At 30.1% G+C, this 56,198-nt stretch overlaps 4 protein-coding genes and 2 pseudogenes across 4 annotated transcripts; 4 read left to right on the forward strand and 2 right to left on the reverse strand.

Moving 5' to 3' along the window:
• The first annotated feature begins 6,490 nt into the window (after positions 1–6,490).
• Positions 6,491–10,940, forward strand: LOC120357775 (annotated as a pseudogene).
• Positions 10,941–11,166: 226 nt separating this feature from the next.
• Positions 11,167–11,895, reverse strand: LOC120357776 (3-hydroxy-3-methylglutaryl-coenzyme A reductase-like; the record flags this gene model as incomplete). Its single annotated transcript, XM_039449268.1, has 1 exon — positions 11,167–11,895. A coding segment is annotated over one exon (450 nt), but the record flags the coding sequence as incomplete, so codon positions are not given.
• A 12-nt stretch (positions 11,896–11,907) lies between these two features.
• On the forward strand, positions 11,908–12,451 carry LOC120357777 (annotated as a pseudogene).
• A 1,118-nt stretch (positions 12,452–13,569) lies between these two features.
• Positions 13,570–23,334, forward strand: LOC113002657 (juvenile hormone esterase). The gene is given in 11 exon segments (XM_039449270.1): positions 13,570–13,609; positions 15,082–15,137; positions 16,278–16,412; positions 17,833–18,121; positions 18,512–18,697; positions 19,193–19,404; positions 19,534–19,566; positions 21,010–21,166; positions 21,934–22,254; positions 22,505–22,649; positions 22,766–23,334. Coding segments are annotated over 11 exon segments (1,731 nt in total). The 3' UTR covers positions 22,923–23,334.
• Positions 23,335–24,206: 872 nt separating this feature from the next.
• LOC113002871 (fatty acyl-CoA reductase wat-like) lies at positions 24,207–35,474 on the forward strand. The gene is made up of 10 exons (XM_039449939.1): positions 24,207–24,993; positions 26,935–27,074; positions 27,161–27,283; positions 28,243–28,368; positions 28,472–28,617; positions 28,686–28,795; positions 29,335–29,530; positions 33,686–33,925; positions 35,033–35,290; positions 35,369–35,474. The coding sequence occupies exons 1-10, from the start codon at positions 24,927–24,929 to the stop codon at positions 35,457–35,459; spliced, it is 1,497 nt and encodes a 498-aa protein (XP_039305873.1). The 5' UTR covers positions 24,207–24,926; the 3' UTR covers positions 35,460–35,474.
• An 11,917-nt stretch (positions 35,475–47,391) lies between these two features.
• On the reverse strand, positions 47,392–49,295 carry LOC113003760. The gene is made up of 2 exons (XM_039449940.1): positions 48,811–49,295; positions 47,392–48,739 (listed from the first exon to the last, which is right to left on the reverse strand). Exons 1-2 carry the CDS (start codon positions 48,830–48,832, stop codon positions 47,511–47,513), a joined length of 1,251 nt encoding a protein of 416 aa, XP_039305874.1. The 5' UTR covers positions 48,833–49,295; the 3' UTR covers positions 47,392–47,510.
• Positions 49,296–56,198: the final 6,903 nt, after the last annotated feature.

Raw genomic sequence — 56,198 nt, forward strand, 5'->3', positions numbered from 1 at the left:
TACTTCTGAGATGGAAACGCCCCTGAGGTCACAGCGCTCGGCGCGCGATCGGCAGTTCGGAACGCAGGGTATGTGCGACTCGCCGACCTAGACGTGGCCGGCATACTCCCCGGCAAAACCCAACTTTTTTCTGCGTCTGGTCTCGAGGCGGATCACGGGACCGAACTAAATATGCGAAGCCTAACAAACCCTAACCCAACAGACCAGGTAAGCAGTAAATCTGGCTTGGCCTACGCGAAGTGTTCCCAATACTTTCCTGATATTCGGCCGCCCACCAATAACCCCCTCCCCCCTTCGCTAACACTCCGACGAATCAACCTTGAATATATGTGCTATTGTTTTTTAATCTATATTTTTTCGTGTATTGTAATAGAAAAAATTTCTGATGTGTGCATATTTATTTTTAACAGAACATAATGACTGATATAACAACAATGATAATACATTGTTTGGCAACGATCATATCATTTATTTATCATCAGTTTCGCAATTTGCAAAATATGGAATTTAAATACATTTTAGGTAAGTTAATTAGAACTACATAGAATCATTTTTACTGTTTATGCACATTCTCAGGATTAATTAAATTAATATTTCTTTAAAACTTACTTAAATTAAAAGTTTATAAAATTAAGCTATTTTAAAAGTTACGTTTAACAGGCCGTGTTTTGAATGATTTATTTGACAGCTACGCTGAACTGTGTTACTTTACTATCCGTTTTAATGATTTAATAATACCCAAGTTTTGATGCAAAAAACTATTATTCACACATATTTGAGTAACTATAAAAAATTTTTTTGCGCACAATGATTAATTGCTGGATTAAAACAACTGATCTATTTTACGAGCACATAAGTAAGATAAACATGAGCGTTTCGTGCAGTAACACAATTTGTTTCATTTTTGTATGTCGTGTGTATTTTGTGTGACAATAGAATCTTTTTTTTCGCGAATATTAAAAATACTAAATGTTTTGGCCGGTACGCCAACGATGCAATTACGCGGAAAGAGATGCCTACTAATTATGCAAAACAGGACCATTCATAAAATCGGTTTCTTCCGAGCGGCGCGTTAAAGCCCATGTTACGATAGCGAAGTGTAAAAATCTCATATTTCGGTTTCTAAATTTGTATGCCATTTTTAACGTTACATAATGTTATGCTCGCTGGTACACACTAACAATTTAATTTATAGCGATACCGCGTTGGATACCAGCTCGGAACTCTGTCACCTGCTGATGACCTTACATTAATATAGTAATAATTAATCGGCGAAAGATAAAGAAATACAATAGTGTTACATTCCGTTCACTCGCGAACAAATGAATCACGACAATCTGTATTTTCTTTACACATAGATATTTCACACCAAAGTTATGTCCCGATTCTCGATTTAGTACGTCTCACGTCATTTTACGTCCTTGTTTATGTCAAAGATCCAACACGTGTAATTAAACCTGCAAGACCACCCAAAAGACGAAAACTATACTTGAAGGCACCGACATCATTAAGTTGTCCTAAATTATTTTAAAAAATAATTTTGAAATAATAAGTAATCTAATAAATAGTTTCCTTCTTCTCTTTATATAAAGAGCTAGTAAAATCTTTTCATCTTTTTTATAATCAAATTCAAATCCTCGAAAAGAGAATCATTATCAAGGTCGTTTCTAAGATTTTGTAGCTAATTCGTGACTTATTACACGTGTACATACTAGTAATAGAATCTTGAGCAATTATTTCTACAATTCTTTTTTTCATTCCGATCGTTCTTATTCGACGATTACGATCTACATCAACTTTTGATGCCGACATTAAACAATTACTATTTAGAATTCTGCGGTCCAGTCGGTTAAAAAGTTTTGCAATCAGGATGCATACGATTTGGATAACGTACTGTATATAATCTTGCTGCACGTATACTTACACAGTGTGCTTTACCATAAATTAAATACATATCGGCATATTTGTTGTTACTATAATGATGCATTCTTCTTTTATAAACAATAATTTTCTTTTTATAAACAATAATTTTAAACAATAATATGCTTAGTCGCAAAAGGAAATCATGATAGATGCAATTTTTTTCATTATTTTTTTTATTTGTGTATTTGATACATCTCAATTTTCCCAGAGGTGGCACCAGACATTACAAACTTTATGAATATTTTACTGGTCGCATCATCTAAGTATTTCACATAAAAATAACTTTTTGTGAAAAAAGAATGTACCGATATAACAACGAATACAATGATATGTTTAGTTTACTGTGAAGCAAATTGTATAAACGTGCGCACGGAAAGATTGAATGCGAAGCATTATCCAAATTGCATGCATTCCGATCGAAAATCTTTTGAGCATTAGATGATCTCGGAATAGTAGAGGAGAAGAAACACCCATGTTTATTTTATATGTAATTAAGTGCTGACATATACTTTTCAAAAGTTTAGAAGTGTTCAAGAATAAAAATGACTTATAACTTAATTGTTAGCTGTTGTGCATTAGTATACTGGTAAAACTACTAAAAGTTGTCAAACGAATAAGTCTATAAGCAATTGTTAGAATTCGTCACTTAATAATGAAAATAACAGGAGTAGCGGTAATGTCCGCAGTAGCCTCCTTCTCTTCTAATTAATAAAACTATGTTGAAACTGATGGTGATCGTCGGATAAGAATGATCGAAACAAAAGAGAAAATTTTAGAAATGATTAAAGACAATAAATTTACATTTGTGATAAGCAATTAGATGTTAATAACAGTTATATAACAGTTTACAAAATATTGAAAAATGAACAGTTACTTCCGTTTCATCGTGCATAGATACAAAGACTAAAAATCTAAGAAATTATCTATACCAGGGATGGGCATGATTGACTTTTAATGATTAACGATCGATGAATAAAAATTTATTTGTTATTTAGCCTTTTGTAAATGATGAATAAACATTTAAACGTTTATTTAGTCACTCTTGAATAATGAATAAGCACTTATCTTTATTTAATACATCTTGAATAAGGAACAAAAATTTATTTTCCTATTCAATTCTCTTTGAATAACGAAATAAACGACTGAAATTATTATTATTTTTATTCTATAAATTCCATAATAAATGTAATAAATATATTATATTAAAAATTTTAAAAACTATGTTAACCGATAATATTTTTTTTTCAAATGCTCCTTTACATTCTTTAATTATCAGTAAAATAATTTTAAATTTTTAAAATATATATGATCAGTTAATGCTAAGGTACTTATTTATTACGAACAAAATTATAAATTAATCTTTATTTGGTATTCAGAATTTATGGAATAAAAATAATAATAATTTCAGTTGTTTATTTTGTTATTCAAAGAGAATTGAATAAAAAAATAAATTTTTGTTTCTTATTCAAGATGTATTGAATAAAGGTTGTATTGAATAAGTGATTATATTCATTATTTAAGAATAACTAAATAACGTTTAAATTTTTATTCGTCATTTTCAAGCAGCTAAATAATGATGAAATTTTTATTCATCATTCACAAGTGGCTGAATAACTAATAAATTTTTACTTATTATTTGTGAGATGCTGAATAACAAATAAATTTTTATCCATTATTTACAGAAGAACAAATAATGAATAAATTTTTATTCATTATTTATAAGATATTTGTTGTAGAGGCGTTTATTGCGGAATAGTATTCGCTCAAGAAAACACACTTAAGACACGATTATAATTATTGAAATAATTAATATTTTAAACGAATGAAATCAAAATTTTAAATAAGCAGTTGTGTAAAAAAGAAAATCGCGGGGTCTATACGCACGGGGAAATAAACAAAAGTGAGTTGTTTGGGTTCGAGACACCAACGAAATGAGCCGCTTAGATATAAATACAAAGGCGCTTGTAACGCTAAAATATAAAAAAGAAATTATATCAAATTATATTTTTCGACAATATTGAATAACAAATAAACTTTATCCATTATTTACAAGAGGCCAAATAACGAATAAATTTTTATTCATCATTCACAAGTGGCTGAAAAACGAATAAATTTTTATTCATTATTTATGAAAGGCTGAATAACGAATAAATTTTTATTTATTATTTATATGAGGCGAATAACGAATAAAATTTTATTCATAATTCACAAGTGGCTGAATAACAAATAAATTTTTATTCATCATTTATAAGAGGTCAAATAACGAATACATTTTTATTTATTATTTATATGAGGCGAATAACGAATAAAATTTTATTCATAATTCACAAGTGGCTGAATAACAAATAAATTTTTATTCATCATTTATAAGAGGTCAAATAACGAATACATTTTTATTTATTATTTATAAGAAGCCGAATAACGATTAAATTTTTATTCATCATTTATATGAGGTCAAATAACGAATAAAATTTTATTTATAATTCACAAGTGGCTGAATAACAAATAAATTTTTATTCGTGATTTTTTTATTATTTAAATAAAAAATTATTCAATAATGCCCATCCCTGGATACAAATAAGGTGTTATAGCCTAGCCATAACACGGTGCATGGCAACAAGAATCAGTTACCACGACCCGAAAGTAAAACCACTTAGCAAGCACCTTCGCAATACGAGGCAAAATCAACAATCCCATAAATCCATCGGGCAACGACCGAAAATGTGTACGCGCGTACGCGCTAACAAAGCGGAAGTAATTGCGCCAAGCAGCGGCTTAGCGTAATCACTTCAGTATAAAAAGACCGCCCGACAATCGAGCAGCGCAGTAGCTTTTATGTATCTATACGCACTCTCGAAACACTTTCAAAGCGCGCAATAGTTAGAGGGTTTCTAGCAATAGCTAATTCGGAACAACTTTCTATACACTCTACTAGAGTCCCTAGATTCGGAACGCACCTTTATGGATAATGCACCTTCGTGGATAACGAAGTGTATCATGAACTAGCTGCAATAGGGGAGACCGGGGATAAAAGTTCCGATTTTAAGAAAATATCAAAAATAACTAGTAAAATAATTTGTTGTTCCTTTGACTATTGATTGATTTATCATCAAATTTATTGTATTTTAGGATTATAAGGTTAATTGTAGTATATTATCATTGATTTTTGTACAAAGTTATTTATAAGTGTCAGAGTCAGAGAGGAACGTTTTACCCCTTTATGGGGTTAGTTGTTACTGCACTGGGGTAATTTGTTACCAAAAGATATAAAGTCGTTTAAAGAAAAAAAGAAAACATCTTTTAATAAATCAAAACACGTGAATTACATTTATAATTAATATTTAATGAGGTAACAAGACAATCAGGTACATTAAAGCTAAACAACTGATATTTATATTTAATTATAATTATGTTAACAATCATAGAGTTTATAATAATTATAAATCACATTTAAAACTATATTTTATCTCATTTTTTTGTGACAAACATTTGTATTTATGAGATCAGTACTTTGAAATGATCTTTACGATCCTTCTAAATAATAAATTTAAAAATCTAATCTAAATAATAATAAAATAAAATAATGATCAGCTTTTTAGGAAAACAATATTAAGATAATCTTTGTGATCTTTTTACGTACCTAATTTAAATAATAATAAAATAAAAATGTAATCAACCTTTTAGAAGAACAATAAAAAGTTAAATATTAAAAACTAAAAAAAAAGCAGAAATAAGAACATTTTATTAAAATAAAAAATTTTTTACCTATGAAAATATGGCGCTACCGGATAAGAAAAGCAAGGAAAAGAATTGACAGAACGAATGCAATAAATGTAACACTTGTAAAATATGCGTTTTAAAAACAATTAGAAGTAAGTTACAGATTAAGTTTCTTTAACATTTAAATAACATTGTAAGTTATTATAATTTTCTAAGTTACTATTATACTTTACAACATTTGATTATTAGATAGATATTTAAATATCTAACAGCGTCAAGTTTTTGTAGTTTAAAAATTTTTTATTTTAATAAAATTTTCTCATTTCTGCTTCCACTTTAATTCTTTGACACTGAATGTTGTATATTCCATTAAAACTTTTTCTGTCTTTTGTTATATGTCCGCATCCTATAACAAAATGAGAATCGATATAGACAATTGCACATATGCGACAGGGCAAATTTTTCCAAGGTAACAGCGTACCCCAAATTATGGTAACAACTAGCCCCATTCGACACATGTAACATCTTGATACAATTTTTTGCCTACATATTAAAATAGACTAGTAAACACTAGTGTATCATATTTCTGAATGTCTATCCATTTACATAAACACAATAAATAATAGGAACTACCTTAAATAAGCGAAATAGACCAAAAAATTACGATGGACAAATATTTACTTACTTGATTTACGAGCATGTCTTTGCACAGACCGCGGCGTAAATTAAGTTAAACGCTACTTGCAATATTAAGATAGTTGCCGCACTTGCGTGATCGGTTGTTGTTTCGTGACGTACTTAGAACATATCGCTATTTTTTTTTATTTTGAAATTATAATCACCGTAACATTGTACCCCAGGAACATCTTACCTCGGCCTCTCCTACTTGGTTTTGAACATCATAAAGACCGGAAAGGTTCCCAGGCACGTAGCGTTCATCATGGATGGTAACAGACGCTACGCGAAGAAACAAAACATGACAACAAAGGAGAGACACTCAAAGGGGTATGTATCTTTGAGAAAAGAGTTTGCAAATGCTAATCTGTATATGTGTTACATATTTTATTTGTGACAGGTTTGATAAAATGATTGAAACGTTGAAGTGGTGCATGGACATTGGTATTAAAGAAATCACAGTTTATGCGTTCAGCATAGGCAACTTTAATCGTAGCCAAGAGGAACTTGATGGCCTCATGGACCTCAGTAGGCAGAAATTTAACAACCTCTTAAAAAATATGTATGTATTTTAAATCAAGCGTTACAATGCGGCACAATTTTAAATCTTCCCAAGCAGGAAAGAAATAGTTAAAAAATGTTTTTTAAATGTTTATTTTTTTTTTAATATTCTTTTTCTCAACTCATTTTAGAAAAAAAAAATTTATTTAATATTTATTTAACATTTTTTTTTACTGAAGAATTATTTTAAAAATTGTTATCTCAAAAATACGTTTTTAAAACGTTTATTTAATATCATGTAAACATTTATTTTTTTTGAATTAGTTATTTCAGAAAATGATTTCAATTAACATTTTTTAAACGTTTAATTAACGTTTTATAAATATTTATTTGTCATTAATAATTCATTTGAGATAACGATTTTACAAAATATTTTTAAAATGTTTATTTAATATTATGTAAACATTTATTTGCTATTAATTGTAGATTAGAAAAAATGATTTCAATTAACATTTTTTAAACGTTTATTTAACGTTTGGTTAATATTTAGTTTTCATTAATTATTCGTTTAACGAAATAATTTCAGTTAACATTTTTTAAATCTTTATTTAACATTATGCAAACATTTATTCCTCATTAATTTTTCATTATACAAAATAATTTCAGTAAACATTTGCGTAACGTTTATTTAATATTTTTTCAATACTTTGTTTTTTTATATGTACTAGCAAAACAAGCGCGCGTTACACAACTTTCGATATTATATATAAGCTTCAAATTATAAATTTACTATTAATCCTGGATATACATAACATGAAAATGCGATCTCTGCGATAACAGTAGCTCACGATCAGTGTGTAGCGCGGGAGAAACAAAATCAGCATTACGAAAAAGCGTTAACAATAAACATTGAAAGATACAATTATCGATTTATAATATCGAATAACATGCACTTTTTCAGATAGAGAAAGATAGGAGAAATATTTTTCAAGTTTTTATTTTTTATGAATTATTCATTTCAATAAATAATTTTATTTAACATTTTTTAATGTTTATTTAACATTATATAAATTTGCTTTTAATTATTCACTTGAGAAAATGATTTCAGTAAATATTCATATAACATGTACTCAATATTTCTTTAATATTTTTTTAATGTTTATTTTTTATGAAGTACACCCACGGTAATTGATTCTGTCCCTCAGAATATTTTCTAAACTGAGAAGTCACCATTTTTCTACATACTCGCAGTTCATGATTAATATAATGACTAGAACTTATTGATCGTTACGTTAATCATGAAATGTAAGTATGTAGAAAGATAGCGACTCCTCTGTTTGGAAATTTTCCACATGGACAGAATCAAAGTCCTTGGGTGTACACAAGACTTAACGTCGTTATCGTTTTCGTTATTTTTTTACGGTAACGAGCGTCATCTTTTTATGTCTTAACGGTAACGTCGTTACATTTTTACAGTAACGGAATTCATCCGTTACTTTTTCATTACTTAGTTCCTTATTATCTATTCAATAGATCGCGCGCTGATCGCGCATTAGAGTATTGATTGGATACAAATATTTTTATCCAAATCAAATGGAAGAATAAATTTTCAAAATCATAATAATGCGCAATGTACATACAATTAGAAAATGATTTTAAATATTCACTTACTCATTAAATTAGTTTAAAATTGATTTGTATTGATCAATTTTTTTATATTGATCAATAATGTTTGATTAATCATCATTCCTAATCAATCATAATCATTCAAATGTGATGATTATGAATCGTAATTGTAATAAATTTTAGTGAAAGAATCAGTTTTTGAGTGAACATAGAATGTTTTTATATCACATAATAAATAGATTTTTTGTCATTGTTCTATATTAAAAGACTCCATACGATTTGAGTAAGAAAAAAACATCGGTTAAATTTTTTATTTTTAATATTTTACAGTTTTTTGACAAAAATTCAATTAATTGATAATATTTTTTTTACATAAATTGTATGGAATTTTTTCCAAATTTTGTATTTACTATGGTATAAAAACTTAAAATTTCTTTCGTTATGAATACACACACACACACATATATTGTTGAAAAAATTTTGATTTATTTCTGAGATGTAAAATGTGACGAAGTTTAAATCTAAAAACAATGTTTAATCTAAATGTCTATAAAAATTGTGCAGTATAAAAATAGTAAAAAGTAAATAAGATATTAATATAAGGAATTCGAAAAATTATTAGACAAGTTAAATAAATATAAAAAAAACTATGTTCTATACAATTGTATATAAGTTTAGAGAATTTAAAGTTTTAATATTTACTATTACATGCAATATTAATTATTAAATAAAGTAATTTTAAAATCTAATAACTTGATACTTTAGCATTAGAAAAAAATGACAACAAAATAACAAATCGTTATTTTCAAAGTAACGGTAACGGTAACGAGTTACTTTTATAAAATCACTAACAAATAACGTTAACGAGTTACTTTTTACAAAATGTAACGCATTACTTTTATAAAGTAACGTGCCTAACCTTGATTTTTAGATACATATTGATGGATGCTGGAGTGTGCTTTCGTGCGTTTGGAAATTTGTCCTTGATCCCAGAAGATATACACCAATTAATCGCTCAAATTGTAATTGCCACTAAGGATAATAATAAAGCATTTTTAAATTTTGCTGTCGCTTATACGTGTAAGTATATGACCATCGTAAATCATATTTATATATGCACTCACTTTTACATTTTGTACTAAATGCAAATGAAAATTTACATTATTTTCCAATGTTACGTAAATACGTAATTTAGAAATATATATTTTTATATTTTTTTATGTTTGCAGCAAGGGATGAACTTACTCATGCAATAACAGATATAGCAACGGCTGTAAAACATACTGAAATCTTACCAGAAGATATTACCGAAGATATAATATCTGACTATTAGTACACTTACCAATCCTCAAATCCAGAGTTATTGATTCGTACGTCTGGAGAATATCAACTTAGCGACTTTTTGATGTGGCAGGTAAGAGAACGTACTTTATTCTTGTGACTTAAATATATATTTCTTCTCATAACTTATCAAAGCAGATCTGCATTTAAATAATTTTACTAATTTTTTTTTAGCTTTCCAACGCTTGCCTCTACTTTACTGATACCTTATGGCCTGAATTCGACTTGTGGAACTTGCTCGGTGCAATCTTTTATTATCAAAAATGTTATTCTAACTCACAAAAAGGATATATTTAGGAAAAACTCCCTTTTCTACAGCATTTTATAGTATTCCAACTTTAGACAGAGTATATGCTAGTAACATCCGCAAACCGACCTATTCGAACGTATTTTGTCCAGCTTTTTTATGTAAAATAGTCACAAAAATTTCCACTTACATACTATATGGATCGCATTTGCCCTAACAAAACTTTGCTGCCGTGACGTTCGAATTCTAGTTGATCAAAAAAGTTGATCAACCATATCAATCGAAAGAGGAGATTTCAAACTTTTTTTACGTCTTGCTCCGAACGTCCCATCTCATTCCGTCTTCAAATAGCAAGCGTTCAAAGCTTCATATGGGGTCAGATCCACTTACGTGTTTAAGAGTTAAATTAAGATTACATTAACTTAAGTTAAATTTAAAAGTTAATTTTAAAAAATATTATTACATTAAATTAGATTACTCTATTTTATAATAGTAAAACAATTGCAATCATCCAAAATAAATTTAACATTTTGTTTTTAAATTGAGTTTAATGGCACTTTTATATGAAATAACAAAGAAATATTATTATTTAAATAAGATTACTTTTTCCTTTCACAATTTCTTTTTCTTACATAATCTTTTTACGTAAATACTTTTAACGTAAAAAATGATGTTTATGATTTAAGATTCATATGTATTTTAAAAATAACTATTTGAAGTTAAAAATTTGTTTATTCAAAATTAATTAAGTTAAAAAGTAAAACATTTATCTTTCTAATTGCATAACGTTTAACTTTTTGACTAGTTACTACTCAACCATGCATATACTGCTACATAAATAATTTATTATAAATTAATTTATTATATTGAAATAGCATATAAAAATGATAAGCCGTGTTTTAGATGATTTATTTGACAGCTACGCTGAACTGTGTTGCTTTCCACAGTGATTTTACTAACCATTTTAATGATTTTATAATATCCAACTTTTGATGCAAAAAATTATGATTCACACATATTTGAGTAACTATAAAAAATTGTTTTGCGCACAATGATTAATTGGTGGATTAAAACAACTGATTTATTATACAAGCACATAAGTAAGATAAACATGAGCGTTTCGTGCAGTAACACAATTTGTTTCATTTCTGTATGATTTCGTGTAACAATAGAATTTTTCTTTTTATGATTATTAAAAATGCTAAATATTTTGGACGGTACGCTGACGATGGAATTACGCGAAAAGAGATGCCTACTAATTATGGAAAACGGGATCATTCATAAAACCAGTTCCTCCCGAGCGACGCGTTAAAGCCCACGTTACGATAGCGAAAAGTAAAAGTCTTACAAAAGCGATAGTATTTCATGCGGACTACTGAGCGTTACATTCGATTACTGATTTTGGTTGGGTTTCACTTTTGAATTTTACAATGCCTATTATGTCTCGAATGGCTCTTGACCAAATCCTCGGAGGCCAACGCAGCCATCAACGATAGCTCTGCAGCAAGTACAGTGGCGCAAACAATTTGGGCGAGTCTTTTGGCATTTTGAGGTTCCGTGGGATGTCCACCTTTGATTCCCAGCATCCCTAGGCACGCTCCTTGTGCCGGTAGAACAGTGCCACCGCCAATCGTGCCGACTTCGATGCTGGGCATCGTGCAGGTCATACGTAGATCTTTACCATCTACACCCCACAATTCCGTCAATGTTAGACAATTGCTGCTAACGATGTTTTGTGCTGGATCCTGTCCAGTGGCGATGAAAATTGCGGTTACAATATTGGCGGCGTGAGCGTTGAAGCCGCCTACACTGCCTGCCAAGGCTGAGCCGATCAAATTCGTTTTATTGTTAAGCTTAACAATAAAAAGAATTAAATCGGCTCAGCCTTGGCAGGCAGTGTAGGCGGCTTCAACGCTCACGCCGCCAATATTGTAACCGCAATTTTCATCGCCACTGGACAGGATCCAGCACAAAACATCGTTAGCAGCAATTGTCTAACATTGATGGAATTGTGGGGTGTAGATGGTAAAGATCTACGTATGATCTGCACGATGCCCAGCATCGAAGTCGGCACGATTGGCGGTGGCACTGTTCTACCGGCACAAGGAGCGTGCCTAGGGATGCTGGGAATCAAAGGTGGACATCCCACGGAACCTGGTCAAAATGCCAAAAGACTCGCCCAAATTGTTTGCCACTGTACTCGCTGCAGAGCTATCCTTGATGGCTGCGTTGGCCTCCGGGGATTTGGTCAAGAGCCATTTGAGACATAATAGGCATTGTGAAATTCAAATGTGAAACCCAACCGATGAAAATGTTTCACAAAACAATTATTTTGTCTGACTATATTAAATGTGCAAGTAATATATCATTGTCCACCGAAATTGCAACGTAAGATGTAAGACTAAGAAGATAATTTATAGAACCTAATTATATTTTATACGCAATGTGAAATAATTTACAAATCTACACGTTGCAATTACAGTAAATAGTAATTCTATAGTATATGCTTCTAAAACATTTTCATCGGTTGATTTTCATTTTTGAATTATTCCAATATTTTGTTTATACTAATCGCTGTAATTTAAAAATATACCCAATTGCATTCTTAATTTCAAAGATGAGTAATGCTTCAGAAGAATGTTGCGTTGCATTAATAGCGAATAATAACAAGATTACGTTAATCATGCAAAAGTGAGCGAGAGAGTGGGAGAGAACGAGAAAATGCGTTAGATAGATTGCACTTGTAGAATATTATATTATAAATAAACTTCTTTTAATTCCAAATTAATTATTCGAACATTTTATTCTTTGATTAAATTAAATATAACATAAAAATTAAATGTTCTACGTACGTTACAACTTTTTATATCAATCATGCAAAATTTTATAAAAATGCAATTTAATAAAGCATTCCTATGTACTCGTACTTAAAATATACATATAAAATTATACTTGTAAACATATTAATACATAATTCATCAATAATTATGACTTTACAGATATTGTGAAAAACTACTTAATTCATGAATACGTATTAACTCACAGGTAATGCAGAAAATAACTGACAAAAATAATAATATTAACCCTTACTAGCCAACGTGGGGTTACGTTTTATGCTTTCATTAAAGAATACACCGTAATGAGATGGTTTTCATTTAAAATTTTACTTGGTTGTTCTAGTATACGATTAAAAAGTGAATTAATAATAATAATTGGTGAAACTACGTAATCATGGCACGTACTGATATATGCAACGCGGAAAATTTTACTCGGACGCGAGTGACCCTACATTGGCTAATGAGGGTTAATTATGTATTCCGTTTTAAACAAATAAAAAATGTTGCAAAGGCTAATGAGAGTCAGCGCTGTATTCCGTTTCGTTACATAATAAATTTATGTGTCAGTTATATAAATGTATTTAAAATAGACGTATAAAATTGTACTTTTACTATGCAATTTATGAGTAATATGTTTTATAATTGAATATATAAATAATATCTTATGATTAGTATCATATATTAATAAAGTCGCGCACTATGACAAACAGCAGTGAAGTGAGGAATAGGACGGCAATAGGTATGAACACATTCATATTTCAATTTCAAGCCCAAAAGTACAAAATCTGGACAGCTCTGTTTTAACATGTTTTCAATAGAAATTACTGATAAAAATAATGATATTGTGATTTTTTTCTATTCTATTAACCGAAATTATTGAAGGAGAACCTGTGAATTCTTTCAATAACATTTTCGTGTTCTTTAATCCTTGTTTTTAGTTGTCTTTTCGTTTGACCTACATAACTGGTTTCACATTCTTGCCAACTGGCCAAACTAAAAGATTACAAAAATTATTTACGTACTGTTTATGTATCATTTACTTTGCATACTTTGCACAAATAATGTAGAGAATTTAAAAAAGATTGACACTTATATCATTAATTTAGAATTCATTTTCAGATGTAACAACAACTCTTTTCGAAAACTCTTTTTACATTTTTAAATGACTGATGCCATAAGCCAAAATTCTTTTTAAATCTGTGTGTTACCTGGGTATACACTGTGTTCGTCGTATATGTATACATATTTATTGCATGCGCTGTAAACCTTACAAAAAGTCCAGTAATAAATGTAATTCTTCAATTATTGTATTCAGTAATTTATTAATATATTTTATGATTACTAATAATTATTAATAAATCATTATTTAATTATTTTCTATTTCTAGTATTTACATACCGATAGGTATGCTGCTTAGTATTAAGTATAGGTTGTAAAATAACGTTATTACAATGAATAAAGCTTATTGAAACAGTTAATTTTTAATCCCACTTGGAATGTTTGTTATTTTTCTCAGAACGCACACATTTACAGTGTATAGACCAAATCACGTATACTCTAGACTCTAGACTATAGACCGAGAAACTAATCAATCCTGTCTTTTCCGTAATTTTTCCAGCGCCTTCATCATGAATAACAGTAGAATTGACGTCTATTAAGCTAGCATACCAACATGGGCACAATCACTTTAAACGTACAGAGGATTTAGTGCTCTTTATGTGCTAATTTATTGCTCTAATCGCGATTTTAGTGCTCTAGCCGTTTAGTTAGAAATCATTTTTCTGCTAACTTTCAAAAAAGTTAGAATGCCCATTAAGAAAAAAAATAATTAAAAATAAAATGCTTACGCTAACATTTAGTGCTAATTATGTGCTTTCAAAATGAACACATTGAAATTTTTGTGCTCATCCCCTTTGACCAAAAAACCGCCCCCGACGTAAACACGCACAAGAGTAAAGTGCCATTTAAAGTATGGATAGCGAATTAGTTGTAGGCTTAAAATATACTTCTATTTATGTGCTCTCGGAATGTGCACATCAAGATTTTTGTGCTTAACCCCTTTGAGACAAAAACTGCCCCCGACGTGGACACGTGCAAGTATAAAGTTTCAATTAAAGTATGGATAGCGAATTTGCTGTAGGCTTAAAATATACTTCCATTTATGTGTTTTTGAAATATGTACGAGATTTTTGTGCTTAACTCCTTTGACAGAAAGATCGTCTCAGACGTACAAGAGTAACACGCACAAGAATCAAGTGCCAGTTAAAGTATGTAACTATCTATCCAACAAAGGTACACAAACAAAATATTAATATTGAATGAACGATTTATTGTTTCATATATAAGCAAGAATATAAAATCTTCTTAGAAGAATTTAGAGAATTTTTTTCTTCATGTAAGGAAATTATATCTGTTTAAGATTGTAAATTCTTTCAAAAAGAAGTTATATTCTTGCTTATATATGAAAGAATAAATTGTTAATTTGATATTAACTTTTTTTCTGTGTATCGATCGCGAAACACATCTATGATATGACGACGTAACAAGAGGAGGCCGGTACAATGATGTCGCAGATTTTAATAAAATTTTATGGGTGTGTAGTATTCATTCAGGCGTTTATTGTAGTAAAGCTGTTTGTTGCGATACTTAGGCATTCTCGAAAAAATGAAGATTAAATATATCTAGCATCTATAGTACCGTTATAGAAGATCAATTCTCGAATAAGCGACGTAGCATAGGACATTAAGACGTCGACTGGTACGCTGGTAAGCATTTTATTTTTAATTATTTTTTTTTTAATGGGCATTCTGACTTCCTTGAATGTCCACGTCGGGGGCGGGTTTTCTATCAAAGGGATTGAGCACAAAAATCTTGATGTGCACATTCCGAGAGCACATAAATAGAAGTATATTTTAAGCCTACAACCAATTCGCTATCCATCCTTTAAATGGCACTTTACTCTTGTGCTTGTTCACATCGGGGGCGGTTTTCGTGTCAAAGGGGTTGAGCAAAAAAATCGCGTTGTGCATATTTCGGAAGCACATAAATAAAAGTATATTTTAAGCCTACAACTAATTCGCTATCCACACTTTAAATGGCATTTTACTCTTGTGCGTGTTTACGTCGGGGGCGGTTTTTTGATCAAAGGGGATGAGCACAAAAATTTCAATGTGTACATTTTGAAAGCACATAATTAGCACTAAATGTTAGCGTAAGCATTTTATTTTTAATTATTTTTTTTCTTAATGGGCATTCTAACTTTTTTGAAAGTTAGCAGAAAAATGATTTCTAACTAAACGGCTAGAGCACTAAAATCGCGATTAGAGCAATAAATTAGCACATAAAGAGCACTAAATCCTCTGTACGTTTAAACTGATTGTGCCCATGTTGGTGTGCTAGCTTAATAGACGTGTAGAATTGAAATATGCGTGAACGAGGGAAAATTAATTGGTATCACAGAAAGAGATGTTTATGACGATTATTACATCGCCTTTTGAGGAATACCATATGCGAAACCGCCGATTGGAGAACTCAGATTTAAAGTAAGTAAAGTTTTATTATTACAAACAAGTTTTTAAAACTTTTTAATTTATTTAATTATTAATTAAATTAGTTTAAATATTAGAGGTTAATTAATTTGAATTTTTGTTATTTTTTGCAACAAATTCTTAACAGTATTTAATATATGGAAAAAGACCTTCTTTTTGGCGTCATCGTCATAACAAATACAGGATAGATTAGCACCATTATTATTAAATTGTGATTATCAATAGTGTGACATCATTATTCTCGTTCAACTTAAGATGGTGTTTTAATATTGAAAATTTATTCGGCGTACAGTTTAATAAACTTAAAAATGTATTATAAAATAACATAAGTACTAAGAGTCTGTTATGATTGAATAGGACTCATTTAATGAGTTTAATCATTTAATTAGTTATTTTTAAATTCTTTAAATACGTTTAAAAAATTTTCCTTAAATAAAGAATTACCGTTATAAGAAAATTATAATTAATACTGATAAAGCAGTTCATTAGTATAATATATAATTATTATACAAATAAGTTGTTTTTCACATTTATTATTATATAATTTTATTACATAATCTAGTTTTTATTATACATAAGTATAAAATAAAAAAATTAATATAATAAAATATTGTTTATTTTTAAGAAAATATTTTAATTAACCACATCAGAGATAATGATGATAAGAAAATTTTCATAGAAACGCGATCATTTAGAAAAATTGCTAATTATAAACGATTTATTTCTAATATAATTTGATCTTCTAATTTGTTAAATATAATTTGGTTAATATAAATTAATGATTAAATGCAAAGATATTTGCTACGATAAAGAAATAAAACAGTATAGTCATCCAGAGCGCGCCGTTTCTCATTCATACGGAACTTAAAGTGCTTATTCATAGTTTTAATAACTGCTCTCATTTAAAAATTATTATTTGATCGCAATATGTTGCGCAAGGGAGAAAGGTTATGGGTGTTTTCCAATTGCTTCACACATCTTAACACATATATACGTACACAAGATTGCACAAAGTGTAACATTGTACATGACTTAATTGAAACAAAGTATGTACTAATGTGTACGCTTTGCACAGATTCGGATAAAGTTAGGATTATTTTTCAATGGATACCATATACATGCCTTTAACACTTTTTAATGATAGAAACTGCGTTTCCATTGTTTCAACCTCACTTATAGCTACTGTGGTTATTAACTATTTAATTGGACTAGAAAACACTAGCTTACGCAGTCGACTAATAACCCTCGGGTCAAGTACAGATGTGTTGACAATTGGAACGCAACTTGTGTCGCCGTGTGCACGAAAGTGTCTAAGAAGATTGAAATTGGAATGCACCCTATTATTTCTTCTGACACAGAGAATCGCACCATGTGCGCAAATGGGTCATCCTATGAACGCATTTTACATATTTAGGATCCGGTACCAGCAGAACCGTGGTCCGGTAGTAGAGACGCCTCGAAGTATGGAAACAACTCTGTTCAAATAAATCTATTAACAAATAAAATAGTGGGCAATGAAGATTGTCTCTATTTAAATGTATTTATCAAGAAAATCAAACCTGGGAAGAAACGCGCGATAATGGTATGGATACACGGCGGTAGTTTTAGTAGAGGTTCCGGTGATGCAACCATGCACGGACCCGATTACATAGTGCAGAAAGACGTAGTTTTGGTTACCTTAAATTATAGACTAGGTGCTCTAGGTACGTTATTCGTTTCCATATGTAGTAACTGCATTGTCATTTGTATCCGGCATTTTAAAGTAGTAAACGTTTAGATTTTAATGATTATTTCTCTTAGATATGTACTTTTATTTTATAGACCATACCGCGGACATTTAAAAAATACAGACTCGCAAAAAGAAAAAAATAACATAAAAAGTTAAATCAATCTTTGTTTATAAATTTGTAATACATTTACAACCTCTCTTCTTTTTTATTTTCTGCATGGAAGACTATTTGCGCTCACACGAGCGGTGTATTAGAAACAAATTATAGCGCGATTTATTTTATTCCTAGATGTAAAATAGGATCATTAATTATTTTTTATTGAGATGAATCAATTTGACAAAAACGATGCATTTATAAATTCAGGATTTTTGAACCTCAACGATAAAGTGGCAACGGGTAATCAAGGTCTAAAAGATGTAATTTTGGTATTACAATGGGTTCAAAAAAATATATAACAGTTTGATGGAGATCCAGAAAATGTCACTATCTTCGACGAAAGTGCTGGCGGAGTCATCGCACATTGTTTAACTTTGTCTCCGTTAGCCAAAGGTATTTTGTCGATATAAATTGATACATGTGTAACAATAATTTTAAATCTTCAAATAATCTTTTACATTAATTAATCATAAATTTTTTTCAGAATTAAATTGTAATTTCTTAACAATAAAAACATTATAACATTAATATGTTCAAAAAATAAGAAATCTACAGTTATATTAAATAAATAAAAAATTTGTTTGTTCTTTTAGTTAATTTTACGTAAACATAAAAAATGTTTTACTTATAACTTTTCGATGATTAATTCAAATTTCAATTGTAAATTAATTTTCTGAGATAGAGAGAGAGAGAGATAGGGGGGGGAGTAGAAAAAGAGAAAAATAAGAGAGAAACTTTTAATAAGGCAAGATTAATCAAAATTATTAAGGAATTGATGTGATTACAGGAATTAAAATTGATATGAAAATATTTTGTATATTGTAAAGAACAAAGAAGAAAGATTTAATGATGACAAGTTAGAATTAATTTGTTACAACTGTTTTACAGGTTTATTTCACAAAGCGATATTACAAAGCGGAGTTATGAGATGTCCTTGGGCCTAAATTGAACAACAGTCACATTCGATGAACAAAGGTTTTCGGCTTGCCGAAAAACTTGGCAAAGTAACCACAAATCCAAAAGTCGCTTACGAATTTCTCAAAATAATTGATGCAAAGAAGCTTATAGAGACTCAAGAAAAATTTCTCTTGACAAAAACGGTAATTTTTTAAACATTTCATTGTAATTATACAAATGTAATAAATTATAATATGTAAGCTGCAATATAGGTTATGCAAGAAAAATATGATCTTTAATCTCTTTTTTATCTTTTAATGTCTTTTTTGTAGGAGATTCAACAACACTGTTCCATGGTGAAAATGGTATGTTTATAATGGAAGAGTCACAAATGCGCACAAAACCAGTCAGACACAGCCAGACACAAATTGAAACGGACACGCGATGGTCCCAAACGGACACGGTCCCAATTGGACACAAGTTGAAACAATATTTCATAAAAGTTTTTTACCTTATCAAATAAATAAGTCTGTCGTGTACTAAAAATGGAAACTTGATAAAAATTAGCAAAAGCCTTTACACAAGGTATTGTTATGAAATAACATTTTATAAAATTATTGCAAAAATTTTTTGCTTTACTAAATTGATAAGTATAAAACAAATAAGTTAAAGCGGGCAACAGATGTCTGCTTTACAACAAAATTAATCTTTACTAATTGTTTTCTTGTTGTAAAGCAGACATTTGTTGCTTGCTCTAATTTAATTTGTTTTACACTTATCAATTTAATAAAGCAAAAAATTTTAGCAATGATTTTATGAAACGTTACGTTTCACAAGGATACCTTGCGTTGAGGCCTTTGCTAATTTTTATCAAGTTTACATTTTTAGTGTACGATAGACTCATTAATTGAGTAAGACAAAAAATTTTGATATTATTATATTAAGTATAAAATTATACTTTATACAATATAATTAAAACAGTATAATTTCAAATTTTGCACACTTTCTAGCACGACACATGCACAGCGCATGCTCGGTTCGTTACAGTACGCCGCGCTAACAGGTTTTTTTTAGAGAACCTCTAGGGTTGCGTTCAGATTCCTCACCCGGGTGCACCATGATGTCGTTTTATCTTTGTTGTTTACCAAATGTTAAACAAGGATAGAATGATGTCTGGGTGCACCCTGGTGGGGAATCTGAACGCAGCCTAGGAGAGAGAATCGCCAAGGAGGGTCACGTGACCGACTCTGTGATTGGCTGGCGGAAATGTGTAGATTTTGCATTTGCGACGTCAATGCGTTGACAAGCTTCGTCGCGAGGAACTATCAGTGATTCCGCGTAATGGGTGCTGGCCAATGCATTGACGTCGCAATGCAAAATCTGCACATTTCCGCCAGCCAATCACAGAGTTGGTCACGTGATCCCCCTTGGCAATTTTCTCCCCCAGAGGTTCTCTAGGTTTTCTAACTCGTACAATGCTGCAATGGTCAATTTTATAAACGATTGATATCTCGATTTGCTGGGCAGTCCGTCGCTTTTTTCTGTCAGATTTTTTATTTCATGCAAAAACGCGTCGAATGAGCCTGATCACCTCCAATTTCATCAAAATTGGAGATGAGATGGGGTATTCTAAATAAATACCTCAACTTACATCCGATTAGAATCCTATCCGATTGGACTATCGCGTGTCCGATTGACACACCAGCTGTGTCCGATTGACACACCAGCTGTGTCCGACTGGTTTTGTGCGCATCTAAAATCCTTCCTATAAATAATTTAATAAACATTTAATAAACTATTTTTGCCAGGGCCTAAGATTTACACCTACTTCGGATAACGAATCATCGAAACCAGTTTTTCCGGGAGACTTAAAGAAATTTATGAATCGCGGGGTTAAGGTACCATTACTTATAGGTTTCACCAATTGCGAGGGATCTTTTATTGTAAGCAGTAATATTTGCGGATGTGAGTTTTGTTTTTTGTTTTCATTAAATACATTAGTTTACAGGTTTTAAATTTTTATGCAAAAGTTATGTTATTTAAAAATAACATAACTCTGAGATTAGGTGACGTAGCAAACATGCCAATTGTTTACAATTAACTCTGCGGAGCTCACGGTCCTAAACGATTGAGTTTTTGTCCTCGCTGGATATGTTCTTGCTGTGAACAAAGTATAGAGTCTATACTATAGACACATTGGCCGTACAAATTTTACATTATTCCACTGCTAAAAGATATAAGAACAGCTGCTGTTTGGGGCTGAGTCGTCAGCGGTCTGTTTAAAAATATTTAAAAAACATTTTTGTATGTATCTGTCAAATTAAACGTGACCTCAACAGAGTTAAGTAAAACTTTTAGGGATAAAATATTGTACAAATCTATGTAAAGTTTGATTAATCCGTAATTTTTTGAGCATATACATATATTATTCGCAATTGCATAGCAAAGAGAGACAGCTTAGCTGTGAATTTGAATGCCGGGAGCACTCGAATGAGCGCGAGTGAAACGCGTAATATTTAAAAACCCGACTGCACGCCTATTGTTCCGTCGCTGAGCACGACGACGTGAGCGAGAGAAGCCGGTGATCGAGACAGGCGGAAAGATCAGATGATCCGCGAAATGAATATATTTGATATATAATTATACATAAACATTTTTCCCGAGTTGCATCTCAATATCATGCATCGATTTATATAACAAACACTGTTAAAATATCCTTAAAATTATTTTAGACTTTACTAAAGAAGAATTAAAAAAATTCGATTCCGATTTTAAAAACTCCAGCATACATTCCAGCATTTTATCTATGCTGCCAAAGATATCAGTTACAGTTGAGAACCTGCGAACTTTATATTTTGGTGATAAAGCAATATCAGAGGAAACTATGGCAAATTACGTTGATTTTCTTAATGACGAGTTAATGTATCGTAGTGTAATGGAAGTAATGGCTATTCAGACCAAGCTGAATCATAACAAAGCGACATATTTGTATAAATTTTCATACGAGAGTGAAAATTCTGTCATGAAAAAACTATTAAATATTAAATACCCAGGTATTATCACTAATTAATTTACAACTATCTAAAGATCTAAAAATTTTTTAATTTTAGAGAATATAAATACATTCATATCGTAATTGTAACATAAGAAGATTTAAAATGTTTCTTTTTTCATTTAAATAAAAATGGTTCCGTGTTATAATATTTAATTAAAAAAATAAATTGCTTTTTTCAAATATTTGAAAAGTTAATTTATTGGTTTAATTAATTGTTTAATAATCAGTTGATTAAAAATATTTTATAGGTGCGTGTCATGGCGAGGAACTGCCGTACTTGTTTCATTTTTCTAAGAGAAAAAATTTAGGTATATCTCTACCTGCGGTTGATTCGAAAGATGGTAAGATGATACACCACTTAACACAAATGTGGACGGATTTTGCCAAAACAGGGTACGAGAAATTTAATGTTTTCTTTTCTCACAAATTTCTTAGCGTATCTTTTTAATCACAATATTTCAATTTTATAAAGCATTTCGCATGTATTAATGATTAATTATGCAATTCAGAAATCCAACGCCTACTACGAATGCATGGTTACCGGTGACCGGTTCACAGGGACAAAACAATTATATAAATATTGATGTAAATTCGCAAATGAACGTCTTCCGTAAAGGAGAAGAAAGTTGGAATTGGGAAGAGAAGAAACATAAATTGCGGCGCTAAAATTTTATCTACGTTAAGATTAGATTTCTTCGGCACTTTTCCCAGTTAACAATAAATAGGGGCGTAATAACGTCACGGGATATAAAGGGGCATAGTTGATAACTTTTCAGAGATGTTACTATGTAATGAAATGTTATGTAATAACTACTATTGGATGTATCGATGTACTATTGGATGTATGGATATCTTACCATATGCTGTTTTCAGTTTTTATATTATTTTTAGTTTAAAGTTGTTAGAAATTATTTAATGTATTTGCTGTGCTTTCCGCAACTTTAGAGATGGTTAGAATTTCTGAGTACATTTGCGTAAGAGGTAAGCAATAAGAAAATTCTATTTTTTATTACCGCAAGTACATTTATGTTATTAATTGACTTTTTTTGTCACATTAATAAATATTTATATAAATGTATTTATTCCCTGTAATGTTTCATATTATTAAAGTAAATTTATACACTTTGGGGCATAATGGGACACTAGAACACGGAGCAAAATAGTGCGCGTAATACTATGCGCTGGCGGCATATATTAGGCGCAAGTAAAAATGTTTATATACATTATGTTTTGCATTAAATTTTATATAATATGTAATCACAGATGTTACAAAATTTTAATTTTTATTAATTTTTTAATAACAGTAATGTTATGTATCAGAAAAATCTATATAAATAAAAATGTAATTATATTCATTTGTTGAAAATCTTAAATCTCTAAAAGTTCTTCAACGAATGCTTTAAAATTTTCGACATAACGTTGCATTCGAATACGCGCGTGTTTTTATATAAAAATTGTATACCCATACAAATTGTATACCGCGCTTTTCCTTTTCTTACTTTTTCATTTAACCAGACTGAACCACAACAACGCGTGGCGGGGTCATAGAGATATTATATATGGAGTAGAGGAGTTATAAACAGATCTGTAAGTGGAAATGTCCTCCCGTTAGAAAGAGAGAGAAGATAGGACCTATATTCTTGTCTTTGTTGTACTAGCACCATTAAAAGAGAGATAAACTAAAGCTCTCGTTTTCTGTTTTTTTCTGTCAACGGGTCACTTTTGAGGCTGGCTTCTCTACTCTATATGTAATATCTCTATGGGCGGGGCACAGCTAGTAATTAATAATGATTAAACATTGGGTGATGTAATATTCCAAATATAAACATAAAAATTAGCTAAATATTAATTCTAGCGCTTATACGAGTTTTATTTTAACGTCTTATTATATTAATTAGGTAGCATATCATGTACAAAAACAATAATTTTTACAAAAAAAACAATTTTTCAGAAAAAAACTAGAATTTTTCTGTTTTTTTCCAGATATTTAAAAAAAGTTTTTTTTTAACTATATTATAAATTGATATTATATCATATTTGAATCATAGTACAATATATGTATTAGATTAATACAGAAAAGGTGACTTTTGGACAACAATTCTGCTAATAAAAAAAATTCAGACAGACATAAGAGAGATGCAGTATTAGTGAAAAAAATTTGTAGCGGACTGTAAGCAAAAAATATATGCGTGCGTGCGTGCGTGCGTGCGTGCGTGCGTGCGTGCGTGTGTGTTTGTGTTTGTGAAATGTAACACGGAGAAACCGAAAAATTTGAACTGCAATACAGGGTTTAACATATCGTTCACTTATGCTTTCGTGAGTTGATAGAGCAAGTTAAACTAAGAAGAAAAGTCCGTTACCATTTTCAAAAATTCGCAATAGTTACCGAGATAAAAATTAGTAAAGTCGGCGAATGAGCACATATTTTCCCTACTCACCGCACGCGGGGGCCTGTCGGTCGTCAAACCATTGGTAGCCGCGGCTGGTGTTGCGGTGAAGAGAGACAAGCAATGATTGTTTTACCCGCTTCACCGCACCGCCTACCGCGGCTGACACTGGCTTCAGGTAGCGGTCGAGGATTCAACGTTCAGTTAGATTCTAACCACGAAGAAGTGAAGACAAAAAGACCATTCTCTGTGTTAACTTTTCATTGTGATTAGTGAACAAAACATGGAAAGTGTAAGCCAAAGAACGCCGATACAAAATTTTTATGCTGGACAATCAATCTTTATTACAGGTATTGCTATATAAGATATAATAAAATTAATAAAATGAAATATTAGTATAAAATTAATTAAATAATTAGATTATAATTAATAAAATAAAATATTAGTTTTTAAGTAAAACTAAATTACAAAAAATGCTTTTTTAATTATTTTGAACTACCCAAATAGCAAAGCATACTTTGCATAAAAAAAGAAATACCTCCGTGAAATTAGTCCCCCTTTTTCAAAATTTGAAAAAAATAAGCACAGTTTCGCCGCATAAGTGATAACATTGCAATGAATAATAAAAAACCACTAGACCGCTTTCGCTGTCATCATTGCAAGGAGTGCTTTATTTTTTTTTAGTGCTTTTACATACAAAATTATATATTGTCTAGACAATAAAATACTTAACAATTAGATAAAAAATAATTGCAAAATGGTTTTACATGCGTCACATTTAATTATAGCTGTTTTCAGTATTTGTCTACTATTATTGTTAGTATTATTTACTATTCACTATTTTCTTTTAATTATTTATTTTATTATTAATATTTGCTTTATTATATATAAAATTATATATAATTAAATAACTAACTGTACATATTTATATATAATATATAACTTTTTTATATAAATTACATTTGATTATATATGAAAAATTTTTTACGAGGAAAATGATTATTTTCTCATTAGTCTGCAGCGTTATAGGTTGAGTGATAATTAAATATATTTTTTTATTCACTTTATGTTCTCATTAAAAGAATTATGTATATATTATAAACTTTTTGCAGGGTTTATAATTAATTGCAATAAATTAATATTAAAGTGATCATATGTATAAATCATATATATATATATATATATAAAATTTAGAGTTAGGAAGAAACTCGTTACTTACAACGCCGTTACCGTTTTCGTTACTTTTCTACCGTAAAGGGCGTTACACTTTTATGTCGGTAACGGTAACGGTGACATCGTTACATATTTACAATAACGGTAACGAATTCAATCGATACTTTTATCGTTACTTTAGTTTTTTATTATTATGATTATGAATCGCATTTGTAATAAGATTCAGTAAAAGAATCATGTTCTTAAGTGTACATGGAATGTTCTTTTATCACGCAATAAATAGGTGTTTTTTTATTATTCCATATTGAAGGACTCCACACGATTTGAATAAAAAAAACATAGGTAATTTTTTTTATTTTTAATATGTTACAGTTTTTTGACAAAAACTCAATTAATTGATAACATTTTTTTACATAAATCGTACAGAATTCTTTCAAAATTTTGTACTTACTATTGTACAATAACTTAAAATTTCTTTCGTTATACATAAAAGAAAAAAATATATATATATATATATTGTTGAAAAAATTTTGATTTTATTTTGAGATTTAAAATGTGACAAGATTTAAAATCTAAAAGTACAATGTTTAATCTAAATTTCTATAAAAACTGTTTTGTATAAAAATAACAAAAAGTAAATAAGGTATTAATATAAAAAATTAGAAAAATCATTAGACAAGTTTAATGAATATAAGAAAAGCTATGTTTTATACAATTATAGTTTAAAGAATTTAATGTTTTCATATTTATTATTATTTATAATATTAATTATTAAATAACATAATTTTAAGATCTAATAACTTAATACTTTAGCATTATAAAAAAGTAACGGAACGTTATTTTTGAGGTAACGGTAACGTGTTACTTTGTAAAATCAGTAACGAGTAACGGTAACGAGTTATTTTTTTACAAAAAAGTAATGGTAACGCGTTATTTTTTTAAAATTACATTTCCAATCCTGATATACTCGTATTTTCCCTTTAACTCCTTCAGTCAACAAAAATGTTCACACTTGCGAAAGACAAGTCGCAGGGTCTAATTACCTGTACATATATGTATAGTATATGTATGTACATGTAATATAATATATTATTTAATTTATAATATTTATTTTGTAGGAGGTACCGGATTTTTTGGAAAAATCTTGATTGAGAAACTATTACGAAGTTGCTCCGACATTTCTACGATATATGTGTTAATACGTTCGAAAAAAGATAAATGCCCCGAAAGTCGACTAGACGAAATGTTTGAAAAAACTGTGAGTATTTAGAAAACAATATCCAGTTAACATAATAAAATATTATATATATTGCAATACATATTTATAAGTACAAAACTGTATAGATTTTTGATCGAGTAAGAAAGGAAGTACCCAATTTCCGTCAAAAAATCGTGCCGATTCCAGGTGATATAAATGTTAAAGACTTGGGATTGTCAGAAAGGAACAAGAAAATACTACAAAATAAGGTAATTAATTCAAATTTTCAGTATTCTTTCGTCTATACTATTACATTCTAAAGTAACAAAAATTATTGTATATCTAAACAAAAATACATATTTCATATAAATCTAATTATTATCATTGTGAGAAAAATGTAGTATTTGTGACTATAATTGTATCTCGTAAAATATTTAAGGAGGGTTAAAAGTTTTATTTACAGTTATTACTTATTTTCATTATAAACTTAATAATAATAATTTCATGTTTATAGTTTTATCAATTGTGAAAAAATTTTGAATAGAATCATGACACTATCAAATATTAATATTATCAACATTATATCAATATTATATCAATATTAAAAATAATATTATAAAATAATCGATATAATATAATGTATACATGTGATGAAAATAAAATAACCATAATAAATGCAATCATTGTAATAAATGTGGCTAATCACGAATACAAATCACGTGTATTCATTAAAAGAGATATATTTTGAGAGTAATTTTATACAGATTATATTATCAGTTATAAACGTGAATATCTTCAGAAGGCGAGCGGGGCAACCAAGTAACATTCTGCATTGTCAAGTGGTGAAAAAATAAAAACGTAATTCTTAGTTCTTCCTCCTGTCACACATCCTTCAGTCATCTATAGCAATCTATCTATATCCCTAGGAACAAAAAAAGACTAAAGACATAGAACATAAATGATAAAAACAATATCCCACAATAAATACAACTATTTTTTAAATATTTGTTTAGTGTAGTACCTTTGTAGTAATAATCAGCTGTTATAATTTGCATATGGTTAAAATAATTATAAAAATATAATTAGCATCAAAAATAACTACATAAATTACGGTAAAATTATGCTAATTGCAACTATTTTTTTTCTGAAAGTATATAAACTACTTTCATCTTTTCTAATCTTTCAACTGAAAATGTTACAGTGTAATGTACATATAAAATTATTACAGGTATCCATAATTTTTCATATGGCAGCGAATGTACGTTTTGACGAAGAAATCAAAGTTTCTACGTTAATAAACATTAACGTTACCGCTACCATTTTAAAACTGGCAAAACATATGACAAACTTAAAGGTAATTTTTTTAGTCCATAAATGTGTTACATTAATAATTGATTGGCAAACATTCTATTTCTTTTGTTTTAAGAAAAAATGTAAATTAAACATTTATCTTGCAGGCACTTATTCACGTATCAACTGTATACGCAAATTGTCATGTGGATCATATCGAAGAACGATTATACTCATATCCTATTAACCACAAAAATCTTATTACGCTCACAAACAGTTTACCCGAAAAGATGATCCAGAAGAAAATATCCAGGTATGTAATTTGCAATATAATAAAATTAATAAATAGATATATAAATGTATAAATTATTGTTTGGGTAGAATTATTTCACAATGGCCAAATACATATACATTCACGAAAGCAATTGCGGAAGGGCTTCTCCGAGACGAAAACGGAGATTTACCAGTTGGAATATTTCGACCTGCGATAGGTAATAAAATAAATAATTCTAATAACTGTCAGATTTTTTGAGATTTTATTAAATTACATTTATATACTATAGTAAACTTTAGCTGCTTTGCATTATTCTTTATTATAGAATTCTAAAATTTTTAAATGTAATAATAATAATCAATTGCATGTATGTGTGCATTAGTGTGTACGTGTGTGTGTGTTTATACATATGTGTAAGTACATGTACATATAATATGAAATGTCCTATTTTAATGTACCATTTATTTCATCTCTGCAAAGTAAGGTTGTATCAAAAATATATTTAGGCGGAAGTTCAAAATCTATGAGAATTATATACAGTACATGTATACAAAAGTTAAATATTCAACTATTTTTAAAAAAGCTTAAAACACTTAATTATTTAAACAATTAATTAAAAACAGTTTTAATCGCAATTTCGATATTCTTATTTTTACGTTTTACTTTATTACTTTTTATTTTTTTCCTACCTGTTGCAAAACACTTCATATATGTATATATGAATTTATGAAAAAGAATAATTAAAATTTCTTTCAGTTCTATCTTGTGCCAATGAGCCACTTGTTGGCTGGATGGACAATATGTATGGTCCAGTAGGCACTCTCATATCTTCGCTTCTTGGTATCACAAGATTTCATCATTGCAATCCCGATGTCAAAGCAAACATAGTGCCAATCGATTTCACCGTAAATGCACTAATTGCTAGTGCATGGGATGTTTTTAACCAACGCAGGTATGATCACGTACTAATCAATGCCCTTGTAATTCATGCATCAATCGATGCAATTAATTTACATGCAAATTTTTATTTTTGTCATATTAATTATCATAATCAACAGTTACAGACGCTAATAGTATCATTCACAATTTTTTAGTATTTTCTGATCTAATTTTTTGTAAGTTATTATTCACGTTATTATTATTTATCTCAATGTTTTTAACTTTCAATGATTCTAACATATGTATAACAATAATACGTAGAGTAATCGAAATAGGAAATGAAAGTAGAATCGATAGTAAAATGGTATTATATTAATTGTTATTAATTTGAAAACTTCCAATATTCTTTCATTTACATATACACAACAATAAAAGACATACCAATTACTTTTTTTTGTAATAACAATTATTCATTATAAATAATAAAAACTATTTTGTTCTAATATGGTTTACAGCGAATAGATTTTAAAAATGCAAAAGAAATGCTAAAGTATGTGAGTATTTAAATGTGTTTAACCCTTGTGTTGCCACCCGGGTACCCGGGTACCCATCGGCGTACATTTTGTTGAATAATTTTTTTCGCAAAAAAGATTGGCCAAAATACTCTTGGATCCCCATGATTTGACCGATTCTTTATTAAAATTTTCATTCCATATATTTGAAAAAATTTTTTAACTGAAAAAAGTTTGCATTTGGAAAAAAAAACACGTATGAGCCACCCGGGTACCCGGGTACCCAGATAGACGACGCAGCTACGCACGTTTTATACCGGCTTTAGGACTCGCAAGGTCAATGTACACAATTTAATTGTTATATTCAGATAGAAATACCTTCCTATAGAATATGAATAATTAAATATATTGATCGACATTTTTAGTTACAATGGTCAAGAATTCCTTTTTACCAAGAATTTCATAGGCAGGGTACCCGGGTACCCCGGGTGGCAGATACTGTGAGTTTTTTTGGGTGGCAACACAAGGGTTAAGTATGTTTAAATAGAGTAAGAGGTGGTAATAGGGCTATTTATGTTTTGTACAATATTTTTGTTAAGAATCAATACTTTAAATTGAAATCTTAACCACTAACTAATGAAATATTTATCATTATTTATGAAAATGTCATTGCAAATAAATTGAAGAAAAATATAGGTGGATAAAAAATTAATTTTTTTTTTTAAGAAAAACACATTTTTGTTATAAAATTATATTTATTTGAAATAAATGGAAAATATTACAAATTGTACGCAAATGCATGTATGTACATAAGATTCTTCTATGTGTAAACTGCAATATTCAAAATTTCAAATATTTGTAGTGTAGACTAATTACGTAGTAGTAACACAATAATAAATTTATTAAATAATTTCTTAAATGGAAACTTTGAAAAGAAGCATATTAAACCTGTTGACACGTTTAAGAAAAATTCTATGCTATTGTTTAACATTGCATAACTCAAATGTGTTTGTGTACATCAAAAATAATGTTAGATTACAAAATATTTAAGTGACTATTTCATTTTTTTTTAATGGTATATTAGTAATTGTTTCGTATTCTTGTAGCTTTTTTCCGAAAAGATACGCCCTGACTTAAAACGAATAAAGAAATATATGTAAGTAAATGCTAAAATATGTTTTGAAAAAGTATTGCTGAAAAGTAAAAATTTCTTGAAACAAATGTCGGTTACTGTAAATTATCATATTAGTGCTATTATATGGTAGATTACTAGATAAATGATTCCATAATAACGGTGATATTAAGAGGATTCTAAAATCTGTTTGCTTTACCGATTAAACGCAATAATTTTGTGACAACTTTTAATACGTATTACTTTCATAGATTTAGAAATTCTATTTCAGAATTAAAGTATATGCATTAATGTATGTCCACAATATGGACTTTACACAAAAATGATAAAAAAATGTTTATTAACTCAGATATTTTCAATCACTTTCTAAAGAAATATAGCATTAAATCGTGACAATATTTGTTTGATATAAAAGCTTTGCAGTCTGTACTTACAAAATTGAATTTTCCAAACATGTATACATTACACTAATTGTAAGAAACAATGTGGAGTTTTCAGGATTAGATTTAGACATATTATTTAATATGAGAAGTTTATACAAGATGTCTATCCATAAATGTCCGAGTAGATATCTCGTAATTGGTTAAAGGTACGAGAAAGTTTATTAAGTAAAATTTACATGGTTCTTAGTCGGCTACAAAATGCATGTAAAAAAATTTTTTTTAGTCGCGACCTTTACAAGTTATAAAGGTCAACGTAGGTTTTTTAAATGGGTATCTATCTTTTTCGCATATTTACATAGTACAGATAATTTGCAATCAAAATTATATTATTTATTATTACCAAAATTATATGCTGATTATTTCGTAACCGATTATCTCGTAAACGATGCAATTTTTTTCTGAATATAATTTTGATTGCAAATTACCTCTACTATGTAAATATGCAAAATTATAGATAACCATTCAAAAAACCTACGTTGAACTTTATAATTCAAAAAAGTCACGGGTAAAAAAAATTCTTTTACATACATTTTGTAGCCGATTAAGAACCATGTAAATTTCTCTTATTAAACGTTTTTGTAACTTCAACCAGTTACGAGATATCTGCTCGGACATTTATTGACAGACACCTTGTACACACACACACACGCACACACGCACAAACGCACACACGCACACACGCACACACGCAAACATATGGGAGACCGGAGAAATTTGAAAGACATTTTCTTCTTTTGCGTCTCCTAAGTCGCCTTATATTCATTTAAAAAAAAAAGTTGAACGATTTGAAAAGTTGAACCTTTTCCTTCACAATACCATTATAGATAGAACACGGAAATGTACTTACTTTGAAGTATATGTAAAAATGTCGACCAATGCCAAATATTTTGAATAACACTGAGCTCGGGGTAATTCGAAGCTAGTCCGAAAATATTCCAAAATTTATGTTTTAAGATGAAAAAAATGTTAAAAAGTTATTGTTAAGACTTTGCTTTATTCAGAAAAAAATATATAGTATTATGAGAAAATGTTACGAACAAAAAAGAAAACAAACACACAATAAAGAATTTTATTGCTTTAGCGTTTTTGAAACATGTCAAGAACTATTCGTATTTCGTGTAATTACATCTATTAAGTATTAAATTGTATATTTGGTACATAGAACGTAAATATAAAAGAAAAAAGTCGTCCGAACAACGCTTCAACGTTTGGTGTTTCGAATGCCCAGACATCAACTGTGCGCATTATTGCGTATGATCGATAAAAAATAGACATTACACAGCAAAAGTAAATACGAAATGTTTCAAATACATTCAACTAGACACGACACATTCAAAGTTTTCAAAAAAAGTCTTATTTATCTTACTTGAATTTCGAAGAAATGCTGACTCTCAGAAATTACTTTGATTATCGCAAAACACATTTTTCACTACTACGACTTCAATATGACGCCGTTACCAACAAAACTTTGTTAGCAGCATCATTATATTAAAACGCATTTACAATATTTAAAGTAAATTTTTAATATGTAGCCATAAAAAGTTGTTTTAATTTTTCGAATTGCCACGTTTCTCAAATTGCCCCGGTCTCCCATATATATATATATATATATATATAATGTGTGTGTGTGTGCGCGCGCGCGCACAGGGTGTTCAAAAAGTTCCGGCACGGCGAAATATTTCGAAAACTACGCATTTCAGGAAAAAGTATTTCAGACAAAACATTCTGTATATTTGATTTATCTATATATGTGACGACCAATAAGCTCTAGTCGTTACATTAATCATAAACTGCGAGTATGTAGAAAGTGGTGACTTCTCAGTTTACAAAGTTTCTCCAGGGACAGAATCAAAAACGCTGGGTGTACATACATGCAATATTGATGTAGTAGTATGTAATGATGTGCTGTTATTTTGTATGCCGTAGATGTGTACAATTGTAAATCAAATGTGTGCAAATCGTTGTTCAATAGACAAAACTCGAGTTTAACATCCCCTTTAGATTGGCTATTTATACCACAATACCACCTTTTTTTTCACTCTTTAATTATGCGCAATGCTATGAATATTAATATAAGCAATTTTAATATAGAAAAATATAATATATACTTTAAATATATTTAAATAGATTTATTGTTTTAGGAGAGGCAGAGACACGTTAATTTATAATTTTGTGTCACCAATCGACGGCCCTACGTGGAGTGAATATAGTACCATAATTCTCAGCGCCAATAAGATGTACCCCTTAAATAATTCTATATACTTGCCTTTTATAATTTTAGTACGACATACAATACTATATAAAATTTGCATATTTTTTGGTCACATTCTTCCGGCTTTCTTTATGGATGTTGCAAGCATCTGTATAAAAAGGAGTCCAAGGTTAGAAGTATAAATGTCATATTTATATTATGTCATATTAAAAACTAGTTTATGCAGACCGCAACTGTAAGAAATTAGCCAATTATAATCAATTATTCTCTTATAAATCGACTATTTGTCAATTTCTTACAGTTACAGCCTGCATGAACCAGGCTTTATAATTTACGTGCATCTAATCAAATATAATTACATCTGTAGCGAAAGGAGGGAGTTGTGGAATACTATTTTGTTTTTTAACAATAATTGCGAAAATATTAACGCAATTCTAACGAACGCCAGTTTATTAGCCATAAAGTTCTATCAATCACCGCATAGGTAGAAGTTTATTGGATACATAAAACAAACGTAGTTTACAATTTACTGAAGAGAAAAAAAAGGAATGCGTTTGTAAAGCAGCAAGGGGATCGTGGAACAACTAGTAAAAGGCACTTTCATTTATAAAAAAAAAAAAACAAACATAAATTAATGCTATCTCATAGACTTTACATACAAATAAGTGCAAAATAAGGTTTTATGAACATTTCACATTTTATAAAATATCTGTTATTTAAAAAAAATATTTTTAATAACTTTTTTGTTTAAACAATTTTTTAAATATAACTTAAAACTTTTTGAAATAACTTTCTGACTTCCAATAGACATTATACAACGTCTACAAACTTTACAATAAGATTGTAAAGTCGCTAGAGAGCACATGGCAGAAGATCATATTCCACAATTAACTACAGCTCACATATAACATAACTTTATTTGCTGAATTTATACACACATTAAATTCAAAATAACATTGTATGAAATTCACATTCAAGGCCTTGAAGTTAGACTGAAGTTTAACACTTAGTAGCATAATTCTCACGTAGATGGTACACATCTGTAAAAACTTCTGCTACCTGCAAAACTGAAATTCAGCTTTTATAAAGGCAACGAATACTAATGACCATTTTACAATGTCTAAATAAACTTATCATAATAATTGTTACAGTTGTTCTTAGAATCCAACGTGAATTATGCGAGACATTATGATATTCCACCATTTCAAATGTATTCCACGACTGCTGTTCTTCTTCTAATATATGAAAAATTATATTAATTTTGCATGTATTTCAGAATGTGGAAATTGTATTTGAAGATTCATAAAGCTACCAAAGCTATCAAACCATTCTGTACTAAAGAATGGAGATATTCCACCGACAATGTTCAAGCGATGTGGGACCATCTCAATAAGAAGGATCAACAATTATTTAACTTCAACATGATAGAATTTGATTGGACAAAATATCTTATTGATCACTATATGGGTATACGCTTGTTTCTACTCAGTGAAAATGAAAATACTCTAGAAATCAGTCGTATGAAATATAAGAGGTAACAAATTATTTTTTTTTTAATTTTAATTCATTTTCTTAGTTTAAATTTCGTTTATGGATAAAATTCTAATTTCAGATTTTATTGGATACATAAAATAATGAAAGCTGTGTTTATCTTCCTTGCCATTTGGATTTTCTTCATTATATTTAACAAAGTGTTCGTATAATTTTTACATTTGTATGTAATATAAAATAATTGTACTCTATTTATTCTTTACGATTTGCTAATTTTTTGCTGAGTTTAAAATGAAAAACTGATAGCCGGATTCAAAGTAGGAAACATTTCTAAATATTAATTTAAACATATAAAACAATTAAAAATGTTTACGTGGATGCAGTGAAGGTTTTTAGAAAAAGTGTTATTTTAGATCGTATTGAATACATATATACTCAATATGACCTAATTATGTTTTTCTCTTTCTCATAGAGTATTAAAAAAGTAGATAATAACGTGATTCAATGTTTCATTTATACGTTTCTTAACATATAAGAGTACACAAAGAACTATTTTTGTTAACAATCCATTAAACAAACAATTAACTTGTCTTAATTAACTTTTCCTCTTTCACCGTGGCTTTTGAATCGGATTTTAGTAGGTAAATTAAAATTTTTTATCTATAAAGTAATAAAAGTATCGAAAAAACATTACAATGGGAATGTGTGTATTTATTATTGCTATAGGTCATATTAAGTTCTATCTTACAAAAAATGTTGTTTCTTTGATTATGAGCAGGATGTTATGACAAAAATATAAATTTGTCGTGAGTGGCAATGTCATCGATAACTTAATAAATATAATGTAATATTACTTTATTTAAATATTGAAATCATGCGATCGCGACTTCGTTGTACGACCAATATCGGCAACGCCGAATAAGTAATTAACCCATATACGAAGAGAGAAGAAAAGAAACGATGACTCAACAATGAGAAGAATCAACAAATATTTAACCCAATGTTCAAGCCATGTGGGATCAACTCAATAGAAAGGATAAACCATTATTCAACGTCAACATGATAGAATTCGATTGGATGAAATATCTGATCGATCATTATAAGGGTATTCGATTGTATCTACTCAACGAGAATGAGAATACCGTAGAAATCAATCGAATCAAATATAAGACTTGCGCGTGTAATTGAGCCCATCTTCTCTCACAGTTTTCATCAAAATCTTTGGTATTCCAAATATATTCCACAACTGCTGTTTTTTCTCTAATATATGAAAAATTATAGTAACTTTGCATGTATTTTAGAATGTGTAAATTGTATTTGAAGATACATAAAGCTACTAAAGCTATCAAACTCTTTTGTACTAACGAATGGAGCTATTCCACCGACAATGTTCAAGCTATGTGGGACCATCTCAATAAGGATCAACAATTATTTAACTTCAACATGATAGAATTTGATTGGACAAAATATCTTATCGATCATTATTCGATTGTATCTACTCAACGAGAACGACAATACCTTAGAAATAAGTCGAATCAAATACAAGAGGTAACAAATTATTTCTTTTATTTTCAATTGATTTTTTTTAGTTTAAATTTTTTTATGGATAAAAGTCTAATTAATTAGAATTTTATCCATAACCAAAACACGCGCAAATACCGTATTACATTGGTGGCAATCGTTCTGATAACTGCTCATAGTTTTAATTCGCGAATCTCGTAAAATACTCGAACGATCGAATAAATGTAACGTATCGAGGTACAGGCGAGAAAATAACTGACTGTAAATAAAAAATAAAGTGACAAACTATTTATTTCTATTACATTAGTGTTTAAATGCGTGACTGATTCCCGTCCTATACGAATCCTGAACCCTTCCCGGCAGAAACAAATTTTTCATATATAATTATATATAATATACACATATGTAGTTATTCATAATTATATATCAAATATGTCCATATACATTACGAAGTTTGAAGAATACAAAACCTCCATCTATACTTACTTTTTTATTCAATCATGAACGGGCCTAATAATAAGCAGGTACTCTTTATTTATAACATACAGTGATGAGCTACTTATTTTTCTTTAGTTTAAAATTTTTTTATAACAAATAGGATAAATGAGCAGAAAAAAAGTCTCTTTAATGTTTGCGATAGAACAAGCCATCTCCGAGAAAAAAATAAATTCTTTGTAGAGACTTCAAATAAACAAAATTGTTTTATTTAATTACCCAATTCAAAAAGTGAAAAAAAAAACAATGAAGCTTTAAAGCACACACAAATGTTGAAAAAGTGGCCACTTTGTGTCATGGTGCATACATCTCCACTCTTCTTCGCATCGATTGCTGGATCCACGATAAGGTTCCGAGCGTGTTTCGAATAATTTCATACTGATCCTTCATGTAATTTTTAAGATGTTCAACATTCTGAATGGAAATAATGTTTACTAAAAATTTCAAATGTTCTCATAAGATTTGAGGTCAACAATCTTAGTGGCAAGCACTTATATTACGACGTAATTTTCCATATTTAATATTTTGGTCGTTGTTAGAAAAAAAGATAAGGCTTTATATCCTTCAAACGTACATAAATTAAGTTACATCAGAATAGCCTGATCGTTTTCGAAATTTTTGGAAAAAATAAAATTTCTCACCTTTGACACTCTATTTTTGAAACTAACAAGCCATTTCGGATATGGTCATATAAAGGTTTTATTTTGAATTTATATGAGGAATCACACTTTAAAATCTTTTAGCGTACTTGGGACACATCCTATATTATGAGAACTTCTTTTATCAAGAGTAAGATACATTTCCACTACAATCTGCAAATAATAATTGAATGTAAAAGTCTTGTGTAGATCATTGCACCGATCATCATCTCGCTTATACCGTTGCGTTGATCAACTTGAATTAATGTCACGCGAAACTTTGTTCGGGATTCGAATCAAAAACATTCATGACGTACTCCCGCTGTGGCTTTACACTGTTTGCGATGTCAAAGAGTCAGCATCCACTTGGCAAGAATTCTGATGCCGCGCCAACACGTGGAAAAATAGGTTATCGATCGACCCCTTCAATACCGCCTAACTTACACCGCTGAATCGAGAAAGAGACACAGAAGGAGTTAGAGATCCGAATTTGAGAAAAATCTTGTGCACATAGCCGACATTACAGCCTTGCTCTTTCGGGATAAAGTTCTTATATTAGTATATATGTACATATATATATGTTCTTATATATATGTATATATGTATGTACATCTTACATATACTCGTATAGTGTCTCAAATATAAAAGTCCCGAAAACAAAACAATTTTAATCCTAACTTGATTAAATTAAGTTTCATGACTTAAAAATAGAATCGACATTTATTCTTTAAAAGGTATATCATTCTTTTCGGAACGTTGATCTATTCGAAACCTGATAAAATGTATTCGATTCGCAACTCTTACGTCTGTGCGTTTACTTACGAAAGTAGAGTATCTATAAAACGTGCCAGGTAACAAGCTATTTGTTTTTTTTTGTCACTTTATCGTCAAAATAATGTTAAAAATCATCTTTGATGACATTTTGACATCAAAATGACGAAAAATGACGTCTTATCATATTACCTGATGTCCTTTATTCATATCCTATTCTCAAATTATCTCTTTGCGCGCGCATGCAAACTGCAAACACTTTCGCTCAACTAATACTAAAAGAATCTTAGGCTTGAACGTAAAATCAAAATAAAGTATAAAATATCTAGTATAAATTATATATTTTTATTTTAATCCTCATTTTCAATTAACGTTCCATCATATAATTAACGTTTTGTTATAAATATACTACACTAGACGGCACACAATATTTATAAAAGATTTGTAAAATATTTATATAATAATTACTTTAATGTTTTATAAATATTTACAAAAGTATTTCGTAATCGTTTTTATGATCTTAGGTTGAATAGATCAGAAAAATTTATCACAAATAAAAATATTTATAAAATATATATAAAATATTAATACAATTTTTTTTTTACTATTTATTGTATAAAATACTCTTGATCTGAAAATTTAAAATAATGTCCAGTATCATGGACACCTTATTCAAATTAAAAGTTACACCCAAGAAAACTTTCAAATTGAGGGTTATACTATTCAGAATAACATTATTCAAGTTAAGTTTTGTTATTTTGAGTATCTTTTTAAGTAACTTTTTCTTTTTTTAGTATAATACTCAAATTTTAAATATTTTTTCCTAAAAAATTACTTTAAATTGCGACATCTCAATAAATAATCAGTGTAAAACAGTTTTTTTTTCATTTAAAAAAGTAATGTTTATGCTTTGAGATGGTATCAATAATTATATTTGTCAATTTTTTTTTAAGCAGTGGAAGATTGCAAATTTCAAGATTATAAACAAATAAAATTGAACAAAAGCAACCTAAAACCCTTTTTTAAATTTACTTTTACGTTAAGTATTCGCTGAGTTTAAAGATGAGCAATACTTTACTAACGACAAATGATCTTCTAATCTCTTTGAGCAACGAGAGCTAAAATTATCGAGTTTTATAAATCTTTTCATACGTGATAAGATATTTATGCTCCAATCTTTCAAAAATCGTAACTTCCACGAAAATAAAGATAGCAACTTCTTTCTAGACACATTTAAAACATAAAGAATGAGATTATTCACAAAAAAAACAACCTGGTGAATTTTTTTGATTTTTACGAGGGAAAATTCACAGCCGGCATTGGTGTACAAAATTTCGGCAGTGGACTGCCGAAAAAAGTAAGCAGTGACCTATAATATTGACGGCATTGTCGTCAGTGGTTGGGGAGTGGTGAGCTCACCTCAGAGTCGGTTTTTCGATCATGGGGTTGAGCACAAAAATTTTTGAATACTTCGGGAAAGCTTTAGAATTCTTGTGCAGGCATTGGCGTATGATAATGGGCACGCGGTAGTGTTCATAATTGCATGGCATTGCCTTAATTTTAATATAGGATTGACGGCATTGTAGGCATTGACTAACAATAAGCATTGTCGGCAGTGTACAAAAATGTCGGCAGTGTTTTACAGCAATGCCAAAAATCGGCATTGGTGTACAAAATTTTGGGTTGTGAATTCCCCCTCGGATTTTTATATATTTTCTTAATTTGATCCCTCGTCAAATATTCGTCAAATAGAATAAAAATGAATAATGCATATAATTTCCATAAAAATTAAGACAGCAATGTCTTTTTGTGCTCATTTTGAAGGTCAACGTAAAAGATATATTTAAAAATTGTTCTTTAATTTCAAGCTTTAATAATCTAGCTTCAGTGATTTCTGAAAAATTGTGTTAGCCAACTTAGAAAATATATTTGTTTTTAAATTTATGGAACACAAAAACTAATAAACATTTAGTCATTCCAAAATTTATAAATATTTAAATAAGTATCAATAGATATGTAAAAGCATAGAAGAATACGCGTAATAATTTTCTTTAAAAAGTCCCCAAAATAGGCCACCCTTTGGACTCTAGACTCTAGACTAAATGATTTAAAAATTGTTAATGATATCGAGTGAATATTTAAATTATCAGTGATTATCGATGGATTTTGAACACGAAAATTAATTAAGCTACAAATAATAAACAACGCATTTTTGCAATGTTCACAATTTTATTCTCTCTAGTAAGAATACATCCATTTTGATTACATTCTCGATACTTTAAAAAATTACAATGCAGTTTATGAGAAAACTTCAAAGTTGTAAGGAAGGTTTCCGCTTTCGAGGCTAAACGAGTTTGGTGTTACGTTCGTGGTAAAGATACGCGGTACTCAAAACATAATTTCGCGGCAATTGAGATAAACGAAGTATCTGTACGTTGGGAATTACCGTGCAAGTACACCTTTATAATCTCTGTATACGGCGTTTTATTAATAATTCAGGATCGTAGAAAAATTACTCAGGAAAATCACCGCGCTTCTTAGAGTAAGTTGTACAACGTTCGCTCTCGCACTGCACGAGTTTCTAGAAGATCTGCCACCACTTTCATCAATCTCTCACTGTAATCTCCTAATAGAATGGATCCTCTAGTTTAACGGTATTCGTTCGACAAATACCGCTATAATAAATATTTAAAAAAGTTATAAATATTAAATTAAATACTCAATGCACGAACTATATAAAATCCGATACGCCGTGCATTCTACACCCACGAATACGCTCGGTATCACCCAAGGCTAGTTCGCACACGGGAAAATTTCACTTGTAACTCGGAAAATAGTTTCGGCAGGTGTACATTGTTTTAGCTTATTCTGATAAATTCTGTTATTGCTTGATTATTATATTATTTTGGAACTTTATCGAATTTCTCTAACAAAAGATGCCTATTTGCCTTGATCTCTTTGTTTCTATTTTGCAAAGCTTGATCGTCGACTTTGAACTTTCTATTCGCAATTTGCTAGAGACTTTACAAAAAACAACGGTAACATCTTCAGAAAGACATCTTCCTTCCTCCATTCTTCCCCGTTCACTTCAATGTCATATAAGATATTGTTAAACTATCGATCAGCTTCTAGCTCTTTATATAAATTTTCTTGGCTCCCACGTTAATTGCAGCTTGTGAAGAAACACACGTAAGTTTGATGAGCTTTGGATATATTGTGGTACGGATCAAAACAAAAGTATTTTTCTATAAATAATACTCTTACGCGGGTTAAAAGGGGTGAAACGCATCCTATATTTCCCTGTTAACGTAACAGCTATTGGCTTCTAGGCTATGGACATACACGTCTTCGACCGAAGACCAATTAACTTAAATGGATTAACTTGTCAGGTAATGCCTGCATTAATCTGCTAATATATAAAATTATTAATTTTTCTATTGCTTGACACGTCGAAGGAAAGATTAATGATACGCGACTAAGAGCCATATAATTAAATATTCCGCCGGAGGCAATTCTGTCAGTTGATTTAATCGATTAAGTTGAACGAAGTCTGGCCGAAGTCATTTTAAACTTGTCAAGCATCGGCATCGTATAGCTGGTACAAAGGGCAACGCTTTTAAAGTGGCGATAAGCCGGAATTGCATTTCAAGCACGTAACGCCAATACATCTATTATGCGGCTTGATGCCGTTAAACATTCATAGCGTTCTACAAGCTTCCGCCGGATATATGCAGATACATGAACGATATTCAGAAAGAAAAATGCATACAGAATGACCTGGTATCATCGCTGGCACGTAATGCCAAGATTTTTCCGGATATTCGTATAGCCAACCTTAGCATGCGAAAAACTTTTCAAACAAATCTCTTATTAACTTCCACCATGTTTAGTACAACAAGAATTGTCATATTTTTAATCCAATTTTCACTGAGTTAAAATTTTTGAGAAATTTAATTTTAAATTTATACTCAAAAAAACGTTTTCGGTATTTCGGAACACAATTGCATGTCAAAATAATTATGGTCAGAAGCTTTTTATATTGCTATATTGTTAATAATCTTCTGTTCTTTTCAATTATATAAAATTTTATTATAAATATGATAATTTCAAATATTAATATAGTAAAATATCAGATATGCAAAGAGAAAAGTCAAATAAACAATTTAATATAGAATCACAAATATACTCTGGCAATACACTTTATTCCAAGGACTAGTTTATATAGATAGTAAATGTAACTAATTTTAACATTCGCTTATTGTTCATATAATAATAAGCTATAATAGCTATAATTTATATCGGAGCTCGGCAAGAAATGCACATTTCGCCCGATTTTCAGTTGACTCCGCCTAGCGCTCGTCCCTTACATCGACGTCCCGCGCGCAGCCTACGAGCCGCGCGAGGCTCAGGACCGTGCCACCTCGCGACTCGCGACCGTATCGTGTCACCGATCACCGGACCATGAATTTTTAATAGAGTTGAGCAAAAATTCACTACCTGTGAATTAGTCACTGATAATAAAAATTCACGTTCACGACCTGTGAACAAATATGAAAATTCACTGAATAGTGTGAATGAGACTTTTGGCTTTCCGCACTGTCGGGTAGTCACCAAATTAAAAAATTATACATTAAAATGCGCAATTAAAGATTATTTGCAATGCAAAGTACAAATTAGAATCTAAGATTTATTAAATAAAAGTTTTATTTTACGTTTTTTATAATATATAATATATATTATATATTATAATATATAATATATAATATATAATATATAATATATAATATATATATATATAATATATAATATATAAATTATAATAAAATTATAATATACAGGGTGTTTCAGACCACCCGTACACCCCTTTTCTCTTCGCAGGATTAGGACCAATCAAAAATATGTTCAGACGAAAGTTGTAGGGTTTCAAAAGATCTATTCAATGATCTTATCAGTTTGACCTTGGATGGCGTCGCCAAGGTCAGATCGAAATCACATTAAGTTTTTTAAATGGAACACCCTATTTTTGATTCCAGAATCTAATAGCTGGTGTCAAGACCTTTCCAAAACACTATAAGAATGTTTATTTTCGTTGACTACTTTCCGAGTTGTGCGGCTTGAAAGTTACACTACCGCCAACACCATGTAAATAACAATATAAAATCACGCGTTACGCAGAAAGCCGTGCAGCCGACACAAAGAAAGTAAACACGCGAGCCGGGCCAACAAAAACAGATCATGAAAAATCGTGAAAGTTAGCTGTCGCGACCGTAGATAGTCACATACATATGTATGTCATAATATTATGTAATTACATTATTACTTTAACGGTAGCACACGAGCAATAACGAGCGCGGCTTTCTGCGTAACGATGTCTAACTCGTGATTTTATATATATTGTTATTTGCATAGGATGTAGTAGAGATGTATTCACCACAACGCTATTGTGACTCAACTCAACACGAGTGACAATAACTCTCTCAAACTTGTCACCTACGTCTTCAATAACTGTCATATCAGTATCAATCGCGCAACAAAAATCCGACCCTCTTTATTAGTCTAGGTTTATTTAGCCATGTCCTATTCCAATGAAGAAGCATATGATATGCTGCTAATTTTAGGTGAGTGTCGAGGTACATTCATTGCAGCGGAAAGATTGTGGCGGGAACGTTATCCTGATCGGACTCCTCACTCGCGAAATGTTTTTTCACGTTTGGCTAAACGAATCAAAATTAAAGGTGTCGTTCAGCCTCAACATAACAAAGGTACACAAATTCGTCGTCCGATTATGGATGAAAGAACAGTGGAAATTCTTGCATCGACAGAATTGAACCCTTATGATTCTTTAAGACGACGAGAACAAGATTCTGGTGTTAGTAAAATCAGTGTTTGGCGCATTCTAAAAAATAACAAATTTCACCCTTACAGAATGTCTGTTCATCAAGCGTTGAATTATAACGATATTAGACAGAGACTTGTATTTTGCAACTTTATAAGACAGCAACCACTTGATTTCCACTTGAAAATTTTATTTTCTGACGAATGTACACTTAAAAGTGATGGATCTGTTAATACTTGAAACTCTCGTTATTGGGCACAAAATAATCCTCACTGGTTGAGAGAAGTAGATCATCAAACCATCTGGAAAGTCAATGTTTGGTGTGGAATTATTGGAAGTCAAATCATAGGTCCTGTTTTCTTTGACGAAAATCTAAACGGTGATAGATATTCCGCCTTGATAATGACAGATCTTCCTGTCTTAATATTCCTCTGCAATTGCGCCTGAACATGTGGTTCCAACAAGATGCATGTCCGTCTCATACATCGAGAGTTGCTCGTGCGGCATTAAATACTATGTTCCCCGACAAGTGGATAGGCAAATACGGTCCAATCAATTATCCACCCCGATCACCAGATCTCACCGTCCTTGATTATTATTTCTGGGGAAGGATAAAAAACTTGGTCTATCATGAACGTCCGACTACGAGGGATAATATGATTCGTAGAATAAGTGAAGCAATTCGATCCTTACGTGCCGAGGAAATTCTTCGAGCAACCAATGATTTTCAAAATAGAGTTGATGCTTGCATCGCAGAGAATGGTGCTCACTTTGAACATTTAGTCGCTTAACAAAACATACACTCATTCATTCCCGAACGTGAGAGGCAAGGGGACTCACGTGAATCAAGCACCCCAAACGTGAGAGGCAAGGGGACTCACGTGAATCAAGCACCCCAAACGTGAGAGGCAAGGGGACTCACGTGAATCAAGCACCCCAAACGTGAGAGGCAAGGGGACTCACGTGAATCAAGCACCCCAAACGTGAGAGGCAAGTGGACTCACGTGAATCAAGCACCCCAAACGTGAGAGGCAAGGGGACTCACGTGAATCAAGCACCCCAATGGGATGAAATTCTCGTCACGTCCACGTCGTTCATTCTGGATAATGCTAAGCACGGGAAAATGCATACAGTCAATCTGGACATGATTGATCATCAAACATAATCAATCCAGTTAATAAACAAAAGCAGAGTACATAAAACTTTGACTCCCCTTTTCCTCCCCCATACACATACGCATGCACGTATGCACACACCCACACACAAGATTAAATCCGACTAAGTAACCACCACATGGTACATCTTGAGTAATGCTGATGCTGGCGGTAGTGTAACTTTCAAGCTGCACAACTCGGAAAGTAGTCAACGAAAATAAACATTCTTATAGTGTTTTGGAAAGGTCTTGACACCAGCTATTAGATTCTGGAATCAAAAATAGGGTGTTCCATTTAAAAAACTTAATGTGATTTCGATCTGACCTTGGCGACGCCATCCAAGGTCAAACTGATAAGATCATTGAATAGATCTTTTGAAACCCTACAACTTTCGTCTGAACATATTTTTGATTGGTCCTAATCCTGCGAAGAGAAAAGGGGTGTACGGGTGGTCTGAAACACCCTGTATAATATATAATATATAATATATATTATAAAAAACGTAAACTAAAACTTTTATTTAATAAATCTTAGATTCTAATTTGTACTTTGCATTGCAAATAATCTTTAATTGCGCATTTTAATGTATAACTTTTTAATTTGGTGACTACCCGACAGTGCGGAAAGCCAAAAGTCTCATTCACACTATTCACAGTGAATTTTCATATTTGTTCACAAGTCGTGAACGTGAATTTTTATTATCAGTGACTAATTCACAGGTAGTGAATTTTTGCTCAACTCTATTAAAAATATGTATTCGAGGTCCGGTGACCGGTGACACGATACGGTCGCGAGTCGCGAGGTGACACGGTCCTGAGCCTCGCGCGGCTCGTAGGCTGCGCGCGGGACGTCGAGGTAAGGGACGAGCGCTAGGCGGAGTCAACTGAAAATCGGGCGAAATGTGCATTTCTTGCCGAGCTCTGATTTATATGGTTAAAATAATAATTATAAATGTACAATTAAATGATACCGAAAATAACTATAAATTATAGTTAAATTATGGTAATTGTGCAATTATTTTTTTTTGTTTAAGCATAATTATTGAAATATTTAATATGTCATGCCTTAATAATGTGCTGATTGATTACTGTAAATCTTGCAACAAATGTTAAGATTCTGTCAACGTTATGATCTACTTCCTCATTTTGCTCAAGTCTTCCGATAGACTGAAGGCAGATTCTTTTATAAAAAACTTATCTGTAGCATTCTTTCTTTCCTAATCTACACACTTCTGCTGAAAAAATCTTATGTAAAATTTATTTAAACAATTCATTAAAAAAAGAAAATTGATGCATTTATGAAATAGGAAGACCATTAAATATTAACAACTAATGTCATCTCTTACGAAAAAATACATTCAATTAGGCATTAATGATCCAAGATAACACTCAAATCAAGAGTGTTAACTCCCAAATAAACCTTCAACTTGAAGATTAGTACTCAATTTGAGTGTCATCTCGAACTGTCAACGTCAGTATTTAAGTGTACTTTTCCATATAATAAAGGATAAAAAGCACTTTTAATTACAAAAATTCACAAATTAATGATTCTTCGTAGATCATTTCATTAATAAGTGCCACAAAACAAAGTTTTATTTTATGAAGATTTTATAAAATACTTTATTTAAAAAAATAACTATAAAATAATTTCTTTGTTGCTAATGAGCATTATGCAACGTTTACTGTAACATTGTAAAATCGCAAAAACAATGTTAGTCTTGTAATGCAAATTTGTATATATACCTTTTTAATTCTTTATCCGATACATTCGTTATCCGGCACATCCCTTTAATTTGTTGTATCGTGACATCATAGATTTAAAATTCCAGCTATTTTCAAAGAATTAAATTTATTTGTTCGATCCATTACCTTTATCTTTTCTGAGACTGTTTGTCACATGCAAATCTATAGTTTTTTTAATTCTTTCACATAAAATTTCTACATCTGGATCAGACAAAATTATCTCTGCAATGTTACTTAGCTGATCTCTAACACCACCTTTAGTTTTTTTTAAAACTTCTAGTCTATATGAGGTGTTCTCTTCCATTGACCCCTGAGTCATCCTACGATTTACACCCTTGGATGGAAAAAGGAGTAAATCTTTCAGTGTCTTGTAGTCATGTACTTTCCTCACAAGTCCATCGTAGTCCCTCTCCACCAAGGACTGTGCCTCGAGGAAGGGAAGGTTGTCGTATGCCATAACCTTGGCAATTTCTTGGTGTTTCTTATATGCAGGACATTCACGATCTAAAGTGTTGTGTCCACGTCCACAGTTTACGCAATTTTTAGCCGCTGAACACGGCTCTTCTCGCGATTGATGATCCCCAGCGCATGTCAGGCAGGCAGCCGGATTCTCACAGAATTTACTAACGTGGCCTATACGTCCACATTTGAAACATACACGTATCGACTGTATAAACGGCCTCACTGGTATAACAAGTTTTAAGATTGACATCTCCTTAGGGATAATTTCACCTCTTAGCTCCATACAAACTTCTTCTGAATCTTCTATCTCCCCGGTATTTTCGTTGCGCTGCTTGAGTCTATATAGATTTGTTATTAAGAGATTAGAATTTTCTTCCTCCACAATTTCCTTGACTTCTGCCATAGACATATCATCAGGGATTTCCTCGATGACTACCTTCCTGCTAATTTTGTATTTCGGAATGAAAGCTGTTATCCCCAGGTCTTGCACCATTTTGTTCGTGATCACACTATTCGCTAGTGTTTTCGATGGAAACGTCGCTTTCCAAATATCTTTAGAGTATTTCGTAATTTTGTTAAATTTTACATTACACTTATCGAGTTTCTCGGAGATCTTAAACCGCGACGTCTGTGACCTATCGGCCCCATTGGTTGACTTAATGCTAAAGTACACGATAAAAGGTGCTCTCGAGAAAGCGTCATACTTGAAGCTTCTTACAGTCTCCATCGAATTAGTCTCGCCTTTCATATCCTTAATCTGTGCACCGACATTGTTCATCCCGCTTACATTCCCTATACCCGACTTGTTTCCCTCGGACGTTTTTAACGGAGAGTTGGCTGTGGAATCTTGCGCCTTGGTCTTATTTCTTGCACCTATATAATACGAGATTTCTTTTTACTATAGTTCAGAATTAATACATCATCTTCGTCCATTGTCAAATTACCTTTCTTATTCGTATTCCGCATCTTTACATCAGGTTCGTCAATGTGATTATCTTCCAAAGTTTGTTTAATTATAAAACGCCATAGATCTGGTCCTATTTCTTCATATCGAATATCGAGGAGACAGCACGTGTTTGCCGGCCGGCCCGTAACGCCAAAAGGTTAGGATCACCTACTTTTACTATCCTATACGCAGGACTAGCGTGAGAAAAATCATAGGCTCTTCCGAGGAGCCAGAAGAAGAGGATTGAAAGTGATATCCACACAAATACTACTATAAATATGTCGCACAAAACATATATTAATAAAATTGACTGAAAGAAAAGGCGCGAACATCCGCCGGCCACAACGCTCCACCTGGTAGCGATTACTTATTGTATAAATCACTAGATTTATATTTGATTGAGAGAAATTTATTGAGACATGTAAACTCTTTGACAAGCAGAATAATAATAAAGAAGTAAATGTTTATAACAACAGATGTTTAGGCTGTATTCCGATATTAACTGCCAGTACTGAAAATGTATAGTATCTGTGACGTGAACTATAAATTTTCAGTACTGCCAGTAAAAACGCAATTCTCGCGTGTGATGGGTAGGGAATGTACATATACCCATAGTAATTGATTCTGTTTCTCGGAAAATTTTCCAAATTGAGAAGTAACCATCTTTCTACATACTCGCAATTCATTATTAATGTAACGACTAGAGCTTATTGGTCGTTACGTCAATCATAAACTGTAAGTATGTAAAAAAATAATGACTTCTTAGTTTGGAAAATTTTCTGTCGGACCATTATTTTTTGCCCCATCTTTTGGGCAACTGATGTATGTCCTAACAAAAGAAATTTGGCAATTTTGACTTGATGATGTTATTTATGTTATTTTGAACTTCGTCAACTGTTCTGAATTGTTTTTCTCATCAGCTAGGTGATGTCAAAGCAACTGAAATAGGTGGTAGTCTGATGCAGCAATATCTGGTGAATAAGAATGAGAGAATTTTCCAGTTCAATTCATAAATGACATTTTTTGTACATTTTGCGGTATGTAATTAAGCATTGTATTGTATAATTACTTGCCTTCTTCCACCGCTAGTAAAGACATTTTTTGCTTCAACACATTGTTCAAACGGATGAGTTGTTGGTAGTACTTTGCTGTAATAGTCTGATTAAGCTTCAACAACTTGTAATGTGTCACATTCCCCACCGAATACTCGGCAAAATTTTTTTGCATGGATATTGGATTTTGAAGTTGACGGTTAGCCAAAATTTACTAACAATTTTCTGCGTTTAGGGTTGTCGTATAATGATTTGTAATTTGTAATGACTTTGTATAGAAAATCTTTTATGCAAAGAAAGCACGTTTTTTGCGACATTCTAGACAGTTGGTAACATGGCCATAAATGGGCAATCTTTGGGGTGGGGGATATTGCCGTCCGTGGACGGCAAAATCAATATTCTTGTAAGGTTCGCAATCGTATGCTTTTGTCAAGAAACTGTATACGTTTTGTGGTGCATACGCTGAGCGTAGGGTCGAATGCATGAGCAAAGGTAGTATATTAATCTTACATAACCTATAACCGGGACAAGCAGTGACAGAAAAATGGGCTTGTTCTCCTCTAAATTCTGCAAAAAAACGTACTTCATTTGCATAATGTACTCTTCATAATGTATTCTTTTAAATCAAAGACATTGCTGTGTCGAATCTTTGCACCTTGTTTTGCAAGTTTAGGTTATGAGAAACCATTTACCCTTCTTTTAAACGATGTTTAATTGTAATTTTACTTAATTTCAATCTTTTAATATACGATTAAAAAGTAAAATGACAATAACAATAGGGTGAAACTATGTAATTTTGGCAAATATGTGAACAAAGGTACGGTAAATACAGGGTAATTTTTGAAAAATTATAACTTTCTTAAAAATCAAAGAAATTAATGTTAAAGGATCATATTTTTATAAAGAAACATGTTTCATTGATTTGAATTTATAATTTAATATTAATTTTGCAACATAAATAATGCTTACTTTTATGATATAAAATTAGTAGCGGATAATATGAGATTTGAGTAATTATAGCATCAATTCTGTAAGTTTAATGAATTTTAATACAAATTTAGTGTTAAAAAGTAAAAATTACATATTTATGTTTATATATTTTTTAAACTATTTATATACACATGATGCAACATTTCTATTGTATAATAATATAAAAATTAAACATTTTTATTAATAAAAAGTTAAAAACTGCAAACATTGTGCAAATATAATATATGCATAAAATAAAATATTATAAAAAATAAAAAATTACTTACTTTCAACTTTAGCACTTTCATGCAAAGGGCTTCCAGCTAAGTTGGAGTCAGTCGTGCACTGTGAATTTTTCACACCGACCTAACTATTGAAATAAATGTAATTAAAAAGCGCCACTTAAACTTAGGCGGCGCCTATAAAGTTTCTTTATACGCGCGTGTAGCACGTACTGTACCGGCGTAATCAAATCGAAAAATTTTATTTGAACGCGAGTGATCCCACGATGACTAGTAGAGAATAAATTTTATCTGAGTAAAAATGTTAAAAAAAAACAACAACAATGTTATTCAATAAAAGATTCAAAAAGATCGTAAGAGCTATTCAGATTAAAAGCTATAGAAAGCATCTGCAAGTTTAAAGACTATTTTATTTGCCTAATTAATCCATATATTATTTATATATGTGTAATTGCTGAGTGCTGTGTGTGATATAAATATGTTTGTGTATCCGTATATCTTTAAGTAATATCGCGCGTTCGGCTTTAAAAATTATGATGATGTAATTATCAGACGACATATTATTAGACAATGATTAATATAATTATTAACTTAAGATGCCTTGTAAAAATTTTTTTGTTATTGTTGTGACTATTTTACGTCCGACCATTTTTTTATTTATTTAAAGTGACCAAAAGTATCTATAAAAATTTATGAAGAATATATACTTTTAATTTTTTCTAAAATAAATCTTTTTACTTTGGAAGAAAATAAAACATAACACATATATTCAATAACAACGGCTTTTTAAAATTAAACGTAATTGATGAAAAAAGTTTATTTGCGGAGTTTGCTGTATATACTAATATATCATTAATAAACAAAACATAATCATGATATTTTGATCTTGTTATTAGGTCATCTTTAGTGTGTTGTTACATCCATATAGAGTATTATTATAATTGTCGTATCTAGACGTCAATTTAAAAGTTATAAAAGTTAAAATTAAAAATAAATTTTGGTAGAGGAGAAGAGGCTATTATGGCTACTGTCGACAATATGGTTACCCCTATTATCTCCGTTATTAAATGACGTATTCTAACAATTGCTTATGGAGTTATTCATTTAGTAGCCCGCCGTTTTTTAGTGATATTAATATGACAATACATAATAAGTGACAATTGTTATAAGGCATTTTTACTTTTGAGCACTTCTAAACTTTTTCAAGGTTCACTTTTAACCTTTAATTACTCATACTTTCTCATTATTTTTAAACTTGAGTGTATTATCACACGAATGTACATACACTTGAGTGTTTTTTTTATTATTTACCTTTTTATTCAGCTATACACATTTTGAGTTATACAAAGTTAAAACAATAACATGGAATTTTATTAATATGGTCTTTTAAGCAAAATTTTTATATTGAAATATTTCTTCAATAAATCGATCGTCATTTTAGAGAGCGGTGTTTAGAAACATTAAAAACATTATTTTATGCTTGTTGTTTAATGTTAAACAGGGATAAAATGACATTTCTAACTAAATTTCTAATGGTATTTTTAAAGTTACTGAACGCAAGAAAATTCTATATTAGAAAAATTCTAAACAATGGAAAATTAAAAATATATAATTTTGTAACAAGATACTGTGTTTCTCCTAAACTAAACTAACTTTTTTAAATTATTCTTATAGATAGCCATATTACAACCACTTTTTTTCTGCTACCGATTATGCAGAGCATTAGATTTTTATAAATAATCACGTCCTAAATAATAAATATCTCATTATTTTGAGCCTAGAATCTGTCAAACAACATTTTGACAAATGTAATCGTTCAAGTTTCAATAGAAAATATTAATTATTAACAAAATAATTCAATAAAATGAAAATGGGTGCCATATTACCCTCTTCTCCTCTACGCATTAAAATTGGTGTCTAATTTGATTTCAATAATATCTCTAAATAAAATATCTTGTTGTAAAAATATATAGTTGTCTAAATACATTTGTTTACTTTGAAATTTTGTTTAGTTAAATTTCAGTAGTGTCTTTAAATGATCAATGTAAAAACGTATTGTCGTTTTAAGAAAACTGAATTTTTGTAATAAATGTATACAAAAAGATTAGACAAAACTTTAAAAAATAAATTCAGATATTTTTAATTATTTCCAAAGTATAATTACGCGAGTACATTGAAAATGAGTGATTTTCAATATGAGGCAAATAAGAAAAATTGCAAAAACTTTTTTTTTATATCTTAATGCAAAGGTAATGTCGTCTCATAGAGACTCAATATTGCTTTCTCGCGCAAACAAGTCGATGCGCCCGACACAATTCTGTTCTACAAATCCATTTTATTTCAATAAATAATTTCTTTTAAAAAAAAATAATTTATGCATAAAACCACACATTCAGACATTAATTCAGAATAAACATAGATTATAATTATTTACAAAATATTTACAGTTCGCAAAAAGAAAAAAATATTGAGTATGTACGTACAATTAACTAAGCCACTGACAAACCAATGTAAAAACTGACTGTGCTATTCGCAGAAAAATTCACCATAGTCTCACTACCGCAGATGTTTTTATATGGAAACATTTTTTTAAAAAAGATTGAGTTGAGGCTTTGGTATTTCGAAAAATATTCATAAAGGTAAAAATTGAATTCGAAATATCCAGGATGATAATTTAAGGGTTAACAAAAAACACTAACCAAAAAATCAAATAAATAGTCTAAACATTTGATTTTATTTTTTTTAATTATAAAAAATTAATTCTAAAAATTTGGATAAATTATACGTTGAAGATATTACATGCGTTCTATCAAAAATATTTTGTAAGTGTACTCAAAAAGGTATTATGAATTTTAAGATTAAAAAATTTTAATTTTTTTTTAATTTCTTAAAATAACTTTTACAAACTTTTTTTCTTCTAATTTAATCTCTTTCGTCTTTTTATGACATATTTTTCCAAATATTTTGAAGACATTTGCGCGTTTAAAAATACAACTTTTTAAATAAAATTTAGTAATTATGCTTTAATTCTTATGTATTATATATTAAAATAAATATTAAAAATTAATACTATATCTGTATTAATCTCTTATTGTATCCTTTTCATTTAATTCAAATTTTTTCAGTCAATGGCACGTTTGACTTCTCAAACATAGGATTTATTATATTTTGAATAATATGTAATGAAAAAAAGTAATTTTACAGTTTTCATAATATTTAATGTTGCCAATTAACCTATTATGTTGATCATAGTCGTGGTTACATACATATAATTTTATTAATCTAAATGACAGATGTTTCAATTATAGTTTTTTTTTTATCTTCACAAGACCATTACTTTATGTTCTTGATACATGACATATTTGACGATTTACTCAATGTGTCTAATTATACAATTATGTTTTATTCATTTGATAAAGCACCACTTTTCTTTCATCAAAATAAAACTGTAATCTTGTAATCATTAAAGGTCTATTATAATAAATATTTATTCAACTACACTGAAGACGACCTAAAACTAGGATAAAAATGTCTCATTTAGTTTAATAAAATTATATATCAATATATATATATATATATATATATATATATATATATATATATATGCGATTATTCCGTGTTGATTTTTAATTAGCATTTTTTTTCTTTAATCTTTTATCATTTACATGCAAAATTTCTCTACGGAATTGTTCTTTGAATCAGGAAATTACGAACTCTAAATGTTTAAAAATATTGTCTGTGTAAATGGTTTGCATTTTTATTTTTATTATTTTAAATAATTAAAATTTTGGCATATTCCAAGAAGACAGCGTTTTTAAAAAGTGTTTTAAAATATTAATTTTTATTTTATATTGTTATTTTTCCTGATATAGTGATATCTCGAGTTCCATTTTAACACTAGAACTACCAAAATGACTGCTTTGTCACTTTTTAAACTTTAAAATAACAGTTTATTTTCTAAGAATTTTCGAGGCTGTTGCTGCAATATTAAATAATTACAACTTTTTAGTCTCTTTTTTTATCTTATTTAAGAATATGCTAAACCTAAAGCTGAACTTCCTTGACGTCGGTACGGAAAATTATTTTTCGAAAGTCGAATAGCATGCGTTTGCGCGCGGGGCGAAAGATAAGGGGAATAGCACTACCAGGCAATCAGACGCTAGCGCTCTTTGCCCAACGCATTTATCTGTCTTTGTTCTTTGATTGTAGCACCATCTGCGAAAAGACTTATCATCTACTGTTGCACACAATCACTGCTCAGCTTGTCATCGTTTACATGCGAAATTTGTGCGAATTTTTGTTAAGCAAAATTTGAACACAAACAGTTGTTCAGAAACAAAACATTTTTGTTAGACTTTTGATTAGAGTGATACAGAGTCAGTGTTGATCGTTAGAGTTTTCTGCACTTGGGGAAGTTTTCATTTTATACGTACGAGCTACAGAACGTCAGTAAATGACAAAAGTTAACCTCAAGTGACAGATCCACAAGCCAAAATAAATAAATCAATTTTTAATCTTTTTTGTCGATTTTCTCGTAAAATCCTACTTTTTTGCGAATTTTTATTCTACGAAAAGATTTTATGATCTGTCAAGCCAATTCAAACATTAAAATAAACTGTTATGTTTTAATATTTTCCGTTGGTTTAGCATTCTCTTTACGATGAGATACATCCCTGTAAGCACACAATGTTCCTAAAATGTTATACAAATATTGTCTTTAAATGTCTTATTCCGAGAACATTATGTAATCTTTTTTAATATTATTGAAATATTTTTGTTATTTGTCCATTTTATATACCATTTTTGATTAATGTATGTGAAATACAATTATAAAAATATTCAAGTAGTTTTGAGATTTAAAGGAATAAATATTTCTTAAAATATATTATAAAATTATTAATAATAAATGGCTCGTTTAAACTTTATTTTTTGTATACTCTTCATTTCACTTTAATAAAAAAGCATATTTACATTAATTTCAGGAATATTATTTAATATTATATTATATTAGCTAGCATAATATATTTGATATTCCAAGAATATACCTAGAATATTTCTTAATATTAAATAATATTACGCTTTTATAGGGATGTATCTTTAACGGTAAATACGAATGTATGTAC

This window comes from Solenopsis invicta, chromosome 5, assembly GCF_016802725.1.
Source record: "Solenopsis invicta isolate M01_SB chromosome 5, UNIL_Sinv_3.0, whole genome shotgun sequence".
In the NCBI taxonomy this organism is placed as follows: domain Eukaryota; kingdom Metazoa; phylum Arthropoda; class Insecta; order Hymenoptera; family Formicidae; genus Solenopsis; species Solenopsis invicta.

Excerpts from the sequence above, each read along its gene's own strand:
- LOC113002871 (XM_039449939.1), top strand. The coding sequence starts at position 24,927 with ATGGAAAGTGTAAGCCAAAGAACGCCGATACAAAATTTTTATGCTGGA. Across the intron at positions 28,796-29,334 it reads AATATTTCGACCTGCGATAG|TTCTATCTTGTGCCAATGAG; the intron begins GTAATAAAATAA and ends AATTTCTTTCAG. Across the intron at positions 33,926-35,032 it reads TGTATAAAAAGGAGTCCAAG|AATGTGGAAATTGTATTTGA; the intron begins GTTAGAAGTATA and ends CATGTATTTCAG.
- LOC113003760 (XM_039449940.1), bottom strand. The coding sequence starts at position 48,832 with ATGCGGAATACGAATAAGAAAG. Across the intron at positions 48,740-48,810 it reads GCGGAATACGAATAAGAAAG|GTGCAAGAAATAAGACCAAG; the intron begins GTAATTTGACAA and ends CGTATTATATAG.